This window comes from Triturus cristatus, chromosome 8 (assembly GCF_964204655.1).
Source record: "Triturus cristatus chromosome 8, aTriCri1.1, whole genome shotgun sequence".
Taxonomy (NCBI): Eukaryota; Metazoa; Chordata; class Amphibia; order Caudata; family Salamandridae; genus Triturus; species Triturus cristatus.
Window position 1 is genome coordinate 428,037,904 of NC_140591.1, and position 72,089 is coordinate 428,109,992.

The 72,089-nt window shown below is 44.2% G+C and overlaps 2 protein-coding genes and 4 non-coding genes across 6 annotated transcripts; all 6 read right to left on the reverse strand.

Annotated features, from left to right (window-relative positions):
• Nucleotides 1–15,061: 15,061 nt before the first annotated feature.
• On the reverse strand, nt 15,062–18,643 carry LOC146802249 (translationally-controlled tumor protein homolog). Its single transcript, XM_085623740.1, has 6 exons — nt 18,488–18,643; nt 17,888–17,961; nt 17,417–17,493; nt 17,003–17,108; nt 16,547–16,664; nt 15,062–15,469 (listed from the first exon to the last, which is right to left on the reverse strand). The coding sequence occupies exons 1-5, from the start codon at nt 18,513–18,515 to the stop codon at nt 16,605–16,607; spliced, it is 345 nt and encodes a 114-aa protein (XP_085479866.1). The 5' UTR covers nt 18,516–18,643; the 3' UTR covers nt 15,062–15,469; nt 16,547–16,604.
• On the reverse strand, nt 16,739–16,803 carry LOC146802250 (small nucleolar RNA SNORD58). Its single transcript, XR_014968382.1, has one exon. It is a non-coding gene; the product is annotated as a small nucleolar RNA SNORD58 (small nucleolar RNA).
• On the reverse strand, nt 17,215–17,343 carry LOC146802251 (small nucleolar RNA SNORA31). The gene has a single exon (XR_014968115.1). It is a non-coding gene; the product is annotated as a small nucleolar RNA SNORA31 (small nucleolar RNA).
• Nucleotides 18,644–64,162: 45,519 nt separating the features above from the next.
• LOC146802252 (translationally-controlled tumor protein homolog) lies at nt 64,163–67,889 on the reverse strand. The gene is made up of 6 exons (XM_085621827.1): nt 67,774–67,889; nt 67,139–67,212; nt 66,560–66,750; nt 66,091–66,196; nt 65,638–65,754; nt 64,163–64,570 (listed from the first exon to the last, which is right to left on the reverse strand). Exons 1-6 carry the CDS (start codon nt 67,799–67,801, stop codon nt 64,568–64,570), a joined length of 519 nt encoding a protein of 172 aa, XP_085477953.1. The 5' UTR covers nt 67,802–67,889; the 3' UTR covers nt 64,163–64,567.
• On the reverse strand, nt 65,827–65,891 carry LOC146802253 (small nucleolar RNA SNORD58). The gene has a single exon (XR_014968384.1). It is a non-coding gene; the product is annotated as a small nucleolar RNA SNORD58 (small nucleolar RNA).
• Nucleotides 66,301–66,429, reverse strand: LOC146802254 (small nucleolar RNA SNORA31). Its single transcript, XR_014968116.1, has one exon. It is a non-coding gene; the product is annotated as a small nucleolar RNA SNORA31 (small nucleolar RNA).
• Nucleotides 67,890–72,089: the final 4,200 nt, after the last annotated feature.

Genomic DNA, 72,089 nt, shown 5'->3' on the forward strand with positions numbered 1-72,089 from the left:
TAACATTGATTTGCTCCACAAATTTATGGGCTTCATCAATTGTGCCATGCCAAATCACAAACAGGTCATCGATATATATCGTAACCACATCTTTACCTTATTATGCATACAGTCACCATGTTTTTCCATAAGGACCAGTTCCTCCCACATGCCCATGTGTAGACAGGCATAGCTTGGTGAGAAACTGGCCCCCATGGCTACGCCTCTGGTTTGTTGGTAAAGTTGGCTGCTGAACATAAATATATTATTGAATAGACAAAATCGGATCATTTCAATTAACATATTGCTATGTTCCTTATGTTCTATTGGTCTCTTCAACAAGTAATATTCAACAGCAGTTAAACCATCTGTATGGTCGGTACTTGCGTATAGTGCGTCACGTCTAACGCTATTAACAGGAAGTCCTCCTGCCATACAAACTTAGAAATTTTTCCTAAAAAGTCACTTGTATCTTTAACATAGGATGGCAAATTCTGAACTAAGTCCTGCAAATAAAAATCAATGTATTTGGTTGCATGTTCCACTAGTCCATCCCTTGCGCTGATAATAGGTCTCCCCGGTGGATTTGTCGGGTTTTTATGGACTTTAGGGATAAAGTACATGGTCGGGGTGGTTGGATTGTCATTCTTCATATATTTATACTCATCTGTGCTGATTAAGTTTGTGTGTTTCCACCCAGAGTTTTTTGTAAAAAAATCTTTATATGATGCTTTAAGGCACCCCCCACCTCCCCGGACCAAGACACTGCACATCAACGGCACGAAAACACGAACAAAAGCACCCGTCTGATGTCGCACAATTGGAACAATCAACATACATGTGAGCACTGAAATCCTTATTCATACATTCACCAATGAAAGACCAAACAAACTGTCACATCCTAATTTGTCACCAAACAACTATTTGGAAGAGTCATGGCAGGGCATCCCTGGACAATCTGTTACTCACAGCCTGCAAGACAATATCCAAGATAAGAAGGTGTGTCAGGCACTCATCCAAGGACAGGGAGAGAGAGAAAGAGAGAGAAAGAAAGAGAGAGAAAGCGAGAGACTGAACAAGGAGCGCAAGGCCAATCGGGCCCTTGGCTCATGCAGACATGCCAACAGCTGCGTGTGTTGTGAATCTGAGCACCCCAAATTACAGGCCTGGCATCAAAGTCAGCGCAAAGTCCACATCTCTTTCAAGAAATGCAAGAAATAGTCAGACTGATATCAGGAATGAAAGCCCCTTTGTCCCAACACACAAGGCTGAAGGCCAACTCAACCCCCAACCTTGGTCCTGAATGCGGCTGGCACACCCTGCGTGAGATACCATACCAGCCTCCGACAACTCCCACACCACGAACTGCGCAAAGGAAACACCAACATGCCCACACACACCCCCCACACACACACACACTTGTTCTTGCATGACCTACACCTGCAAGGGATGCCCTTGACACATAAGTTAAAAACTACCCATATGTCCCAATGTCGCACACACATACCACTCATTGCCCAGAGCTGTGGCATATCGTCCACCGAACTTCCGCCGTTCTGAGGAGTGCCAGTGCCACCAGCCCAACAAGCGCAATGGCAGGCATTCCCGGGCACATGCACAACCCCTGTCACGTGGAACTCTACCGTGCACGAATGCTGCATCGGTTGGTATCCCTGCCAATGACAGTGTTACGAATCAGTTTCTATCTTGCCTACGTCACCTGCATCCAGCCCTGGTTCCACTGTCGATCATGCACATTCGAGTGGCCCATGGAGGTCTGCCTATCCAATGCAACGGTGGTTGAATTGGATTATAACCGGACAGTGCGCCCCCTGTTGGCCCACGAACAGGAGTGTCACTGGGATAGCCGTTCATGAGATGCACTGATCTTTGGCGTATGTGCTGGCAGTTGTGCATGGGAGATTGCACAGCTCCTCGTGTGCAGTGACCACATTGAGGTGCTCCCCTATTGGGCTGTGTTGTGGATTGGGGAAACGGCATAGACTGTGCACATCTGCCCGGACCAGTTAATGGATTGGCTCACCCTGGTGTTCCTTGAACCTGACAACGACGTATTATTAAGACACATTGCACATGAGGCTGCGCTGGCATTCATGGACGAGTAACTACGTTCCTGCAGCCACATCGGATTGTCACCAAGAGCACAGGTCCCACAACATTGTTGCATCGTGGGGAATTCTCACATATCCCACCACAGCAGAGGACATATCTGCCTTCGTCTGGACTCAGAATGCATGTGCATGGTACTACGCATGTGTACACACACCTGTGCAAGGTGATGCAGTTCCATGGTCAGAGCAGCACAGCGTCATTTAGCAACGTTACCAATTCTGACACACTGCTGGGGGAAGAGCACACACATGGCAATGTAGCACGACATGTGACCTTGTCGGACCCTTTCACCTGATGACTGTCAGCAGAGCAGACAGTTGGCGCAGTCCGGTGGCAGAGCACTATGCAGACCCCGTGGACTGTAAGTCGTGCCCCCTCACATGGGGCAATGGGCAGACGCCAAACAACACATGGCTCGTCCAGCAAGGCATGGTGGGCTGAGACCTTTGCCATCCGTAATGATTGGTGTTCAGCTCTGCCTCCCCATTTCCTGCACCTCGAAAGGTTCCCATGCTGCGTGCAAGTGTCTTAAGCATGTCCCTGGCTATTGTGGCCGTTGCCTTGTCCGTACTGACACACACATGCCAATAAAGTCTATGCAACTTCACTGGTGTCCAACTGTGATGAGAGTTGATTAGATTGACCACTCGTGTGCCACAATGAGCATCGTCCCTACACAGGGAGGGTCTGACTAACGCATGTACAATGGGGGTGGGTCCCTTTTGACAGCTCCACCTGTCAGCCAGACATTGTTTTGGGATAGTTGCTGGCAGACCTGTGCACTTACTTGTTTTCAGCAATGTGAGTATTTTGTCCAACCACTGACCATGTGGAGCAATGTCATAAATCATAACAGAATGTGTCCACACAGATGTGTGTGAGTAGGTATGCAACGTGAAGTTCTGTTGTCACATGTGATGTAGGACACCACTCCTGGCTTGCTACCGATTTGGTCATTCCTACACACAGCCCTATTCAATACATGGACGTGTGCCTACATTGGGGGTTGTGAGATTGCTGTTAATGTGCAATGAGGACACAGCTAGTACTCACCTTCACAGTCATCTAATTGCCCATGTGTCTCAGGGATAAACATGCGCATTGATGTCATTCACCAGGGTGTACCTTCTTGTGCCATCATTGTCCCTACATCCAGCCATACTTTCATATGAGTGAACATAGTCATGACAAATCTGTGTGATTTTGAATGTTTTATTCACATTCTGGTGAATGACTGAACTGGAGTTGTAAATGGTCATCCAAGTCCACATAACATGGGAGCCCACTGTTTTGGGGGCCAACCAGTGTCCTTCAGGGATTGAAAAGTGATTGGGAAGAGGGAGAAGTGAAGATGTGGCAGTCCATGTCGAGGTCCCGGTGGATGTCGCAGAGTAATCCGGGGGACAGTGGGAGGTGTTGTCCCAGGGCATGATGCATAGGGCTGAACCAGGCAGGAACAGGCCATCTGGCGGTGAAAGATGCTACTACCTCCTTCCTCACACAGTAATTACCATCCACATCTTACTCCTCTGATACTTCTTCGGTGTCCGGTGTAATGGCTGCATCACTGGGTGCCACTGACACATCAGGGGTCGGAGATGTGTGTGTCGAAGTTACCGCTGAAGTTATCTGGGACTGGCTCAGTGGTAGCAATTAAGGGTGGGCGACAATTTCCGTTCCGCTCGCGGAAATTGTGAAAATTCGACATTTTCGCGTTCTGCGCGGAACGCGAAAATGTCGAAACGTCCGCAAGGGAACGGAAATTGTCGCCTACCCTTAGTCAAAAATTAAAATACCAGTGTCATCCACTGCCTGTATATAACTTAAAGCAGGTGGCCGAGTTGAAGGTCACTTTCAGTAACGCATGAATCAGCACAAAAGATTTGTGAGCACGGTGGAGGCTAGGCAGGTGTGCTTTCTCCCCATATCTACCGTCAGCAATTTGCTGTAATCATTGATGGAGGTCTGTGCATCCATAGGTTTCTCGAGCGCAATACCAGTGTAGTTCCTGACACCAGGAGGTTCTGTCTCCTCATCTGCTGCTCTGGTCGGTCTCTGACCCTTTATAAACAAGAGGCATGTGAACTGCATACATAAAAGCCCCGCCCCACACACTGGCGGTGTGCAACGTCTTCCCGCCCTTTCCCCACTATGATGGACAGCTCACTCAAGGGACCCCGGCGCCCATCGGCACGGTGGCAAACTTACAGACACAGATGGTCGCTGGAAACAACTCTTCTGGCCCTTTACGCAGCTGTAGTGTAGGAAAAGCACTATACATTTACCCAACGAGGTAGCACTTACTGATTAGCCAGTAGAAAGTACTCCAGTTGAGTAGAGGTATTGCACAAAATGGTGGCATCTTCTTGGATAAATATGCAGGGCAGGATTCATTCTAGCATGATGCTCCCGTCACAAAAATTAAATCTCAACAGGAAGCACTTATACTGAATTTGACCTTCAACTCGGGCACCTGCTTTATTTATATCTGTAAGTCTCACAGATATAAATAAAGCAGGTGCCCGAGTTGAAGGTCAAATTTAGTAACGCATTAATTAGCACAAAACTGATGGGCTATTTTTTGCACTGGAGGCAAGAAAACACACATTGGGCTGACTAGCGTGTGTTTTTAGGCGGCTATGGGCCTATCGCTAGTTATTGCCCGCTAATGCCGGATATCCTACGCCATCGCACTGATGTTAGTGGCAGTTTTCACTGTCGTTCCCTGTTACTATCGCCATGTAGCGACGGCTTGTTAATACGCCGCTAACATGGGGATAGTTTTCAGGGTTAGGCGGCGATAAGAAAAAAAACTAACTGGCGTTTGCGATAGGTATCGCCAGTCCTTGTGAATATGCCCCTTGGTTTTCTTCTTTATGAGACAGTCGATATAAGGCAAACATAAGGAGGTGATGGACGGAGTGCTGAAACTTTTCAGACACTCGCCCGCAGTCACAGATCTGGGTTGAATCCATCATCATTCTTTAGCTCACTTCGCCACCTCAATTCAGACCCAACTATATGCAAATCAGTCTTGACCCTGTGCCTCATGAGAACAGTCCAGTCCGAACTGTCATGCCAAGTCTTCCCTGAACTGGAAAAAAGCATCCTGGGACCAGTTTCTGGGTAACACCCTTCGTCAGCCAGGCTAGCTTGAATCAAGTGGCAAAGTGAACAAGGGACCCACGTCTGGGCATACCCCGCCAACTTAGAGCAAACAAAGCAAACACAAGGAGATGATGGATGTAGCGCTGAAACTTTTCAGACACTCATCCCCAAGTCACAGTTCTGGGTTAAATCCATCATCATTCTTTAACTCACTTTGCCACCTCAGTTCAGACCCAGGTATATGGAAATCAGTGTTGACCCAGTGCCTCATGGGAACAGTCCAGCCTGAACTGCCAAGCTAGGTCTTCCCTGAACCGAAACAAGCATCCTGGGAGCCAGGTTAGCTTGAGTCGATATATGCCTGAAATATTTTCATGTACATAACAGGACACTATGCAATACATAAAGGCAGAGACCATGAGTGATATTGAGAACGGATAAATCAGTTTTGTGTACTGCACAAAGTTGTATCCAACTAGGATTCATCCATTTTTTTTGGTTGCATGGCTTAGGCTGAAAATTAGAGGTAAGAAAATATGTTATACAGGAGATGAATAGGGAGAGCATGAAGCTGTATACAAGATCTGTCTGTGAGGGAAATACTGCAAGTGTATTTCATGCTATTAACCCCTTCGGTGCTCATGATGGAATGTTTCTGTCATTTCTGAAAACTAGACACCTGGGGGAGTCCAGGGAGGTATGGCTTGCGTGGATCCCCTAGCGTTTCCCTACCCAGAATCCCCTGCAAACCTCAACTTTTGCAGGAAAAAAATCTAATTTTCCTCAAATTTCTGTGTGGGAAAGTTGAAGGATCACCGGACCGTCACAAATTTCCTACCACTCAGCATTACCGGAGGTCTTCCGATAAAATGGTACCTCACTCGTGTAGGTGGGTCAAGTACAAACGACCGGCAAGGGCCTAAAATATATTGTGGAGATATCAAAATTACCTATCACAAACCGATGTGCTTTTGCAAGGGGGAAGGGGGGGTCACGTGAGTTTTTGGTACCAGGCTTGGCAGCCATCTAGGGAAACCTACCATACCCACACATTTCTGAAACCTAGAGACCCAGGGGAGTCCAGGGAGGTATGGCTCGCATGGATCCACCGTTTCCCTACCCAGAATCCCCTGCAAACTTCAAATTTAGCTGAAAAAAATCAAATTTCCTCACTTTTCTGTGTGGGAAAGTTGTGGGATCGCTGGACTGACAAAAATGTCCTACCACCCAGCATTCCCCCAGGTCTCACGATAAAAATGGTACTTCTGTTGTGTGGGTAGGACTAGTGGCTGCAACGGGAAATGACCCAAATCGTACTGTGGTGACTTCAAAATTACCTATCATAAAGCTACCTGGTTTTGCCGGGGGGGGGGGGGTTAGAGGGCCTTGTTTTATGGCCCCGGGCTCGCTGCCATCTAGAGAAACCTACCACGCCCATACATTTCTGAAAACTAGACACTCTGGGGAGTCCAGTGAGGTATGGCTTACATGGATCCCCCAATGTTTTCCTGCCCAGAATCCCCAGCTAACTTCAAATTTAGCAGAAACTTTTTTTTTCCCACACTTTTTGGTGTGGGATCACTGTGCCGGCACGAATTTCCTACCACGTAGCGTTCCCTTTGGTCCACCGAGTAAAATGATACCTCACTAGTGTGGCTGTCCAATGCAGAATCCGCTAAAAACGTATTTTGCTTAAAATGTAGCGCTTAGAATTTGCAGTGCTATACTTTCAATACATAGGTTTTTAGCTCTTCCCAGTAACAGGCCTTTGGCCCACCTACACAAGTGAGGTATAATTTTACTTGGGAGAACTAGGTGAACACTGGGTGGTAGGACAGTTGTGCCAGCACAGTGATTCCACACAAAAATGTTTGGAAAAAGTGATTTTTTCCCAGCTAAATTTGAGGTTTGCCGGGGAATCTGGGGGATCCATGCAAGCAATACCTCGCTGGACTCCCCCCGGGTGCCTAGTTCTCAGAAATGTGTGGGTTTGGTAGGTTTCCCAAGATGGCTGCCGAGCCTGGGGCCAAAAACCCAGGTGACCCCGTCCGTCATCAATTTTTTTGATTAGCTGCCCATCGATAATATTTAGAAATCGGCAATGGCCACCCTTCTTTGAGCTTTTAGTCACTTGTTATACAGAAGTTGTTGTAATTCTGCTTTATTCAGAGTTCCATATAAAATCTCAGATATTTTAGTCACAATGTGTAGTCGCATTTTTTTAACTTACCAATGCTTTAAAAGTATCTCTTAAAATACAGAGGAAAAAAAACTCTTTCTGTGGATTATTTGAATAACAGATGCAGGTCATTGACATGTAGTACTAATATGATTCCAATTGTGTCTCCTTCAGCAATTTAACCTCTCAAAATATTTTCTTTTCTATAAAATGATATCTGTATCCAGGGTGAACAATGACCGAGAAAACATACAACTCATTTCCACGCTTATATCGAAAGTCTGAGAAATAACCCCATGATTCATTATAAGAGCTTCTGGTTTATAATACCCACTTGTTATTCTAATGAATGTATGGAAAAATATATTTTGTCAGAGCCTCTCAACATATTTCCAACAAAACAAAATATTTTCTGGCATGAACATTCACCAATACAATGAGAGGCATATTTACAAGCCTTGTGCGCTGCCAGAGCCTCACTTTTTGTGACGTTCCGAGGGTGCACAGGGCATAGCCATATCTACAAGGAACGTAAAGCCACCCTGTGTGGCTTTTCATGGCCTTGTAGATATGGAGCACAGTGAGGCGCGGCCTTGCCTCTGCGTGAAAGAGGCGTTCTACGAGTGTTGTTGTTCCCACTCAACCCCATGGAATTTGATGATGCCCCAGATTTCCAACATCAGGTAAGTCTGGGGCAGCGCAAAAACCTTGTGCCTCCCTAAAGCAGGCATGAGGAGAAATGTTTACATTTGCCCTCATTTTTTTCCTTTCCATGTGTACTGCATTTGTCTGCTGCTGCACTAGTAGAGAAGTCCTTTTACTCCCTCTGATCATTCTTTTTAGGTTTCACCAGCACAGCGCTTGCACAATCTCTTGTAAGTAAATAAATCGAATCTTAAAAAGGGCTTAGACCCTGCCCATTGCTTACCTTTCCTTACAATTGGTTGGCTAGTGCGATTGTGATCTATGGGAAAGAAATGCCGGCTTTAAACCTTGGACTCGTTTCCCTGAAGAGAGGTAGCTGCACAGCGATGGAAAGAAGTTTAATTGTATGATTAAGGTGGGCTGAGAGCCCCCGACTACCCACAGCTGCGAGCATTAACCCTCTGTCTGCATGGTACTCACCCACTCCCCAACCTGCTGACAAGCAAAACGAAACCTAAGAGCAATTGCTTAATGTGTAAACCACACTTTTATAAATATAAAAAAAGCGGGTGCCGTGCCCCAACAAAGCATGGCGCCCGTGCATTAAAATAGTTATGTGCAGGCATTTAAAAAGCAAATACAGGAACGCGGGTGCCATGATCAAAAATAAAGCGTGTTGCCCGTGTTTTAAATATGAAAGCGGGTGCAAATTATGCTTATATACACAACACAGAGTGCCAACAAAGCTGACGACTATGGAACTGGCGAGCAAGGTCAGTTTAACATTCTGATCCTGGGCAAATCACTTATTCTCCTCTTTAAAGAAGAAAAACAACGAATGTGAACTTGTGTAATGTAACTGGTGCTCATGTAAAGCACTGATACTTCAGGTCGGCTTGAATTAGCGCTATTAAAAAATGCCAAAAAAGGAAAAATAGTACCTCAACCAGTCACCCCGCCTCTCGATCTGGGATTAAGATGAATTAATCCATACTTGGGGTGTTCACCGCACAAAGAAAAGTAAGTGAGGCCTAGCGTATTGGGGATCCTGCTAAAATGCACGTAACAGTGACGCCTATTGTGATCCTAAAACAGTGCAGACTACTTCAAGCACTTTTAGCGCGCAGAAGAGGCTGGTAGCGCTATGCACATGCTGCGTGCAGAAGAGGCTGGTAGCGCTATGTACATGCTGCGTGCAGAAGAGGCTGGTAACATTCAGGAATCACATCAGCGGCACCATTATATTACCACAGCCCTTTTGTAGCACTCATATTTTCATAGGAATTAAATATATTTGTAGAATCCCAATAAAGTCACAGCTAGTGCGATTGTGATGTATGGGAAAGAAATGCCGGCTTTAAACCTTGGACTCGTGTCCCTGAAGAGAGGTAGCTGCGCGGCGATGGAAGGAAGTTTAATTGTATGATTAAGGTGGGCTGAGAGCCCCCGACTACCCACAGCTGCGAGCATTAACCCTCTGTCTGCATGGTACTCACCCACTCCGCAACCTGCTGACAAGCAAAACGAAACCTAAGAGCAATCGCTTAATGTGTAACCCACACTTTTATAAATATAAAAAAGCGGGTGCCGTGCTCAAACAACGCATGGCGCCCGTGCATTAAAATAGTTATGTGCAGGCATTTAAAAAGCAAATACAGGAACGCGGATGCCATGATCAAAAATAAAGCGTGTTGCCCGTGTTTTAAATATGAAAGCGGGTGCAAATTATGCTTATATACAACACATAGAGTGCCAACAAAGCTGACGACTATGGAACTGGCGAGCAAGGTCGGTTTCACATGATGATCCTGGGCAAATCACTTATTCTCCTCTTTAAAGAAAAACAACGAATGTGAACTTGTGTAATGTAACTGGTGCTCATGTAAAGCACCGATACTTTCGGGTCGGCTTGAATTAGCACTATTAAAGAAATGCCAAAAAAGAAAAAAATAGTACCTTAATCCCAGATCGAGAGGCGGGGTGACTGTAGAAACATAAGACATAAAAGCACCGAGACACGGCAAAAGTGAAAGCAGGGGTGCGCGCTGCATTTGAAGTAGTTAAAGTGATCGGAGACGCGATCAAGGGAGCAGAAAGGAAACGGATTAGAAGGGAGGGGGTAGTGTGAAAACAGCGGGGAGAGAAGGGAGGGTGTAATAAAAAACAAAGGAGCCAAAGTTATAGAGAAAGGAGGGGGGGAGTGGGAGCAGCTGTGCATGTGATCGTGCACTCAAGGTTTAGGCCAGCCAAAACTGTGGGTAGCACTTTGAAAATCCCACATATAAAACGTCTCTTCGAGCCTTTGACTCAGCGAGACCTAACAAAGCTCTACTGCAGTCAATATTGGCTGTGCCATGGCACTTTACTTTCAGCCATGTTGCACAGCAACTCATGCTGCTGTGCAACATATTTAAAAAAACATTTACAAAGTCGAATGGCTTGTGCAGTGCTATTTAGCTTTGTTTATTAAAAATGTGGCACAACAGCACAGGCTTCTGTACATGCCTTGAAGAAAAAAAATGGCTGACAGCCAACGCTACCCACAACTATAAACTGCTGTGCAAAACCTTTAATAAAAAAACATTAACACATTGTCTTGCATAGGCAAAACCTACTGGCTTTGCGAATGCTCATTTATTAGGTCGAGCAGTCGAGACCTCTTGAATCTACTATAGTATATACTTTGTAGGCTCTGGAGATCGGCCCCAGGACTTGCCTGCTTCCTTTTAGGGACTTTTTTTATATTCAACTGCCTCTATTGAACTGTTCCGATACAAAACCAGCAGAGGTCAGTAAATACCTGAATCACTAGCATTCTCTGGATTACAGTCCGTAGAAATGGTCCTTCACAAGCACCCGTGGACCATATTTTTTCAAATCTTGTATTTTCAGTGATATGACCACCGAAGGCCCCGATTTTATATTGAAAATAGAGCTTTGGACTTTACCATTTCCTGCTGAAAGGCAATATTTCTCTCAATGTGTTCCCATAGCAGACGTCGCGCAGTTTGGTGCTTACTTTCCCTCCATGTTAAAGAACAGTAGATGTTTCAGCACACAGGCTAATGTGCTGCATACCTAAATACATACAAGGTCCCAAAGCAAATGCATGGCAAATGCTTGTTCTTTGCGTCTTGATACCATTTGCCTGCTTACACATGACTCCACTCTATCGCTCACCGATCAACATTCTGCACATTTAGTCAGTGCCCAAGAGACGGGAAGCCCTACAAGACCAGTTGAGCATGTAGTCCATATCACTACTGGTGGCGTACAGAGCGCCAGACAGGAAGCCCAATTTGTATCATGTGAAAAGATCACACCACATGCTCTCTGCAAGTATTAGAGCCACTTCACTTCTAGAGCTTGCACCACTAAAAAGGAGAAGGATTCTCACGCGCATTAGAGGCATGAATTTCAAGCCAAGTAATAGTCATCTCCAGGGCTAACCTGAGGGGTCAACACCATTATCTCGTGAAGTATTCAGCTTGAAAATTGGATGGAAGTCGCCCTCCACTCAACAGTATCCTTGACGCCCCCTTCAAACCCGAGCCTGTGTAAAAGGACAGCCTAGCAGAGGCTTTATATAGTTCTGTACAGGAAGTAAAACATGGCGCTAGCAGTTACCCTATGGCCAGTTAAATGGAAATACTTCTAAGCATACCCACCACTGAACCTAGTGTGCATCTCAGCAATACGATCCCTAAGTGCCACATGTGATCATGCACTGAGCAGGGCTCCGGCCCTGAAACATATGGGCAATGATGAATCGGATAAGGCATCAAACAACTCTTCCAATTTGGAAGACTGACAGACCTATCCTACCAACAACCCAGAACTCTAGAAACCAGGGTCCTTCCTTGCGAGCAAAAAACTCCACTTAACGTGGCACATTTACTAGACAGTCCTTGTAACACGGGGCAGAAACTTGAAATCGCCATCCTCTAATAAAGCGCCTCATTGTTTTACACTCCTATTTGGATTTTGGCAAGTTATGTACGTGAAAGCAGGATTCCACACAATGGACTACTTCAGAAACCAACTTGATCAAGCTGCAGACCACCCCAAGAAATGTTTTGAACTGGTCAAACAGCAATCAGTGGTAGGTCCAAACCACTTTGACGACAGAAGCAGCCCAACCTCATGCGATGAACTTGCTGCTTCCTTCACTGAAAAATCAAGACTCCTCACCATTGGTCTGCAAGGCTCCGCCATCCTCTGGGTCCGCACCACCCCTGGATCTCTTAGAAAAGTGCAAACATATCTGCCTGACCACTAAGAACACGTCATGGGGTACCTTTACCCCAATCAGTGAAAAAGACCTCAACAAGGTTCTTCAAAACATCTAACCACTTCAGTGACCCGTTGCCCCCAGCCATCTTCAAAGAAATCACGTATGTACTCATGCCCACCTGGACACGGATTGTAAACGCTTCTTTATCACAAGGCACAAACCCAGACTGCCTAAAAGCAGCCCAGGTGTCACCTATATTAAAACTAACCGATACAACCGACCTCAATTTCCACCCCATTTCCAGCATCCCCACGCTAGCCAAACTACTAGAAAAATACTTACAATCCCAACTTTGTGCCCACAAAGAGAATTTAACTCCTTGACCAGCATCAATCTGGCTTTCAGAAAGGGCACAGTACCAAATCGGCGGTCACATTATGGATGACATTTAAATGCGTGACTAAAAGGATTCCTGCCTTCTGATCCTCCTTGACCTTTCCTCCGCATGAGACATGGTTAATCATGACAACCTCCCATCTATTCTGAAGAGGATGGGTTTCTCTAGTTGGGTGTTACAAGGGTTCGCTTCCTTCCTCCACCACAGATAAAGTCAAGGCAAACCACTCTCCCAGCCCTCTCCATCATGGGTGTCCCCCAAGGGTCCGCTCTATCTCCTATCCTCTTCAACCTCTTCCTGGATCCACTAGCTAATTCACTAAATTCCACAAACATTCTCTTCCATATGTAGGTGGACGACAACTTTATTTGAAAATCTCACCCCTGGAGATCTAGCTCAACACTACCCTAACATTGGTTAACTGAGAACCATCTCCTACTCAACACCTCCAAACGGAATCTCTTCTAATCTCCGACGAACCACATCCCCAAGCTTGACCTTTGGTTGAATCACCTCACTGCTTTCAACTGCACCCCTCTCACTCAAAATATGAAAAATCATATCAATGTGTGTAAGGGAGTTAATCACTGGATGAGGACACTTAGAAATATCAAACCATTCCTCCCGCAAAAGGATTTCAAGCAGGTGGTCTTGCCAAGACTACGGCAGCGCTACGCTCTTGTCTTCCCAAATACACCCTGGCTCCACTAAGGGCATCACTGAACGCTGTGGCCAGACAGGTACAAAACTAAATGTTCCCAATCTCAATCTCTCAAATGGTTGCCTTACAAAGCGCAGTTAAAAATTGCCGTTCTGGAGCACAAAGCTCTGCACTTCAAAACTCCCATGTACCTAGCGCAAAAGCTTGAATTAACCTGCGATGGGAGAGCCTCATGAAACAGACTTCTCCTGAAACCACTCGCCCTTAGCAAAGAGATCGTCAAGAGTTCTCTGGAGCTGCCCCAAATATCTCTTCCAATGGATGTACGCAGAATCTCGACTACTTTTAAACTGGAAGCCAAAAGATTCCTAATGGACAAATTCTTACCTTAAGTTGGCCTAGGTTTCTCATGCTCTAATTCAGATCCGTTGATACAACCATTGTACCTCACTTGATGCTGCTTGAATTCATTGATACAACCATTGTACCTTATTTGATACAGCTCCCCTTTACAGCATTGTGCCCCCCTCCTTCCCCAGCCCGCTATATTCCTTTTTATGGTAGGACTCTCCTGATTAGTTTGTCTGGTAACTGATTTTTCGTATTGTGTATTCTTAATTGATATTGGACGTGTCATTCTTTGTAAAGGCCTCAGAATCAGGTTTGCACTATAGAAATCAAAACATAAATAAACTGACTTGCGTCTGAGCAGCTTGACTTCTGAAATGGGATATAGTTTTCAATTAGGTACTTAAGCCTCCACTGAACTGGGGTCTCAAGTTTTGACTTTTAGGGATCATGCAATAGCTACTAAGATTGCTTATAGTTGAACACTACAATGTATGATTAAATGTTACCAGAACGTGCCATGTTGGGTCAACCGAGACCATTCACTTCTAGTTCAGGGGTGGCTTGAAGAGTTGCCCCTGTAGTTTAGTTTCACGAGTTTGAAAAACAGTTGCTTCAAGTGTTCTGGAAAGGAATAGATTCAACCACCCTCAACCTCCATTGCCCTAATTCTACTGGGCTCACGTGGGTTGCCCAATCAGTGTTTGAGTACCCATAATAGTCCAAAAGATTTAAGTTCAGATTCAGTTCTGCAGAAGGAAATTGGTATGCGATTGATTTTTAGTACTAGGACCGTTTTATGCAATGTGAACAGCACCACCCAGCACACCAGACAGTGCTGCGTCTTTGCAGCCACTAGAAGACACTCTAATCAAGCAGCAGATTTCCCAACACGAACAGCTACAACCACCCGAATTGGGACACTCACCAAAACTATTCTGTCACCCAAAAACTGATCTAGGAGACAAATTCTCAGCCATGCGGTGGTGGGCAAAGTTTTGCCAGATATCCATGTTACAAGAATGCAGAGTGGGCGACAAGAATTTGATTTGCCCACCCCTACTCAGAATACAACATAAAATGCAAGAGGTAGAAGAAAGCTATGTTGCAAGAAAAGAAATACTGCTAAAAGCACAGGGGAAATGATGCCTAGAAAAGGAAATGCCACTGTACAACTTATCAAAATCTAGTACCAACAATACAAGCTGTCATTTACAGCTTCATTAATATAATGTATGTTATGCAGTACTTGCTAACATGGGTCATTATGTTCAAAGGAAGCTGCTGGTTCCTAAAATCTTTAATCACATCCAGATTGTAACACCGATTCGCGAAGCTGCAGGAAAGTCACCAAAGAAACAGATCTGATGCATAAGCTCCTGTACGGTAAAATTGAAGATGCTTTATTTGGGGTTCAAAACAGTTTTTTGCCAGTCATTTAAGTTCCTCTAGATGAATGCCTTCAAACGAATGCAATCTTGCAAATGACAATTAACACTAAGTCAACAAGACTAGTGTAAATAGCTGAAAACGTTCACTGATCCTCTTGCACATGGATTAGAAAGCTTAGAAAAAGGACTTGGGCATTATCCTGAGGAGGTGCAAAGCATTTTGTTTCACAAAACCTTGACTTGGTTATAACAAGCCCTCCACAAGAGTCAGGGTGAATAGATGAACAAAGCTGAAGGCGATACCAGTCCAATTACACGCAACTCAGTCCTTTTGTGTGGATGAAAAAGCAGCAGCCAGTTATGATCAATCCAATGTGCTTAATGTAGGTCGTTACTGGAATAAAGAAAATAAATTGTGTTAGTCTACTTAAACAAGTAAGCACATAACTCCACAGCATACCACTATGTGACAAACGGAGTAAACGCTGGAACGATACAATCAAGAATACAGCAAAGGGCTAAGTGTGCCATTGTACAAACAAACGCAGTTCTAACTGAGGTCAGAGCATGCTCCTTTATGGGCTTTTTGAAGCTTGGTCATAGGCTTTCGGTAGAGCATTCCACGATGGGGTATAATAGGACGGGGGTTGAAGGACATGGTAGCTCCAAATACATGGAAGTACTTATAACCAAAGTTACAAGCCAGTGGCTAAAAAGAGTTGGAGTATTGAAAACTAAACATTTCTAATAGGTCCACTAGATTGCCATTGCTGCACCCGCTTCCATAAAAAGCTTTTCAAATCAAAATGTAACCGTAGAGTTGGGATTTTAGTAGTTCAATATACAATGACTACTAATACCTGCTCTTCAAGCTATTTAATAGTTGAGGTCTCAAGTAGTATGAATTTTCAAACTTGGACCAGGTGGCACGGCCTCCCGATTAGAGCCCTGACATTTCAAGTACTTACTGGATTTATGTGGAAATAAGTTGTTCCCTCCACAAGCAGCTTAAAGATGAACTGCCCCCTCAAAACAAATGCCTATCACGGCACAACAAAAGGGGTAACGTAGTGGCTTCAGTAACTAGCATTTTATCTGAGCCAGAAACCAATTTGTTTACATTTACGCAGGAAAACATGAAATGACAGTCTTGCTTAAAAAGTCGCAGCAACAATTCCAGTGCCTCGACTCTACGAGTCGAAGCGAGCCAAGCATGGTCGCACCTGATGCAGAACTTGCAGATGGAAAATAATCCATCTGAAATTGAGCAACTTAAGAACGTGCATGAAAATCAATTGTTCAAAGGGCAATAACTGGACTGTCGAGCCGAGGCATTTAATTCACCCAATGACAAACGTTCCCAGACCGTACGTGGCCGTGCATCATAACTGGGCCCTCCATTGGTGCTTTTTTCGCATTTACTATTACACACAATTGTTAAACACCGTTACGTCAAGTCTAACATACTTACGCATTTCTCAATTTCTAAGCCGTCCTTAGAGAAAATCATATATGGCGTCACTCCATCTTCACGGTAATCCAGCAATCCAACCATACCCTCTGGGTTCATTTTTTCCCCCGGTGTAGAACTGAAAGGCAAAGAAAATCTGTTACCACAGAGGTCCATGTGTGCACTGGTCCTGCTAAAAAGTGAATACGCAAAGTCACTCAGATGAATAGAAGTTTCATTAGAAGATCAAAGGTGTCCTAAGAGGATCATCATAGCAACTTTGACTAGTATCAGCCAATCCAGACATTAAGCAGATGCCAATATTTCTTGGACCAGAGCTGTAGATACCTTAGCTGCACTTCTCATTGCAAAATTTGCAGGTAGGGGGCTAAGACCGGACAAAAGACATAAGCACGCTTGAAAAGCAGTGCCGCCATGTTTCAACATCCGTTACATCAAGTTCTGCGAATAAACTACCTGATAGTTCTTGAAGTTTGTGAGTATAGCTTTGACTTTCTCAGCAGCTCCCGACATGAATGGTTTCACTCGATCAGACGTGGTCTCGTCAAGTTTGGCCTTTATTCTGAAAAATAGAACGTGTAGGCTGTCAAACAGATTTATTTTACCTCAGCAAGTATCCGCCCACACCCTTTATAAGTTCCAGCTAAACCAGAGCACTGGTACTTTACGCGTGTATTCTTTTATTCAATCTGAACTGCAACAAGTTAGCAAACAGAAAGCGCAAAGAAATTGATTTAGCATCTTAGTGCAAACCACAAAGCAATGGTACGTAGCTCAGGGTCTATCAATAGATGCAGTCATTTAAAACATCAACAGGACATAACATTAAAACGAAGATAACGCGATCAAAGCTATGGACTACACTCAAACATTAACGGCTGTGCACTCTGCCGACGCATTCCCCCGATAAGTGCATCGTCAATACTCCCTTCCGTTCTTTTAACAACCTGCAAAATAGCAAATAACTTATTTAAAAAAAAAAAAAACCGTAGGCGACATCCGAAATCCTACAGGGACTAATTAGTTTGCGGATTTAGAGTTTCTGTAGAAACTGTGCCAATCTCCCAGAAAGACCTCTATTAATAGTAATGCCCAAAATATAAGATAAAAAAACAAATGCTTTCGACAGTTACTGAATGACTTTTCGATAGCACATTGGAAAGCGCGTTATGTAAAGCACTTCAAGAAGTTTGCAGCTGGAAGCCCGAAACGCACGCATTCAAACGCTAGGGAGGGGTACGCAAGTCATACTCAAGCACTAAATATGACGACCGAACTAGGGTTAGGTGAAGGGAAATAACGGAATTAAGTGATCCAGATAAGCAGTCAATTGCAACTTACCTTCCCCTCCACCTCAATGCAGATACCGTTACAAGTTTCCTTAATTTTGTAGATGTCGGAAAACAGCTCATCTCCTGAAACAAAAACATACAGGTGGTGAGGCGGCGGCACAGCGAGTAGGTCCACGCCAGGCAGCCTCATAGTCACAGGAGCAAGGCGCCAACACCCATTCCCTAAAAGGTACATGGAATACCTCGTTCCCCCTGCAGCGCCCTCAAACACTAGACAGAGCGAAATTCCCCAACGTTCCTTTTTAAGTGATCAGAGTACATGACAGTGGCATCGTAACAAACGCACAAAAACCAAGTACAGGCCTCCCTTAAAGGCGTACCCATTTTAAAGTGCTGCCGAGAAACGCATTTCTTAGAAATAACAGAGCCCCCTAAACAAGGACGGCTACCACAACCGGCACTAGAGATTAGTTAAACGTTTCTAGCGCTTTATAAAGTGCGGTTTCAGTCGCCCATTAAGGCCCCGAAGCCCTCCTCCCCGCAGCATAATGGCGGCGCCGTATGCGCAACAGACAGCCTGCATCCGGCAGCGGCCCAACAAACCACCAAATAACCAAGTCCCTGCCGCAGTGTACGGCGCAGTCAGTACCGGTGAGCATGTCCTTGTAGATGATCATTTCGGGAGGAGTAGGGGCGTCTCAGGGTACGGACGGGGTAAGCGCGCGCGTAGGGACCAACGCAACAGGAGGAGGACAGGAAAGGAGCGAAAAGCTGCCTCCCTTCCACTCATATACGGGCGCACGGCCTGAGACGTCACAGATGGTGCGTAGGCAATGACGCAGCATGCTATGGAAGAATTAGAACGCAGAGGGCCGAACCCTTTACGTTTTCTGGAACGTGGATCACGGAAAAAGCAGCAGCCCAAGACATAACAAGCATTTACAATGCAACGGTCTCGGCATTGTTAAAGTTAGAGCTATTGGCATTGCTCATGACAATGCCGTTTCTTTAAATGTTTTAAAAACAAAAACATAAACAAAAATAATGTCATGAGCAATGCCAATAGCTCTAACTTTACCAATGCCGAGACCATTGCATTGTAAATGGTTGTTTGTTTTACCCCCCCCCCCCCCCCCCGCTTTCCCATCTCCTTTTCTCCCTTCTCCACCCCCATTGTTGCATTGTATAGCACCAATTGTTCTATTCTCTGCTATAATGTACCTGTGTTGTGAAACTTACTTTAATAAAAACTGACGACACAAAAAAGGAAAAAAAAAGACAGTCACTTACAAGAAAATCTGGGCCTACATGAAACTGTAGAGGATGGGCTGCTCCCCACGGACCCTCTTTGGAAAGGGCGCCTTTCACCAGACATGGTGTTCCTGTGCCACTTCAGATGCCCATTACTTTAAAGCAATTCTCCCTGTACACGAGCAGCTCCATTAACAGGGGTAATAGTTACATTAACATCCTTGTCAAAGTAACACTACTGTGCAGGCGTAACTAGACAGTGTGAATAGAACAATTTATTAAAACGTGCACTTCTCTTTACTAGAAAAATTATACAGATAAACCCCCTTAGAGATGCGAGAGGGATATTACACAAATGTAACATCAGCTCATTCAAGATGACCTCATAGATTCCTCATTACATGCACCGGACATGAGCTCTATAGTTGCCCTTCGTATTATTAGTTGAACTAGAAGTACCACTAAATTGGGTAAAAACAACTGCCCTTTACAAAACTTAACATCAAACCTGCAGTAGTGCAACACATTATCACTGTTTATAATAGTCTGGTTGATGAATGCTCCCTCGCATAATTTACTGCATTCCACTAGCCGCTGTCCTGCACGGCTGCAGCTATCAGCTTTTACTGGCCCTCGACAGCTCATGACGTACCTGTCACAAACCCACGGAAGCAGTCGCCTTTGATCAGCCGCAAAATAGTCGCCATCTTGGAATGAGGTCTAGCCGCTCATCTGCAGCCGCCAGCAGTAATGAGCGTGGGCTTGGACACCGTGCCCAGCTGCAGATGTGTCCGAACGAGCCAGCTCCTCTTTCCCCACTTGACCAACCTGTGGTATAGCGAGAGACCACTCGGATTAGGCCCCCCAGCTAAAAGGTTGGGGTGGTTAGAAATCTGGTGTGATGTGCTACAAAAACGCTTTTGCCCAAATAAACATTTCTGGCTGTGTACCGTGTCTGCGTGTGTACGCATACGCCATACACACACGTGCGCTTTAAGGCGGAAGTCTTTCCATATGTCCGAAAAATGTATTGTCATCTTCCCTCGCACGTTGGTGGGTTTGTTTCTTAGAGGCAGCACACAAGTGTGCACAGGGGAAAGGGGAGTCCGCTTCTGAATGCTCCGATCCCACACAGATTGCGTGCAAGACGCACAACTAAAAAAATCAGACAGTTGCGCAAAGCAGCACGATATCGCACCCTTTTTGTGACTCAGGCCCCCATCCTGGAGCGCACAATAATAGTCCCAATAACAGACCATAATCAGGGGCGACTGGTGACATTTGAAAGTGGCGGGGCGTAAAATGATTGCAAAGGAAGCAAACGAACGTGTGAGCAGTCGCGAGGGGGGAGTGGGGGGGGAGGAGGGGGGTCGCACGGGAGAATAAGCAAACGAACGTGTGAGCAGTCGCGGGGGGGGGTCACGCGCGGGGGTCGAATACTATGATAATTAAAAGGAAAACTTACCAGTCAGTGCCAAACAGGACAGCAAAAGCACACCACCGGAGAAAGGCAGCGTCCTTTTCGGATCGGGGGGCGTGTTTTGTTGTTGTCTCCTCCCGGAGACTTTTCGCAAAAAACACGCCCCCCGATCCGAAAAGGACGGGGCATAATCGGAGTGACTGGACCTCTTCTCCAGTGGCTGGCCAGCATTTAAGAGGCCAGCCAATGGAGAACAGGAGAGAAGAGGGGCGGGTGCAAGCCCCTCTTCTCAAAGACATTAAATCTCCGGAGTTCCGGTCTGCCGACCGGATGGTCCCGAGACCTAAAAAGCGGACTAGCTCAACAAAGCCCTCTAATGCGTCACTTCCACGAAATAGCGTCTGAATTTGTAATTGTAAACACCCCTGAATTGTTAATGTAATTTAAATTTTTAGACTGTAGAGGTTGTTTAGTTTCTCGTCGGTGTATAGGAGTGTCGTATGCTGATCTAATAAAGACTTCGACTGCTGATTCTGGATAGCCTCTTTATTCCAAGTTAACCTGGAACCTGAGCGTCCCTGTATGCATAGCTGCCAAGGTTTCATGTTCAATATGTGTGACATTTTCATATTTTCAGTGTAATCATGAGTGACATTGTAGTGTCCTATATTAAGTTGCATAAGTTGTTCTGTGACATTACTTAGAATGTGGAATTCCTAGACGGATCTTACAGACATTCAACGACTATGAGTGACACCTTCTTGCTAGAAAAATCAAGCAATAAAGATTAAGGTAACATACATTTCAGAAATTACACCCATTTGAGCAATGAGCAACTCTAAGAAGATATTAAAAGTCCTGGAAAGCACCAGAAATGGGAGGGCACTAGTGCCCTTGTGACCTGATCATACTGTTAAACAAATGTAACATAGGTAGGCCCACCTATAGGCAACCTCCAAAAAAGCTGTGTTTTATTACTAAGTGTGAAAAGCAGACATACTAATGGCCCCTGTTTTGTAATGTGCAGCTGTCAGGGGTGCAATGCCCACTGGGCTGAAAGGGATTTTGTCTACTATAATTCGCCCTTGTATTTTTTTTTTTTGTGTTTTGTGCTTTTATGGTCATTAATTTGTACCGAATAAAGCTTAATTGAATTGAATTGGATTGGATTTAGTCCAACTCTCGTCAAGTGCCATAGCCCTGTCTGTGCAGCTTAACTTTCAAGGAACACAAGCACTACTTGAGCTGTCATGGGCTGGTCAGGGTTTGATGCGGCAGACTCAGCCTCATCAAACATATTTTGCAAGTGTTCAAAGGAGCATTTATCATTTAAGAAGTCTTAGTGTGTTTTTTCTGTTTCCAATGCCCCTGTCAGGAGTTGACCTTGTTTTTCATGAACGTAAAACTGAGAAGTGGATTTGATGTGGTCTCTTGCAGACGCTATAGAAAACAAGATTCAGTAAACATACCTGCGATTCACACTAGAACACAGTGTCCGACACCGTATTATTCTGCTGCGCTTAGGGATTTTACCACTAAAAGCCTACCCCAAAAATGTGAATAAATCTGACAATAATACAGGCTTATGTGATCTTTGCAATGTAGGCGTGTGATAAAGCCGGATTCTTATCTATCTTACCATCACCAAGAATCCTCTCAGGTCGCCAGGATCTTTTTATCTGCTAAATAGCGTAGAGGGGAGGAAATCCAATATTAACACATAATCAAAGGAAATAGAATTTGAACTCTAAAGGACCACTGACCCTGAATCTCAAATTTTTAGGGATTTATTACAAAGCCAAAAATAAATGCACATACAAGCACCTCAACACGAGGTTAAGAAAATAAATGGGCACTAATACAAACAAGCATTTGCAATGCAATCGGTCTCGCCTTTGAGGCCTTATAAGCATTTACCATACAGCACATTGTTTGCAGCTAAAGGCCAGCAGCGATACCCCCGGGCTGGCGGGGTCCAATACTCTAAAAGAGGCAGGAGAACGTGAGGAGATGGAAACCAATCTGTGAGGGGGGCATAGGAGGGGCCCTATTGTGAATAAGAGGGCACAAGTTTGGTAGGAGTGCAGAGGCAAATGCTAAGACGGAGCAACACGTCATGAAATGAAGCCGCCATGATGCAAGTGGATAAGGTAGCTCAGTGTGTTAAACATTTGCTGTCAGGAGCTGTGTGTGCATCCTGCACATTACAGGTTCGGATCCAGACCAGGAGTGCCAGGGGCAGGTGCTCTTTACCACATTACAAAACGGCACCACAAATCTCACTATCTCAGGCAGCAGAGATGGGTAGATTTTACGGGCTCACAAAGCAGTGCTATTGTTTGCCGGCTTTAACTGAGCATGTGCTACATCCTAATTTCTGTTCCCATCGGCACTTACCTGCATTTGCTGGAGTACACGCTAACATCACGGACACCGCAGGCTCCTAGCTGCAACCCCAGTGGAAGAGCAGACGGAGGATTAAGCAGAAGGCGCATGGAAGTGCACAATAACCTACTCGTGATGGCCATAGCATGTCTGGCCGGAGGCGGGCGCAAATGTGTTGGGGATATATCCAAAGATTCAAGCGCCCAGGGCAGACTTTCAATTTTTACATAGTAATGTGTGTTTTATCGAGGAGTTTGTCCCCTGTTCATGGCTCTGCTTCTGAAAGCGGAGCAGAGCAACAGATAAATGGTTGGATGCAGCGAGCAGTGGAAGTGCATTAAAAACAAGATTAAGACACTAGAGGGAGAATTGTTGTTTATGGGTGGTGCGCATGCGTTAAATTTCACGGCAGGATTAGTTATACAGTGTGGGGGTTGTACATGCGCTGATCTGTCTCAGGAAGTTATGCGCGGATGCGCATTCGTGCCGGCTGTCTATTCTTCTGTTATGTTACTGCTGTTATCAGGGCCGGCCTTAGTGCTGGTGGCGCCCTGTGCGACAATGTTTGTTGGCGCACCCTCCCCCCCCAATGACCACCTGCACCACGGATTCTCTCACTAGCACGCTTTAACAGTGACCAAGTCACCATAAACACACTCTCTCAAGCTGCATTGAATTAGTTATATAGCGCCACTCATACCAGTGTAGGGTGTCCGAGCACTTTGCATCACACACACATTACACAGAGACAATCAATCATACGTGTGTAAATCAGTGTATAGGAAATGTTACATAAGCCAAAGGACTGAAAGTGTAGGAGTCTCATGTCATCCATACTGGCAGTATAGTTTAAGAGTGCTTGGTGTGGAGAAGCACAAACTCAGAGTCGAAAAAGAAACAGCATAGTTGGGAGTTTTCTTTAATAATAAGAATCGATTTCTAGCCAAATTAACCCTTTTTGCAACATTAATCAATGTTCTAAAAATATATACTTTGCAGTGTGTCTGCAGTTCTGGGATGAAAGTTAATAGCTCACTATTCTATATTCGGACTTTAAGTTATAAATTGCAAGTAATAAAAGGATGCAATGCAATCGGTCTCACCTTTGGGACCTTATAGGTTTTTAGCTATTAAGCATATTATCCTGGGTGCTAAGAAATGTAAGAAAGACAAATTTCTTTTTGGGCCCATGATGAAACTGTTAAAAGGCCAAACTGCAAAGCCCATAATGCAGCGAGCACATGGTTGAAGAAATCTAAAATAAAAGATGGTTTCCTCTGTCCTCCAACCAAAGAATGGGGTTGTGAAATGCTAAATAAATGTTAGTTGCTGGCCTTCTTACGTTTCTCTCTCATAGGCAATAAAGGGTTATACAGCCCAGAGGGGGAGAAGGCAGAGAGGCCTTTCAGATGTAATCATTAACATTAACACTCCTTAGAAAATCTGCACTAGGCGTTCTTTCCAGAACAATAAGAGCATTAACAGTTAGAAATGTCCAAACTTGACACTCAGAAATATGGATTTCATTGACGGCTTACACCACCACTGTGAAGTGCCCTGCATGAGCAGGTGCAGCCCAGGCTGCACTGCTAACCAGCGACAGACGTCAGGGAAGTCAGAAAGGGATTTATAAGTACGTAAACTTCTGTAGCACTAATTTGCTTATTTCTAAAAAAATTGCACAACAGCAGGAACTTAAGATGCAGTCCAGGCTCCTTAGTCTCAGAGTTTTTTAAACTTGGCTTTTGAAGTTGGCACTGTTTAAAACAAAAAGTGTGATGCTGCAATGCCACTGCCACAAAACCTCAAGCGCACTAAAATGTCCTGTTATTCTCAAACAAACTTGTTCTCTTCTCTCCTGATTTCTAACTTCTTGCTCAACTTTCACTGTTTATCTCTTGTTTAGCAGCCTTCCAAATGCAACCTACACGACGATCGCGCCTCACAGCATCCCGATGTTGCAGGTTCTCTTGTACTTCTCTCTCATTTCTACTCGTGCATCTATTTTAGCATAATTTAGGCAGCCCTCCATACCTGAAAGAGTATTGTTTTGGTATAGGTATGTATATATGTATATATGTGTGTATTACAACAAGTAAGAAGGGTTTGTTGGGATTATTACTGGAAGCCGAGCACCAGATTCACTGGCCGCCCTTCAAGGTTCGGGCTTATTTTGCTCGGCAACGTTGCTGGTTTATTGTACATTTGAAGTTCGACCTGCTTGCCCCCTGTGACGTGGTTGCGGAGTGAGGTGAGCTGGGAGCAGAAGGATGAATATCCGGATTTGCAGGCTGGCAGTGCTTTCAAAAGCAGTGAGTGGAACATAGAAATCACGAACTGTGCAAGATTGTTACATTTATTCAATGCGCAAAGGGACTAGTAATACTGGTGAAAACATGATGTGCGCAATACAGCATTCGAACATTGAAACGCTGGCGTCTTCATTTGAAATTGCTTGCTGTTCCCTGTGCGCACTCTGTGGGATAATACGGCCCGCGCTGATAAGATATAAAGATATCACGTGGGCTGTTCAAAGTCACAGAGAGTTACCGCCCGTGATCAAGGCTTGTAAGAGCAGAAACGTTGGGCTGTGGTAGCCTCTTGCCTTCGTGCTGTTCATCATTAAAGCAGTTTTGAAAGCGATCCAGCCAGTGTCAGTGAGCCTTCTTGAACAAGTAAGAAGGGTTTGTTGGGATTATTACTGGAAGCCGAGCACCAGATTCACTGGCCGCCCTTCAAGGTTCGGGCTTATTTTGCTCGGCAACGTTGCTGGTTTATTGTACATTTGAAGTTCGACCTGCTTGCCCCCTGTGACGTGGTTGCGGAGTGAGGTGAGCTGGGAGCAGAAGGATGAATATCCGGATTTGCAGGCTGGCAGTGCTTTCAAAAGCAGTGAGTGGAACATAGAAATCACGAACTGTGCAAGATTGTTACATTTATTCAATGCGCAAAGGGACTAGTAATACTGGTGAAAACATGATGTGCGCAATACAGCATTCGAACATTGAAACGCTGGCGTCTTCATTTGAAATTGCTTGCTGTTCCCTGTGCGCACTCTGTGGGATAATACGGCCCGCGCTGATAAGATATAAAGATATCACGTGGGCTGTTCAAAGTCACAGAGAGTTACCGCCCGTGATCAAGGCTTGTAAGAGCAGAAACGTTGGGCTGTGGTAGCCTCTTGCCTTCGTGCTGTTCATCATTAAAGCAGTTTTGAAAGCGATCCAGCCAGTGTCAGTGAGCCTTCTTGAACAAGTAAGAAGGGTTTGTTGGGATTATTACTGGAAGCCGAGCACCAGATTCACTGGCCGCCCTTCAAGGTTCGGGCTTATTTTGCTCGGCAACGTTGCTGGTTTATTGTACATTTGAAGTTCGACCTGCTTGCCCCCTGTGACGTGGTTGCGGAGTGAGGTGAGCTGGGAGCAGAAGGATGAATATCCGGATTTGCAGGCTGGCAGTGCTTTCAAAAGCAGTGAGTGGAACATAGAAATCACGAACTGTGCAAGATTGTTACATTTATTCAATGCGCAAAGGGACTAGTAATACTGGTGAAAACATGATGTGCGCAATACAGCATTCGAACATTGAAACGCTGGCGTCTTCATTTGAAATTGCTTGCTGTTCCCTGTGCGCACTCTGTGGGATAATACGGCCCGCGCTGATAAGATATAAAGATATCACGTGGGCTGTTCAAAGTCACAGAGAGTTACCGCCCGTGATCAAGGCTTGTAAGAGCAGAAACGTTGGGCTGTGGTAGCCTCTTGCCTTCGTGCTGTTCATCATTAAAGCAGTTTTGAAAGCGATCCAGCCAGTGTCAGTGAGCCTTCTTGAACAAGTAAGAAGGGTTTGTTGGGATTATTACTGGAAGCCGAGCACCAGATTCACTGGCCGCCCTTCAAGGTTCGGGCTTATTTTGCTCGGCAACGTTGCTGGTTTATTGTACATTTGAAGTTCGACCTGCTTGCCCCCTGTGACGTGGTTGCGGAGTGAGGTGAGCTGGGAGCAGAAGGATGAATATCCGGATTTGCAGGCTGGCAGTGCTTTCAAAAGCAGTGAGTGGAACATAGAAATCACGAACTGTGCAAGATTGTTACATTTATTCAATGCGCAAAGGGACTAGTAATACTGGTGAAAACATGATGTGCGCAATACAGCATTCGAACATTGAAACGCTGGCGTCTTCATTTGAAATTGCTTGCTGTTCCCTGTGCGCACTCTGTGGGATAATACGGCCCGCGCTGATAAGATATAAAGATATCACGTGGGCTGTTCAAAGTCACAGAGAGTTACCGCCCGTGATCAAGGCTTGTAAGAGCAGAAACGTTGGGCTGTGGTAGCCTCTTGCCTTCGTGCTGTTCATCATTAAAGCAGTTTTGAAAGCGATCCAGCCAGTGTCAGTGAGCCTTCTTGAACAAGTAAGAAGGGTTTGTTGGGATATATATATATATATATATATATATATATATATATTATCTACTGGCGGTCGCCAGTAGATAGTTATAGTTAGGACCCTGTTTCCATAGGAAATCCGCAACATTCTATTTGGAAGAACTTTGGCGCCGGTCGATGAATCCTCGCGAAAGTTTCAAAATAGGTGGGGCGCTACGCTCCGCTCCTACCCTGAAAGTCTCGGGGGGATTCGTCAAGCGGGGGCTGAGAAAAAAGGGGGGTCCCAAAACGCGTTTTTCCCATGCATTTTTCCATAGGACCTTTAGACACAGCTACAGCCCGAACGGCTGAACAGAGTTACTTGAAATTTGGTAGAGAGGTAGTCCTCAGGTCAAGGAAGTGCCTTTTGTAGGTCTGGTGTAAATCTGTTCAGTAGTTCCTGAGAAAATAGCATTTAAATCAATATATATATGTGGGTGGAGCCTAACCACACATCTCATCCTGAGATCTGATTGGCTGTCAGCACTTCATCCAAGAAGTGTTGGCAGCCATCTTGGGACCAATATACATGATAGCACCTCATTAAAAAGCATTGCAGTTAATAGAAGATTTTAAGACTTTAGTTACATTATAAATCATTTGTTGATGGTACCATACTCATTTTAGGAATTGTTGTATGTTCTAAGGTGATTTCACCATGTGAAAAAGCCTTCTGCTGGGATATCATGATTGATAGAAAAATATTTTCTCATGCTTTTACCACAGAGGTTTGGAAGGTGATCTATAAGCTAAACTGAGAGCTTATTTTCTGTAAATTCACATTATCTTTCTCAGTCATGTGAGAATGAAGTCTGACATTCTCAGTAAAACATGTACATCCAACAAGGGCAGAGACTGTCAGTTGATTCCTTTGTGTTCTACTGCAGCTTTCCAGAGTGTTCCAAAGAACTACTAGAGCGCTAACCGTCCTACTTATGATAAATGTATGGCACACCTGAAGCCATCTTGCTTGGATTAAAGTGGTAACTCTTAAAACATTTAATTTAAAAAGGAACAAAATGAGGGGGTTCATTTTTCCATAAAAAGTATGATTAGTGCTGCAGAAAGAAAAATTAGGGCACATTTTGAGTGACTTCTCAAATCCTGGCATGCAGACTGAAACATGCACTTTCAATACCAGCAGCAGTTTTCCCTGGTGAGCAGTAGCTTTACTACAGTGATCTAATGAGCAAAAAGAGTGCTAACATTCTGATTTTATGGCAAATGTGTGACACATTTGAATGCCTTCTTGATGGAATCAAAGTAAAAAACTGAAAGTATTTCCTACTGAGGAGACTGCAGTAAATGAGGAAATTAGGAAACTTCATAACAAATAAGTCTCCCAAGATGGCCACCAGAGACAAAAGAGCCCAAATGTAGCCCAAATATCACCCAGATGTAGCCCAAGTATAGCCCAATGACAGAATGTCCAAGAATGTTCTTAAAAACAACTAGAGCACTTACTGTCTTCATTATGACAAAAGTATGGCACACCTGAAGCCATCTTGATTGGAATAAACTGGTAACACTTAAAACATTTAATTTAAAAAGGAACACAATGAGGGGGTTCATTTTGCCATAGAAATTATGATTAATGCTGAAGAAAGAAAATGAGGGCACATTTTGAGTGACTTCTCAAATCCTCTTCTATTTCATTAAAAAATTCTGACATGCAGACTGAAACATGCACTTTTAATACCAGGAGCAGACTTCCATGGTGAACAGTAGTTTTACTACAGTGATCTAATGAGCAACTAGAGTGCTAACATTCAGAATTCATGACAAATGTGTGACATATCTGAATACCTTCATGATGGAATCAAAGTAAAAAACTGAAAGCATTTCCGACTGAGGAGACTGCAGTACATGAGGAAATTAGGAAACTTCATAACAAATAAATCTCCCAAGATGGCCACCGGAGACAAAAGAGCCCAAATGTAGCCCAAAATCACCCAGATATAGCCCAAATATAGCCCAATGACAGAAGTGTGCAAAACACTTATTATTTTGTGTTTTTGCAGTGTTATATAGTGCAGACTTGTCAGGTATTGGAGTGCTTTACATGAGCATTGGTTACATCACACAAGAACAAATTCATTTTGGTTGTAGACATGGGGAGACTAAGTGATTTGACCAGAATCACAGAATGTCGAGCTGAAGCAGAAACTTCAACCTGGTTCCCCAGTTGCAAAGTCTGCAGTTCTGGAAGTAACACCACATCCTCTCCCCTAAGTGCAACATTTAATCAAGTTGTCAACTAGATAAAAAAAACATAAAGATAACAAATAATTTAAAAGTGCTTTGTCGCTATTTGAAAACTCAGAAAATATGTCCTTATTTTAGTCTTTTAGAGCACTAACCATAATTTTGATGCCAATAAGACCCTCTCATATATGTAATTTCTAAAGGAATGCTCTAGGTATTACAGTTTTGATTACATCAAGATGATGTCAGGCGTTCCACACTTTTGTAATAAATATAGAATGTTAGCAATCTAGTTGTTCATTAGGATACTGTTGAGAGGCAGAGGCCAGGGGCACGGACTCTGAAAATTGAAGGCAGGTAGGAGGGTGCAAAGGCAACAATTTAACCACACTGAGCAGGCAGGAAGGGCCGTGGAAGCACAACAGACTATGGAGGGCAGTGGAAAGGGGGGCAGGGGCAACAAACCAACAATACAGGACTTGCAAGAGAGGCTGTTGGAGGGAAGATCTATTACGGGTCAAGGAAGCTAGGGGCGGTCCCCAGAGCCCCGGGAGCCACCACAGAACTGAGCAGGAGAGTGAGTCAGGGACAAAAGGGGCACCTTAATTTGAGCCGGGGTGCCTAGGAACGCTTGCTCCAAAAATGAAGAAAACAGACATATGAGACATGGAATTGGAGGCAGAATACAATGGCAGTTTAATGAGAAGATGCAACTTCAAAGAAACCGCAGAATAGAGACATAAAGTACAAAATACAGAATCCAGATAATCATACAGCTGTCATGATATTCTCTGTATCTCAATTAATGGACTGACAGAGAGAGAGAGAAAACACATCTATAAATGCATCATGAGAAACAAGTTACACCAAGGAAAATGTTACCTAGGGACACTCACATTTACTCTTAGAGCAAGCATTCCTGCAATTACAATACAACATCTTTTAAATGCAAAAGTAAAGAGAACAATGGTTAAACATAACATGACATTTCATATAGGTAAAATAGAATAAGATACTTCAAGCAAAGCAGAGCAAGACATTTTAAGCAAAGGAAGACAAGAGCTCCCAGTTCTTGGGGAAAACCTGCACAGCCTGTTAACCTACATACAGACGGCGAGGTTGTCCGTCGATATCTGTGGGTGCTCCCTTTTTATATCATTTTGTGGGCTCCTTTGCACGCTACATCTACCTACGTATGCTACCCAAAAGCTTCGTCTGCAGATTTTACCAGACATTTCGTCATTTACCCACTTAATGCTGACAATGGACTGGGTGAAAAGGTCAGTCTCTCAGGCCAATCGCTTATCGTAAGTTCCATAGAGCAAGCAGAAAATAATGGGTATTGTACAGGAATTCAATATATTCATGTATAAAATCTCCTCAGTTCTCCTAACTTGACGCTCTGCGGTTGCCACTTCCTTAAAAGCGGGAAACCTGCCCAGGAAGCAAGTACCAGTCCAGGATGCAGCCTACTGTATGTCGACAGCTTCAGGGGGATGTTGAACTTTGATACCGAGCACGGAGCACTCGGGTAGGGTGGGGGCTACTAGTTTGGAGCAGAAGGCCTCGCAGACCTGCCTTCAGACTGCTATACACTAAAATTGCAGAGCTATGGTCAATTTAACAAAGAGGCCTACATATTGAACAGAAGGGCCTACACAGGGGTTTTATGCTGGCTGAGTGGTAAGGATGTCTCAGGATAATTATATAGCAACACAGGACCCGCTGGTCAATTTAATACGGCCTACAAATGCGGCTGGCAGGGCAAGGACAAGGGTCTCATACTTCAGGTGTGGACAGAACGGGCCAGGGGCCCCCTGTGATACAAAATCTACCCTCCTTCAAGGCTGTGGCAATGTAATAGACCATTGTGGGCAGAAGGAAGAGGCAATGGTAGTACATCCATACATGCCAACAGACCCGATTCAGCCAGGAAACGTCCAATGTTTTTCAGCTCAAATGGGCTTTATTTGATCTGTCTCCTGTCTACAGTATCCTCTTTTTCTCAAAGGGGAAAATCAATACCCCAGTTTTTTTTCAAAATCTCCCTCTTACCAAGTTCAAAATGTTCGCAAGTATGGTACATTGGATCATGGAAGGAAATGGGATAGGGACATGGACTTGGATAACAGAGGACAGGAGAGACATGGAGAGGTGCACCAAACTGACCCTGCAGGGCAGGCATCAGGGTTTGCAGCAGCACAATACACCACACAGGGCATGCAGGACGGGAGTGCAGCACAACAATCCATAGAAAGCAAGAGGGAGGGGACAGGACCATGCACATGGACAACAGAGAACAGAGGGGCAAGAGGCAATGGTAGCTAGCTGACCATAATGGACAGACAGGAGAGAAGGCTGCAGCATAACAGACCATAAAGGGCAGGAGGGACGGATCAGGGGCATTACAATGGAACAGACAAGCCAGGAGGGAGGGAGTAGGGGTCTGCACATGTAAACAGAGGGCTGGGGGCAAGGGGGCAGGGCAGGAGCAGCAAGATGGCCATGGAGGTCAGGCAGGATGGGCACTAGAAGCAAGACACAACATGAAGAGCAACAGTGAGACTGTGATGGCATACACACAGACCATGGAGGGAAGGTGGGAGGGGGTCAGGGGCAGCTAACTGACCACACAGGGAAGGTGGGAGGGGCCATGGCAGCACAGAAGACCATGCATGACAAGTGGGAGGGTTAGTGGCAGCACAATGGCTATGATGGGCAAGAAGGAGGGTGCAGGGGCATGCACAAAGGACGATGGAGGATAGAAGGGAGGGTCAGGACCTGTGCACAGACAAGAAAGTTCAGGGGAAGGGGCCTCACAACAGACCACACGGGGCAGGCAGGAGGAGCAGTTGCAGCACAACAGACCAGGGAGGGCAGAAGGGTGTGGCAGTACAATGGACCATGGAGGACAGGAGGAAGAGGATAGAGGCATGGCATGTGGACAGGCAGGGTGGAGGTGGCAGGGACAGGTTACAGTCATCTGACAATGCTAGGCAGGTGGGAGGGGAGTGGCAGCTCAACAGAACACTCAGAGTAGATAGGAGTGGCAGGTCCATGGGACATGGTGGGCAAAAAAGGATGGAGCAGGGGCATGCACAAAGACATCAGAGGGCAGGGGGAAGGAGAATAGGGGCAGCAAGCTAAGCACAGAGTTTAAGCAGGAGGTCAATGATGGGGCATAGAATTGGGCAATGGAGGGCAGGAGGAGTGGACTGGTACATCATACTAAATTGAGGGCAGTGGCAGCACATCAGACCATGCATGGCAGGAGGGAGGAGGCTAGTCCATGGATTCACACAACAGAGGATAGGGAGGAGGGGGATGGGGCAGCAAGCTAACTGTTCAGAGAAGGCGGGTATTAGAAACTTTATTGTTTTTAAAACATTTTGTCTGTGCAAACTACTTAAAATATGAACAAGTATGCAGCATAATCTCACTTTTATTCAGGAAGAAGAAGACGTTAGTGACTGTGACTCCGGGCTCACTTGGCAAAAACACCCCCTGACCCTCCACCCCCTATCGCAAAATGTAATGCCCGTGAAAAGGGTAGGTGAACACAGTGTTATATAGAACATAGTCCTGAGAGCACGATTGAAAATGAAAACTAGATATAGTGTATGGTATAAACTATGCACCAAAAAGTGTGATATAAGATGAACCAGGCGTGAAATATAATATGCAATACATTGTGCGCAATGACAGATTCATTGGAGAGCGCGAGATAGCACAGGCACTAGCGCGTGCTATGCGATATGCGCCTTGGAGTGTAATATGCACAGGGCAGTGTTGTGTAACCTAACTAGTCTCTAAAGTTGTAATATAAAATATGTGCTGGGGAGTGTAACGTTGCATATGCACTGTGGCAAAGATATGGATCCCAAATTGTAATATGTATGGCATAGCACTGTGCGTTATAACATAGGCATCGAGGAAGGCACGTTAGATGGGGCAATATAACCCGTGCGAAGACAAGTGTGGCATGACATTTTCACGGGGTGGTGTTACAGTGCACATGGGCTAGAGAGTGTCATAGCATATGCACTAGCTAGTGGAATACAATACAGAGGTGTGTGGCACTCGGCAGGCAATGGTGGGTGTAACACAGCATTGGGCTCTGTCAGGAGCGCGCTGTGACTCGCAAGTGATGTTCGTCCCCTTTCCAGAGAGTAAAATAAAAAGTATTACACATCCGGCAGTGGATGTGTGTTTTATTAACTGTGAGGGGGGTTTCTTGCATAGTTTTGGTCGAATTTTTGTCGAATCCCCTTTGAATGGCTTGGTGTGCATGTGTATTAAATGTGCCCGTCAATAGCTACCCATGTTTGTATAAATAAACGACAAGGGTGTCTACCGGGATTAGGCACGGTAGAGCATCAGACATGTCAGAGCTTCACTAGTGGTGTAAATACATTCCACGTGGATTAATTGCATGCATAGTCGCCTTTTAATGAATATCACGCAAATCGTCATGGTGATAGGTACGTACGGTTTGTCCAGCATGTCCTAGGTGTGTCTATAAATATATATTTTTTAAAAATAATAAAAAACAGTGGCCGGCCCTGGGGATTGGGGTCAAAAAAATATAATTAGGAGACAGGCCCTGGGGGATGGGGTCATCAGGGCCAATAAATTAGAATAAGAAGGGGAACCACACAGCCCCTTCTTAAAAAAATAAAATAAATAAAAGACTGGCATCGTGCCGGAGGCCATGCCCCCTCCATGCAGCACTCTGCAAACGCGCCCCCAACAGGCATCTCCAGTATGCGCCAGGGAGCTGCGCTGCAGACAGGTGTTCTGAGGCCAAGCCCCTTTTTACACCTCTCTGCAACGCAGCTCTGTGGCGCTTACTGGAGGTACCTAGTGGTCTAGTGTGACCCTAGGGACCCTTAGGATTCAAGGGGACTTAATCTCTCAACTTAGAACAGCCACAGGGCGCGTTTACACAGTGGTGAAGGGAGGGGACGGGGCCTGAGGTGACGTGTGCAAACACGCACCATGGCACGTTTTAAATTGGGGATATAATTTCCCTTCAATACTGAGGGCCCCTGGGGGCTAACTAGCCCACCAAGTGCTTCCAGTAAGCGCCACTGAGCTGCATTGCAGAGAGGTGGTCCAGGCCGTGCCACTTTTTACACCTCTCTGCAACGCAGCTCTGTGGCACTTACTGGAGGTACCTAGTGGGCTAGTTGGACCCTAGGGACCCTCAGGACTCAAATGAACTTAATCTCCCAACTAAAAACGGACACAGGGCGTGTTTACACAATGGTGAAAGGAGGGGACGGGGCCTGAGTTAACGTGTGCAAAAACGCCCTGTGGCCTGTTTTAAGAGGTAGTTTTAATCCCCATGCCCTATTATATACTAGGGGCTTATAGAGGAGGTAAGGCTAATCACAGGGGGACCCCAACGCATAATGTTCCCTAGTGTATGTAGGTGTTTTCACTGTATTCTAAGTGTCTTTTAACATAGCACTGGCTCTAGGACTGGTTAGTCAGACTCAGTTACCACCAGTATCCGTCTGAAAAAGTTGAGGGTACAGGATGATTTTGCAACAAGGATTCTTTCTGCTCTTCTTTTTGTTCTTTCTGCACGTTATCCTTCTTCCTGCACTTATATTCGTATTTGAGGACTTCTGTTGCTTCTTTCTGCACTTCTTTTGTTTCTTTCTGTGCATTTTTTCTTCTTTCTTCACATGTCCTATCTCTGTAGGCATAGTTAGAAATGAGCATTTAAAAAACCTTTGAAATTAACAGAAAAAACCATAGGTTTCAGGCACGTTATAGTTAGGAATTAGCATTTAAAAAACCTCAGAAATTCACTGAAAAAACCATAGGTTTCAGGGGTGTTATAGTTAGCTGGACTTTTCACTTGTACAAAACCATTGAAATTCCCCCGTTATAGTTAGTTCAGCTAACTATAACTCGCGCGCCCGCAATGCACTGCTGATGACGTCACATATTACATCACTCATGACATGGTCAGTGACATCACTCATGACATCACTGATGACATCTCAAATGACATCACTGATGACATCACTGATGACATCATCCTTGTGATAGAGTGGCAGATTTCCTCTCACCCTAATATAACCTTTGATACACACATTCAAAAATAGAGACTAAAATTTTCAAAACAATGGACATACCAATACCAGTTACAACAACCTCTTCAGTAATTCTAAGATCCACATACACATCCACTCATTCACCAACAGTCCAATACAGTCACTCATACATGTACTCACTCATCATATGTACTCATACACCTATACATCCTGTTACACAATGCCACTCATCCATAGAGTTACTCACACACATAGTCACTCATGCTAATAAAGAATCAAACATACATTTACTTGCATATACAGTTATACACACACCACCACACTTACTTCTACGGAAACTTACACATACTTAGTCTTTTAAACAATCACTTATAGAAACACATACTTATTCATACAGGAACTCTTTCAATCTCTCACTCTCACATATACTCACATATATACACCAATAGTCACATATACTAGTTTAAAACATATGTAGTTACTCATAAAGACACTATTGAGACAGTCATTCACTCACTAACACACCCATACACACACTCATCCACCCATACAGTCCTGCACACATACTGTGTTCAACACATACAAACAGTGAGTCACTCATTCATGCACCTATGCACTACGTAATACCCCCACCGAACCATGCAGACACTCAGACTGATACTCAAAAAAACAACTAATAACCTATATAGACACCCATGTAGCTACTCACCAACCCATGCAGCCACTTATACACAAAGTGAGAGACTGATACAGATATTTACATATTTAAACATTACTCACTAAGCCATGTATTCACTATGATACACTTAATCAGTCAGTTACACAATCAATTTTTCAAAAACAAATCATCCATTTAGACACTTATATACCCATTTATTCTTCCATCGACCTTGAGATATACATATATAAAACATATTTAATTTTCAGAATAACACACATTCACTGGATGATGTCATCAGTGATGTCATTTGAGATGTCATCAGTGATGTCATGAGTGAGGTCACTGACCATGTCATGAGTGATGTAATATGTGACGTCATCAGCAGTGCATTGAGGGCGCGCGAGTTATAGTTAGCTGAACTAACTATAACGGGGGAATTTCAATGGTTTTGTACAAGTGAAAAGTCCAGCTAACTATAACACCCCTGAAACCTATGGTTTTTTCAGTGTATATATATATATATATATCGCACTCTTCCGTGCATTCGTGTAGATTCTCTTCACAAAGACGAACACGACACGGACCCGAAATCGGTGCAAAAAACAATAATTTATTGCTCCTCACCAGTCGCCATTGCGCGTTTCGGCTCGCTTGAGCCTTGATCACATGACATGGTAGGTTCAAAACAGTGCAATATTTAAAGTGCTTGTGCTCATACTCGGAACTCATCACGTGTTCCTTGTTATGATAAAACAGGAAGACAGACTAAACACATTCTTATTCAAAAATGAAAATATGGTTTGATATTCTCATCGCAATTGTGTCATTATCAATATTAAATACAATTCATTCCTGAGCATATAGACAAATGAAGGAATAAATTTAAACATCAAAATATTCGAACCACGAGTTGTGATTTGTTTATGTACCTCGTGACCTACAGTTGATGCTATTGATTCAATTTATTTTGTTTAAACGTGTTTAAGCATACAATCACTGGTTAAATCCCTTGATGCTGTGTCTAGTCTTCCTATACATCATATTTATTTGAGGCTACTTTGTGAGTAAATCCCTGAAAAGTGCAATTTCACGTCTGTATATGTGTTAGTGCAAAATAGGCCACATAAATGTGCAAATAGTTTTCAGATTTAATCTATTTCTTCTTCACTAGAGTGGTAGGAATCCGTTGACATGTGATTCTTTTCATCATTCTAATTATTGAAATGTTGAGTTTCTCTGGGATACGTAACACATGTTGATAGCGACAACCCTTATTTGATTCTATTTGTTCATCTTTTCATTTCTACATCATGTCAAACACATCCACTTACATTAAGGATCAGTAATAAAAGACCTGCTCATTTAGCATTCTTCGAAGAGCCACGGTCAAGAGAATATGTGCAAATGGTTATTCCTAGTAGAAAGACATTAATTTCCAATACATAAATAGATAAATAAATAAATAGATAGACAAATCAGTATACAGTTATATAATTGATTCATTGGTTAAATGAATCAAATAGATATTATACACTTATGTTAAAAGGTATGACCTATAAAATTATAACGATTGGTCCGTATAACTGTCAAAGATCTATCCATTTATAATGTCCTGATTTTTATAGATGTTTAAATAAAAGACTTGCTATCATTATACTGAAATTTCCTTAAAATTGTTATCTAAAAGTGGAAAGGTAAAAATGTGTAAAAAGATGTAAAAAAGATTTAAAAATCAATTACATTTGTTGCTGCCATTCTATGATAATCCTACAGTGCCCTTACACTATGTCAATTTCATTTGTTTATGTGAGACATGTATGTAAAACTTCTGTGGCATTGAGCCCCCCCGGAGATTTTGTATCTAACTGTAGAATATAGCGCGTCTCTAGTTTTCTTAGTTTGTTTTCACGATCGCCGCCTCTCCTACTGGGGGAACTGCATCTATCACATAGCACTTCAGGTATGAGTTGTTTGATTCATGAAATTCCCTGAAGTGACGTGCCACGGGATAGGTGTTGTCTTGGTTTGTAATGGCTCTTAAATGTTGTAGCACCCGTTTATGTACCGGTAATTTGGTACTGCCAATATACTGAAGGCCACATGGGCACAAGAAGACATAGACAGCAAATTCAGTTTTACATGTCATGAGTCTGGAAATTTTTGGTGTTTTATCACTGAAAGGTGTAAGATATGTACTCTTATTAACCCCATGGGAACATGCTTTACACGTTTTACATTTGTAAAATCCTTTGTTGGCTTTAATCCAGCTATTGTCATAAACAACCTCTGCGCTAGTTTTTACTAAAATGTCTCTCATTGAAGGGGCCTTGCTATAGGTGATGGACACCCTCTGCGGAAGCAGGGGTCCAATCACTGGATCACTACGAATCAGAGGCCAATTTTGCTGGATGATCTTATCAAGGGACTTGTGTTGCTTGCTGTATTTCATTATTAGTCGAAAGTCTTCCCTGTCCGAATTAGTTTGGTCAGTTATCGATTTTGTTTGTATGTTTTTTTCCTGCAATGCCTCGTCTCTACTTAGTTGCATGGATTTAATAATAGCTTTATTGATTACATTGATGGAATAGCCTCTCTGTTGAAATCGTTTCTTGCTCTCAAGTTGTGCTACCCTTAAATCTTCGCTATTACTACATATCCGTCGCAAGTGTAGCATTTCCCCATGAGGGATGTTGTTAACTAAATGTTTTGGATGAGAGCTGCTTGCGTGTAATGTAGAATTTCCTGCTGTTTTCTTTCTAAATAGACAGGTTTCAATCGTGTTGTTATTGATGTAAACCTGAGTATCTAAAAATTCTATACTCGTCTTAATGAATGTTGTAGTAAATTGTAAGTTAACATTGTTAACATTGATTTGCTCCACAAATTTACGGGCTTCATCAATTGTGCCATGCCAAATCACAATCAGGTCATCGATATATCGTAACTACATCTTTACCTTATTATGCATACAGTCACCATGTTTTTCCATAAGGACCAGTTCCTCCCACATGCCCATGTGTAGACAGGCATAGCTTGGTGAGAAACTGGCCCCCATGGCTACGCCTCTGGTTTGTTGGTAAAGTTGGCTGCTGAACATAAATATATTATTGAATAGACAAAATCGGATCATTTCAATTAACATATTGCTATGTTCCTTATGTTCTATTGGTCTCTTCAACAAGCTATATTCAACAGCAGTTAAACCATCTGTATGGTCGATACTTGCGTATAGTGCGTCACGTCTAACGCTATTAACAGGAAGTCCTCCTGCCATACAAACTTAGAAATTTTTCCTAAAACGTCACTTGTATCTTTAACATATGATGGCAAATTCTGAACAAAGTCCTGCAAATAAAAATTAATGTATTTGGTTGCATGTTGCACTAGTCCATCCCTTGCGCTGATAATAGGTCTCCCCGGTGGATTTGTCGGGTTTTTATGGACTTTAGGGATAAAGTACATGGTCGGGGTGGTTGGATTGTCATTCTTCATATATTTATACTCATCTGTGCTGATTAAGTTTGTGTGTTTCCACCCAGAGAGATTTTTGTAAAAATCTTTATATGATGCTTTAAGGCTGCCAATGTTGGAGCGAACATAACAAGAGCGATCATTTAATTGTTGAAAAGCTTCTTTGTTGTAGTCAGTCAAGGGCCAAATTACAATGTTTCCACCTTTATCACTGTTACGGATTACAATGTTTTTGTTTTTTTGCAGTTTTGTGATCAAATTTCTGTATTGTTGATTGCTTTTGTTCCAACCTTTGTTTTTTTGTTGCACTGTTTTGTTGAGGTTTTTCATTTGTGCAGTCACTGCCTCATGAAAGATGTCGATTGCATCTCGAATTGCAATGGGATTGAATGAAGACTTTGGTTTGAAAGAACTTGATAGTTTGTCTGTTTCATTTTTGGAACCTCCTGGATATGTCGGTGTTGCCTTGTCCATGCTATGTTCAACCATATTCTCATCATAGAGATCTTGCATCGTTTGTAGACATGGTTCGTCAGACTGTGAGAGCTCCATTATCCCGCTAGATGTTGAATTTATATTCGATATTCTTTCCATGGGAGGTTTGTTGACTATAAAATGTGTTTTCAACTTTAATTTGCGTACTCCTTTGTAAAGATCTAATCGTGCAGAAGCATAATCAAAATCAGTTTGTGGAGCATACGATAGCCCTAGTTTCAAAACGTTCTCTTCCTGTGTTGTCAAATTGATATTGGCAAGATTAACAATGGTGTTATGATTATATATTTGTGTGTGTATGTGTGTGTGAGTATGTATATATATGTGTATGTATGTGTGTGTATATATACATACGACTGAAATCCTTCATGTCGTGATGCATGGCACAGCAGGGCAGAGAGATGAAAATGACAGCTGCCTCGGCCCGGAGGCCCACTTGGGTATTTTAATAATTTACTTTCATCCACGCTTTGTATGGAATCCACTTGGATAATAAAGATGCCTGTCACCTTAAGAACTACAAGCACCAGCATGCTAAATATAAAGCCCACCTGGGAGTAATTGCTTGCGTGCGTTTAAATGCTTGGGGCTTTTTTCCTGCAAAGCGATGTTCCTCTGACGAAGAAACCGCATGGTTTTGAAACGCGTAAGGAGTAAAGGAGAGAGACTTTTAACTCTGGACTGAGATTGCTGCATCAATAAATTCATGGCAACGCCACCCTGCAGTTGGCTCGTTCTTGCCTCAAGGCAAACTTTGTGTGGATTTAAATTGCGGCATGCCTGGCCGTAGAGAACTTGCTACCACGAGGGTTCTTGTGGGGCCTGACGACTGAAATCCTTCATGTCGTGATGCATGGCACAGCAGGGCAGAGAGATGAAAATGACAGCTGCCTCGGCCCGGAGGCCCACTTGGGTATTTTAATAATTTACTTTCATCCACGCTTTGTATGGAATCCACTTGGATAATAAAGATGCCTGTCACCTTAAGAACTACAAGCACCAGCATGCTAAATATAAAGCCCACCTGGGAGTAATTGCTTGCGTGCGTTTAAATGCTTGGGGCTTTTTTCCTGCAAAGCGATGTTCCTCTGACGAAGAAACCGCATGGTTTTGAAACGCGTAAGGAGTAAAGGAGAGAGACTTTTAACTCTGGACTGAGATTGCTGCATCAATAAATTCATGGCAACGCCACCCTGCAGTTGGCTCGTTCTTGCCTCAAGGCAAACTTTGTGTGGATTTAAATTGCGGCATGCCTGGCCGTAGAGAACTTGCTACCACGAGGGTTCTTGTGGGGCCTGACGACTGAAATCCTTCATGTCGTGATGCATGGCACAGCAGGGCAGAGAGATGAAAATGACAGCTGCCTCGGCCCGGAGGCCCACTTGGGTATTTTAATAATTTACTTTCATCCACGCTTTGTATGGAATCCACTTGGATAATAAAGATGCCTGTCACCTTAAGAACTACAAGCACCAGCATGCTAAATATAAAGCCCACCTGGGAGTAATTGCTTGGGTGCGTTTAAATGCTTGGGGCTTTTTTCCTGCAAAGCGATGTTCCTCTGACGAAGAAACCGCATGGTTTTGAAACGCGTAAGGAGTAAAGGAGAGAGACTTTTAACTCTGGACTGAGATTGCTGCATCAATAAATTCATGGCAACGCCACCCTGCAGTTGGCTCGTTCTTGCCTCAAGGCAAACTTTGTGTGGATTTAAATTGCGGCATGCCTGGCCGTAGAGAACTTGCTACCACGAGGGTTCTTGTGGGGCCTGACGACTGAAATCCTTCATGTCGTGATGCATGGCACAGCAGGGCAGAGAGATGAAAATGACAGCTGCCTCGGCCCGGAGGCCCACTTGGGTATTTTAATAATTTACTTTCATCCACGCTTTGTATGGAATCCACTTGGATAATAAAGATGCCTGTCACCTTAAGAACTACAAGCACCAGCATGCTAAATATAAAGCCCACCTGGGAGTAATTGCTTGCGTGCGTTTAAATGCTTGGGGCTTTTTTCCTGCAAAGCGATGTTCCTCTGACGAAGAAACCGCATGGTTTTGAAACGCGTAAGGAGTAAAGGAGAGAGACTTTTAACTCTGGACTGAGATTGCTGCATCAATAAATTCATGGCAACGCCACCCTGCAGTTGGCTCGTTCTTGCCTCAAGGCAAACTTTGTGTGGATTTAAATTGCGGCATGCCTGGCCGTAGAGAACTTGCTACCATGAGGGTTCTTGTGGGGCCTGACGACTGAAATCCTTCATGTCGTGATGCATGGCACAGCAGGGCAGAGAGATGAAAATGACAGCTGCCTCGGCCCGGAGGCCCACTTGGGTATTTTAATAATTTACTTTCATCCACGCTTTGTATGGAATCCACTTGGATAATAAAGATGCCTGTCACTTTAAGAACTACAAGCACCAGCATGCTAAATATAAAGCCCACCTGGGAGTAATTGCTTGCGTGCGTTTAAATGCTTGGGGCTTTTTTCCTGCAAAGCGATGTTCCTCTGACGAAGAAACCGCATGGTTTTGAAACGCGTAAGGAGTAAAGGAGAGAGACTTTTAACTCTGGACTGAGATTGCTGCATCAATAAATTCATGGCAACGCCACCCTGCAGTTGGCTCGTTCTTGCCTCAAGGCAAACTTTGTGTGGATTTAAATTGCGGCATGCCTGGCCGTAGAGAACTTGCTACCACGAGGGTTCTTGTGGGGCCTGACGACTGAAATCCTTCATGTCGTGATGCATGGCACAGCAGGGCAGAGAGATGAAAATGACAGCTACCTCGGCCCGGAGGCCCACTTGGGTATTTTAATAATTTACTTTCATCCACGCTTTGTATGGAATCCACTTGGATAATAAAGATGCCTGTCACCTTAAGAACTACAAGCACCAGCATGCTAAATATAAAGCCCACCTGGGAGTAATTGCTTGCGTGCGTTTAAATGCTTGGGGCTTTTTTCCTGCAAAGCGATGTTCCTCTGACGAAGAAACCGCATGGTTTTGAAACGCGTAAGGAGTAAAGGAGAGAGACTTTTAACTCTGGACTGAGATTGCTGCATCAATAAATTCATGGCAACGCCACCCTGCAGTTGGCTCGTTCTTGCCTCAAGGTAAACTTTGTGTGGATTTAAATTGCGGCATGCCTGGCCGTAGAGAACTTGCTACCACGAGGGTTCTTGTGGGGCCTGACGACTGAAATCCTTCATGTCGTGATGCATGGCACAGCAGGGCAGAGAGATGAAAATGACAGCTGCCTCGGCCCGGAGGCCCACTTGGGTATTTTAATAATTTACTTTCATCCACGCTTTGTATGGAATCCACTTGGATAATAAAGATGCCTGTCACCTTAAGAACTACAAGCACCAGCATGCTAAATATAAAGCCCACCTGGGAGTAATTGCTTGCGTGCGTTTAAATGCTTGGGGCTTTTTTCCTGCAAAGCGATGTTCCTCTGACGAAGAAACCGCATGGTTTTGAAACGCGTAAGGAGTAAAGGAGAGAGACTTTTAACTCTGGACTGAGATTGCTGCATCAATAAATTCATGGCAACGCCACCCTGCAGTTGGCTCGTTCTTGCCTCAAGGCAAACTTTGTGTGGATTTAAATTGCGGCATGCCTGGCCGTAGAGAACTTGCTACCACGAGGGTTCTTGTGGGGCCTGACGACTGAAATCCTTCATGTCGTGATGCATGGCACAGCAGGGCAGAGAGATGAAAATGACAGCTGCCTCGGCCCGGAGGCCCACTTGGGTATTTTAATAATTTACTTTCATCCACGCTTTGTATGGAATCCACTTGGATAATAAAGATGCCTGTCACCTTAAGAACTACAAGCACCAGCATGCTAAATATAAAGCCCACCTGGGAGTAATTGCTTGCGTGCGTTTAAATGCTTGGGGCTTTTTTCCTGCAAAGCGATGTTCCTCTGACGAAGAAACCGCATGGTTTTGAAACGCGTAAGGAGTAAAGGAGAGAGACTTTTAACTCTGGACTGAGATTGCTGCATCAATAAATTCATGGCAACGCCACCCTGCAGTTGGCTTGTTCTTGCCTCAAGGCAAACTTTGTGTGGATACATATATATATATATATATATGTGTGTATATATATATACTGTTCCACAAGTGCCACTGGCTTAGGATGCACTCTCCATCTGTATACCTTAGTTCCATACGGCAGCAGCGCAGCCATCAAGCGCACGGGTATAAATCAAAAGCCTAACGCGTTTCAGACATTCCATATGTCCTTGTTCACAGGCATGAGCAGCAGCGAATTTAAATGGTAAAAGACTCGGAATCAGATTGCAAGTCCCTTTTATTGGCTACAGGTGAGGCCACGTGATATTCAAATTGCATTATGGGATCCGTAGTCTTTTAAATTAATACCATAGTTCGTATTCAAACTCATGTTGCCAACTCACATATTAAATTCAATCCAGCCATTAGTGGGCTCCACGTGAGCTGTAGACTGCGTTGCATCATTAATATCTGCCAAACAGATGGACCGATAACAGCTTCCCTCATAGAAAGCCACCGGACCGCTTTGCTTTCATGTGGTGGTGCAATCCCCACGGCGAGGCTGCCGCGCATTTACAAACTGTTCCACAAGTGCCACTGGCTTAGGATGCACTCTCCATCTGTATACCTTAGTTCCATACGGCAGCAGCGCAGCCATCAAGCGCACGGGTATAAATCAAAAGCCTAACGCGTTTCAGACATTCCATATGTCCTTGTTCACAGGCATGAGCAGCAGCGAATTTAAATGGTAAAAGACTCGGAATCAGATTGCAAGTCCCTTTTATTGGCCACAGGTGAGGCCACGTGATATTCAAATTGCATTATGGGATCCGTAGTCTTTTAAATTAATACCATAGTTCGTATTCAAACTCATGTTGCCAACTCACATATTGAATTCAATCCAGCCATTAGTGGGCTCCACGTGAGCTGTAGACTGCGTTGCATCATTAATATCTGCCAAACAGATGGACCGATAACAGCTTCCCTCATAGAAAGCCACCGGACCGGTTTGCTTTCATGTGGTGGTGCAATCCCCACGGCGAGGCTGCCGCGCATTTACAAACTGTTCCACAAGTGCCACTGGCTTAGGATCCACTCTCCATCTGTATACCTTAGTTCCATACGGCAGCAGCACAGCCATCAAGCGCACGGGTATAAATCAAAAGCCTAACACATTTCAGACATTCCATATGTCCTTGTTCACAGGCATGAGCAGCAGCGAATTTAAATGGTAAAAGACTCGGAATCAGATTGCAAGTCCCTTTTATTGGCCACAGGTGAGGCCACGTGATATTCAAATTGCATTATGGGATCCGTAGTCTTTTAAATTAATACCATAGTTCGTATTCAAACTCATGTTGCCAACTCACATATTAAATTCAATCCAGCCATTAGTGGGCTCCACGTGAGCTGTAGACTGCGTTGCATCATTAATATCTGCCAAACAGATGGACCGATAACAGCTTCCCTCATAGAAAGCCACCGGACCGCTTTGCTTTCATGTGGTGGTGCAATCCTCACGGCGAGGCTGCCGCGCATTTACAAACTGTTCCACAAGTGCCACTGGCTTAGGATGCACTCTCCATCTGTATACCTTAGTTCCATACGGCAGCAGCGCAGCCATCAAGCGCACGGGTATAAATCAAAAGCCTAACGCGTTTCAGACATTCCATATGTCCTTGTTCACAGGCATGAGCAGCAGCGAATTTAAATGGTAAAAGACTTGGAATCAGATTGCAAGTCCCTTTTATTGGCCACAGGTGAGGCCACGTGATATTTAAATTGCATTATGGGATCCGTAGTCTTTTAAATGAATACCATAGTTCGTATTCAAACTCATGTTGCCAACTCACATATTAAATTCAATCCAGCCATTAGTGGGCTCCACGTGAGCTGTAGACTGCGTTGCATCATTAATATCTGCCAAACAGATGGACCGATAACAGCTTCCCTCATAGAAAGCCACCGGACCGCTTTGCTTTCATGTGGTGGTGCAATCCCCACGGCGAGGCTGCCGCGCATTTACAAACTGTTCCACAAGTGCCACTGGCTTAGGATGCACTCTCCATCTGTATACCTTAGTTCCATACGGCAGCAGCGCAGCCATCAAGTGCACGGGTATAAATCAAAAGCCTAACGCGTTTCAGACATTCCATATGTCCTTGTTCACAGGCATGAGCAGCAGCGAATTTAAATGGTAAAAGACTCGGAATCAGATTGCAAGTCCCTTTTATTGGCCACAGGTGAGGCCACGTGATATTCAAATTGCATTATGGGATCTGTAGTCTTTTAAATTAATACCATAGTTCGTATTCAAACTCATGTTGCCAACTCACATATTAAATTCAATCCAGCCATTAGTGGGCTCCACGTGAATTGTAGACTGCGTTGCATCATTAATATCTGCCAAACAGATGGACCGATAACAGCTTCCCTCATAGAAAGCCACCGGACCGCTTTGCTTTCATGTGGTGGTGCAATCCCCACGGCGAGGCTGCCGCGCATTTACAAACTGTTCCACAAGTGCCACTGGCTTAGGATGCACTCTCCATCTGTATACCTTAGTTCCATACGGCAGCAGCGCAGCCATCAAGCGCACGGGTATAAATCAAAAGCCTAACGCGTTTCAGACATTCCACATGTCCTTGTTCACAGGCATGAGCAGCAGCGAATTTAAATGGTAAAAGACTCGGAATCAGATTGCAAGTCCCTTTTATTGGCCACAGGTGAGGCCACGTGATATTCAAATTGCATTATGGGATCCGTAGTCTTTTAAATTAATACCATAGTTCGTATTCAAACTCATGTTGCCAACTCACATATTAAATTCAATCCAGCCATTAGTGGGCTCCACGTGAGCTGTAGACTGCGTTGCATCATTAATATCTGCCAAACAGATGGACCGATAACAGCTTCCCTCATAGAAAGCCACCGGACCGCTTTGCTTTCATGTGGTGGTGCAATCCCCACGGCGAGGCTGCCGCGCATCTACAAACTGTTCCACAAGTGCCACTGGCTTAGGATGCACTCTCCATCTGTATACCTTAGTTCCATATGGCAGCAGCGCAGCCATCAAGCGCACGGGTATAAATCAAAAGCCTAACGCGTTTCAGACATTCCATATGTCCTTGTTCACAGGCATGAGCAGCAGCGAATTTAAATGGTAAAAGACTCGGAATCAGATTGCAAGTCCCTTTTATTGGCCACAGGTGAGGCCACGTGATATTCAAATTGCATTATGGGATCCGTAGTCTTTTAAATTAATACCATAGTTCGTATTCAAACTCATGTTGCCAACTCACATATTAAATTCAATCCAGCCATTAGTGGGCTCCACGTGAGCTGTAGACTGCGTTGCATCATTAATATCTGCCAAACAGATGGACCGATAACAGCTTCCCTCATAGAAAGCCACCGGACCGCTTTGCTTTCATGTGGTGGTGCAATCCCCACGGCGAGGCTGCCGCGCATTTACAAACTGTTCCACAAGTGCCACTGGCTTAGGATGCACTCTCCATCTGTATGCCTTAGTTCCATACGGCAGCAGCGCAGCCATCAAGCGCATGGGTATAAATCAAAAGCCTAACGCGTTTCAGACATTCCATATGTCCTTGTTCAGTGGCACTTGAGGGAAGCTGTTATCGGTCCATCTGTTTGGCAGATATTAATGATGCAACGCAGTCTACAATTCACGTGGAGTCCACTAATGGCTGGATTGAATTTAATATGTGAGTTGGCAACATGAGTTTGAATACGAACTATGGTATTAATTTAAAAGACTACAGATCCCATAATGCAATTTGAATATCACGTGGCCTCACCTGTGGCCAATAAAAGGGACTTGCAATCTGATTCCGAGTCTTTTACCATTTAAATTCGCTGCTGCTCATGCCTGTGAACAAGGACATATGGAATGTCTGAAACGCGTTAGGCTTTTGATTTATACCCGTGCGCTTGATGGCTGCGCTGCTGCCGTATGGAACTAAGGTATACAGATGGAGAGTGCATCCTAAGCCAGTGGCACTTGTGGAACAGTGTGTATATATATATATTATCTACTGGCGGTCGCCAGTAGATAGTTATAGTTACAACCTAGTTTCCATAGGAAATCTCAAAATTCTATTTTGAATAACTTTGGTGCCGGTTGACGAATCCTCGCGACATTTTCAAAACTAATGGGGCGCTCCGCTCCGCTCAGCTCCTACCTTGAAAGTCTCGGGGTGATTCGTCAAGTGGGGGCCGAGAAAAAAGGGGGTCCAAAAACACGTTTTCCCCATGCATTTTTCCATAGGACCTTTAGACACAGCTACAGCCCGAACGGCTGAACAGAATTACTTGAAATTTGGCAGAGAGGTAGCCATAAGGTCAAGGAAGTGCCTTTTGCAGGTCTGGTGTAAATCTGTTCAGTATTTCCTGAGAAAATTGCATTTAAAAGCATATCAATATCTATACGCGCGCACCGTGCGCGCACCTTGCCGTGCGCGAACGCAATTCTGATTGGTTGTTGGATGTCGGTAAACATTCGAATCGGTCGAAACCAGGAAGTGTCGGCCGCCATTTTGTCTCTCGCAGTCTGAGGGGGTGAAAAACAAAGGTGGAGAACGTGAAAAGGGGGCAGTGTGGACATTTCCTGACCCCCTAGCCTCACGCGACCGCAATCCTCTGCTGATGCCGTCAGATATTACATCACTGATGACATATGTGTCTTTCAGAAAAATAAATATTTGTAATATATGTATAGCTAAAGATTAATGGAAGAAGACATGGGTAAATAAGTGTCTAAATACAGTGATGTAATATCTGACGTCATCAGCAGAGGATTGCGGTCGCGTGAGTTATAGTTGCCTGCAGTAACTATAACGGGGGAATGTCATTGGTTTTTTACGAGTGAAATGTCCAGCTAACTATAACATGTGTGAAACCTATGGTTTTTTAAGTGAATTTGCAAGGTTTTTTAAATGCTAATTCGTAACTATAACGTGTGTGAAACCTATGGTTTTTTCAGTGAATATATATATATATATATATACACACACACACAAAACATATATATGTTTTGTTTGCTACTGATATAGATGTTAGTCTTAATTCATATAAGGAGAGCAGGTACCTTCCACTGTTTTTCAGAAATAAATTAATAAAAACCAATAATAATGAAATGAATGATCAATTATTATGATACATTGAGAATTTTTCAAAAAGAATACAAAATCATCCTAAAAGAAATTTCAGTTTTTTAATACCCCTATCGTTTGTTTTTCCGTGGTTCCTCCATTGATTAATTAATACTTAATTAAAAAAAGAAAGGGGACTGAAATTGTCCTATTGCAGAATAGTGTAACACACCAGTAGTATCTCTAGTAAAAGTATACACATATGCCAAGGAACAACAAAATAGACACTGTGCGCTTGTTAATTTTTGGTGTGAGGATTAATCATTATACTGATTTTAAAATCTGAAGCGTTTCATCGCTAGACAATTGTTTTATCCCCTGGAGTACACTGTGCTACCGTCACACTTGTGACTTCAGTATGAACATAGAACTCTAGGGCAGATCCACCTCTTTCTGAATCACGGTCGTAGCTATCAATGGTGCAGCAGGAGCAGTGGCACTGGGGCACACTGAACTCTAATTACTGCTGACTGGTGGGGGCGGGAGGAATTACCTTGCTTCCATTAGGGCCTATGTCACCCCTGACATAGCCCTACTCTAAGGCAGGCATAAGCTCAATTCATGTACAAAAAATCTTTGAACATGCACATATCCAAGAAATGTAAATTATAACAATTACGTTTGGCATATCTGATTTGTCTGATATTAAATCAATATATAGAATTATAGGTGGGTAACAGTGAATTATGGGGATTTTTTTCACTGAAGGTTTTTGAGTCATAATCAGGGGCGGCTCCTACGTAATGATGGAGGAGAGTCGCCGCACTGGTTACAATCAGTCGCAGAAAAATAAAACGATATTAAAACAATATTATTTTATCTATCTGTGAGGGGTTCCGGCTGTGTGAGCGTGGTGGGGCCATAACAGGCTGGCGGGGTGGGGACTTAGAAGTGCCCATGTAAGTTTGGCCGGCCTCCTCAGGTTCCCAGGTTGTCCCAGGTTTCCAGGCTCCCAGGCAGTGTCTGAGCGGCAGAGCAAGCCATTCATACCAATCCTGGCGCTGCTCTCATAGCATGAGAGCAGTGTCTCGATTGGGTAAGGAGCCTGTGTCTTCCAAGAGACTGCTGGAAGTCTGGCACTGAGGAGGCCGTCAGCATCGGGCAGCGAAAGGCAATTTTTCTTTTTATATAATTTCCCCCCCAAAATTGTCTGCCCCTGCTTGACACTGGTACGTAGGAGCAGAGGAGTAATGGGGAGCCATACATAACATGGCCTCTCTTCTGTGTCTAAAGTGTAAAAAGAAAAAAAACTGCTGTGCTGCCACTCACCCCCAACACTCTCTGTGCCCTCTCCTCTTGCAGCTGTGATCCTTGGTTTCCAGCGCTGCTCTGATGACAGCTTATACACAGCCCAGCCTGGAATTCTTTTATGACATAGCAAAGGTGGGTAACAGCTTAACCTCACAGCAGTGAGTTACTGGATTTGAATCCAGTTATTCACACAAGTAACCCTTTACTAGAGCCATACCTAACATCCTTATTTTAGGTTCATAGTATAATTTCTACCTTATCGTGCCTATGAATGGTCATCAAATGATGTGAAGTGACACTCTTTCTACTATTTTCCACAGCGACTTATGAGCACTTTTGCTTGTGGCGTATTTTTGCCTTTTATCCAGCTGACAGTACAAAGAGTGCCTTTCCTTTCACCGCTTTGTCCTATTGTGCTGAATCGTGCATTCACTTGATTTGATTCACTCTGTACCTCACAAAAATGTGTCTCGCTGGTGAGCTGGCACAGAGAATTCAGGGGCTCGACAATTTCTTTCGTTCTGCAATGGTGGACAAACAGTGATTTTACCCTTTTATTTGTCTCAGAAAAAATATATATGTTCTACAACTGACACAGAAGACTCCTCCCTGCTTGGGGAGTGATGCATCAATGCAAGTTTACTGTCTGCGATCTGCACTGTGTGGATTGCACTATTGCCAGTGCAGATTTGCACTAACAAATCCAGATTTTGCAATATTGTCAGGATAGGTTTGCACAGACATTTCCAAATTATATATATTGCATTAATGCTAGTGCAGTTTTACATAGAAATGTTTAAATTACAGACATTGCACTGTTTCCAGAGCAATTGCTCACAAACATTTCAGGATTACATAGAGAGCACGGGAACCAAGAAACTTTACATGCACCAACATTTGGAACACATTTGTTCCACCTCAATAGTGGAACATGTTATTTCCATAGTTGCTTTTGGGTGCAAAAGTAGTTTATGCACTTGTTGGGCATTCTAAATGTAGTTGAACAGTAACCTCGCCACTGGCAACTGTCATGCCATACACAACCACAGTCATTGGCAAAGTCAAAATGTCTTGCCTTTGGGACCTATTGGCTTTGCCAATTGCTCCGGGAGTGCTGTGCAGCATCTCAAAATAAAATTAAACAAGCATTTGCAATGCAGTAGGTCTCGCGTTTACGAGAGGTAGAGCTAATGGCTTTGTAAAGGACAATGGGGCATATTTTCAAGGAGCAATCGCAGAGTTATCGGCACTTTATTGCAGCCAAAATCGCGATAAATGTACTACCCCATTCACAAGCTGGTGCAAACAGCCGATATCACCAGTTTTCCGGCAATAGCATCCTCAAAAAGCATCGCCACAGATGACCCCGGCAACTATCGCTAATAAGATGCAGGGTAGGCGTTCCCATGCAAAAAGCCGCGACAACACCACACCGCAACATTCTCAACGACCAGCCAGATCTGCGATAAGATCACAAAACATGCGATAAGGCGCGTTTGTACCAGGCAAGAGCAGGTGTTAGTTTCCTGGTGCTAAGTCGGACTACAACCTGCACCAGAAAAGAGAGCCCAGCCCAGAGCCACACCTGAAGAACAAAGATGCCATGGAGCCACTGAACATGAGTGCCGGACACCCAAGAGGGCCACAACACCCACCGCCACCACCCCCAGGACCACACCCAACCCTCCACCTCCCCCCGGCCCCTCCGCGGGCACCCCCCACCTCCCCGGACCAAGACACTGCACATCAACGGCACGAAAACACGAACAAAAGCACCTGTCTGATGTCGCACAATTGGAACAATCAACATACATGTGAGCACTGAAATCCTTATTCATACATTCACCAATGAAAGACCAAACAAAATGTCACATCCTAATTTGTCACCAAACAACTATTTTGAAGAGTCATGGCAGGGCATCCCTGGACAATCTGTTACTCGCAGCCTGCAAGACAATATCCAAGATAAGAAGGTGTGTCAGGCACTCATCAAAGGACAGGGAGAGAGAGAAAGAGAGAGAGAGAGAGAGAGAGAAAGAAAGAGAGAGAAAGCGAGAGACTGAACAAGGAGTGCAAGGTCAATCGGGCCCTTGGCTCATGCAGACATGCCAACAGCTGCGTGTGTTGTGAATCTGAGCACCCCAAATTACAGGCCTGGCATTAAAGTCAGCGCAAAGTCCACATCTCTTCCAAGAAATGCAAGCAGTAGTCAGACTGATATCAGGAATGAAAGCCCCTTTGTCCCAACACACAAGGCTGAAGGCCAACTCTACCCCCAACCTTGGTCCTGAATGCGGCTCGCACACCCTGCGTGAGATACCATACCAGCCTCCGACAACTCCCACACCACGAACTGCGCAAATTAAACACCAACATGCCCACACACACACCCCCACACACACACACACTTGTTCTTGCATGACCTACACCTGCAAGGGATGCCCTTGACACATAAGTTAAAAACTACCCATATGTCCCAATGTCGCACACACATACGACTCATTGCCCAGAGCTGTGGCATATCGTCCATCGAACTTCCACCGTTCTGAGGAGTGCCAGTGCCACCAGCCCAACAAACGCAATGGCAGGCATTCCCGGGCACATGCACAACCCCTGTCACGTGGAACTGTACCATGCACGAATGCTGCATCGGTTGGGATCCCTGCCAATGACAGTGTTACAAATCAGTTTCTATCTTGTCTACGTCACCTGCATCCAGCCCTGGTTCCACTGTCGATCATGCACATTCGAGTGGCCCATGGAGGTCTGCCTATCCAATGCAACGGTATCTGAATTGGATTATAACCTGACAGTGCGCCCCCTGTTGGCCCATGAACAGGAGTGTCACAGGGATAGCCGTTCATGGGATGCACTGATCTTTGGCTATGTGCTGGCAGTTGCGCATGGGAGATTGCACAGCTCCTCGTGTGCCGTGACCACATTGAGGTGCTCCCCTATTGGGCTGTGTTGTGGATTGGGGAAACGGCGTAGACTGTGCACATCTGCCCGGACCAGTTAATGGATTGGCTCACCCTGGTGTTCCTTGAACCTGACAACAACGTATTATTGGAACACTTTGCACATGAGACTGCGCTGGCATTCATGGACGAGTAACTACGTTCCTGCAGCCACATCGGATTGTCACCCAGAGCACAGGTCCCTAAACCTTGTTGCATCGTGGGGAATTCTCACATATCCCACCACAACAGAGGACATATCTGCCTAAGTCTGGACTCAGAATGCATGTGCATGGTACTACGCATGTGTACACACACCTGTGCAAGGCGATGCAGTTTCATGGTCAGAGCAGCACAGCGTCATTTAGCAACGTTACCAATTCGGACACACTGCTGGGGGAAGAGCACACACATGGCAATGTAGCACGACATGTGACCTTGTCAGACCCTTTCACCTGATGACTGTCAGCAGAGCAGAGTCGGCGCAGTCCGGTGGCAGAGCACTATGCAGACCCCATGGGCTGTAAGTCGTGCCCCCGCACATGGGGCAATGGGCAGACGCCAAACAACACATGGCTCGTCCAGCAAGGCATGGTGGGCTGAGACCTTTGCCATCCGTAATGATTGGTGTCCAGCTCTGCCTCCCCATTTCCTGCACCTCGAAAGGTTCCCATGCTGCGTGCAAGTGTCTTAAGCATGTCCCTGCCTATTGTGGCCATTGCCTTGTCCGTACTGACATGCACATGCCAATAAAGTCTATGCAACTTCACCGGTGTCCAACTGTGATGAGAGTTGATTAGATTGACCACTCGTGTGCCACAATGAGCATTGTCCCTACACAGGGAAAGTCTGACTGACGCATGACAGCTCCACCTGTCAGCCAGACATTGTTTTGGGATAGTTGCTGGCAGACCTGTGCACTTACTTGTTTTCAGCAATGTGAGTATTTTGTCCAACCACTGACCATGTGGAGCAATGTCATAAATCATAACAGAATGTGTCCACACAGATGTGTGTGAGTAGGTATGCGACGTGAAGTTCTGTTGTCACATGTGATGTAGGACACCACTCCTGGCCTGCTACCGATTTGGTCATTCCTACACTCAGCCCTATTCAATACATGGACGTGTGCCTACATTGGGGGTTGTGAGATTGCTGTTAATGTACAATGAGGACACAGCTAGTACTCACCTTCACAGTCATCTAATTGCCCATGTGCCTCAGGGATAAACATGCGCATTGATGTCATTCACCAGGGTGTACCTTCTGGTGCCATCATTGTCCCTACATCCAGCCATACTTTCATACGAGTGAACATAGTCATGACAAATCTGTGTGATTTTGAATGTTTTATTCACATTCTGGTGAATGACTAAACTGGAGTTGTGAATGGTCATCCAAGTCCACATAACATGGGAGCCCATTGTTTTGGGGGCCAACCAGTCCTTTGGGGATTGAAAAGTGATTGGGAAGAGGGAGAAGTGAAGATGTGGCAGTCCATGTCGGGGTCCCGGGGGATGTCGCAGAGTAATCTGGGGGACAGTGGGAGGTGTTGTCCCAGGGCATGATGCATAGGGCTGAACCAGGCAGGAACAGGCCATCTGGCGGTGAAGGATGCTACTCCCTCCTTCCTCACACAGTAATTACCATCCACATCTTACTCCTCTGATACTTCTTCGGTGTCCGATGTGTGCGGCGGTGTAATGGCTGCATCACTGGGTGCCACTGACACATCAGGGGTCGGAGATGTGTGTGTCGAAGTTCCCGCTGAAGTTATCTGGGACTGGCTCAGTGGTAGCAATTAAGGGTGGGCGACAATTTCCGTTCCGCTCGCGGATATTGTGTAAAATTCGACATTTTCACGTTCCGCGCGTAACGCGAAAATGTCTAAACGTCCGCGATCCGCGACGGAACGGAAATGGTCGCCCACCCTTAGTCAAAAATTAAAATACCAGTGTCATCCACTGCCTGTATATAACTTAAAGCAGGTGGCCGAGTTGAAGGTCACTTTCAATAACGCATTAATCAGCACAAAAGATTTGTGAGCACGGTGGAAGCTAGGCAGGTGTGCTTTCTTCCCATATCTACCGTCAGCAATTTGCTGTAATCATTGATGGAGGTCTGGGCATCCATAGGTTTCTCGAGCGCAATCCCAGTGTAGTTCCTGACACCAGGAGGTTCTGTCTCCTCATCTGCTGCTCTGGTCGGTCTCTGACCTTTTATAAACAAGGGGCATGTGAACTGCATACATAAAAGCCCCGCCCCACGCACTGGCGGTGTGCAACATCTTCCCGCCCTTTCCCCACTATGATGGACAGCTCACTCAAGGGACCCCGGCGCCCATCGGCACGGTGGCAAAGTTACAGACACAGATGGTCGCTGGAGACAACTCTTCTGGCCCTTTACGCAGCTGTAGTGTAGGAAAAGCACTATACATTTACCCAACGAGGTAGCACTTACTGATTAGCCAGTAGAAAGTACTCCAGTTGAGTAGAAGTATTGCACAAAATGGTGGCATCTTCTTGGATAAATATGCAGGGCAGGATTCATTCTGGCATGATGCTCCCGTCACAAAAATTAAACCTCAACAGGAAGCACTTAAACTGAATTTGACCTTCAACTCGGGCACCTGCTTTATTTATATCTGTAAGTCTTACAGATATAAATAAAGCAGGTGCCCGAGTTGAAGGTCAAATTCAGTAACGCATTAATCAGCACAAAACTGATGGGCTATTTTTTGCACTGGAGGCAAGAAAACACACATTGGGCTGACTAGCGTGTGTTTTTAGCCGGCTATGGGCCTATCGCTAGTTATCGCCCGCTAATGCCGGATATCCTACGCCATCGCACTGATGTTAGTGGCAGTTTTCACTGTCGTTCCCTGTTACTATCGCCATGTAGCGACGGCTTGTTAATACGCCTCTAACATGGGGATATAATTTTCTGGGTTAGGCCGCGATAACTGCCGTTTGCGGTAGGTATTGCCAGTCCTTGTGAATATGCCCCTTGGTTTTCTTCTTTATGAGACAGTCGATATAAGGCAAACATAAGGAGATGATGGACGGAGTGCTGAAACTTTTCAGACACTCGCCCGCAGTCACAGATCTGGGTTGAATCCATCATCATTCTTTAGCTCACTTCGCCACCTCCTCAGTTCAGACCCAACTATATGCAAATCAGTCTTGACCCTGTGCCTCATGAGAACAGTCCAGTCCGAACTGTCATGCCAGGTCTTCCCTGAACTGGAAAAAAGCATCCTGGGACCAGTTTCTGGGCAACACCCTTCATCAGCCAGGCTAGCTTGAATCAAGTGGCAAAGTGAGCAAGGGACCCACGTCTGAGCAAACACAAGGAGATGATGGATGTAGTGCTGAAACTTTTCAGACACTCATTCCCCAGTCACAGATCTGGTTTGAATCCATCATCATTCTTTAACTCACTTGGTCACCTCAGTTCAGACCCAGGTATATGGAAATCAGTGTTGACCCAGTGCCTCATGGGAACAGTCCAGCCTGAACTGCCAAGCTAGGTCTTCCCTGAACCGGAAACAAGCATCCTGGGAGCCAGGTTAGCTTGAGTCGATATATGCGAAATATTTTCATGTACATAACAGGAAACTATGCAATACATAAAGGCAGAGACCATGAGTAAATCATGTTTTGTGTACTGTGCAAAATTGTATCCAACTAGGATTCATCCATTTTTTTTTTGTTGCATGGCTTAGGCTGAAAATTAGAGGTAAGAAAATATGTTATACAGGAGATGAATAGGGAGAGCATGAAGCTGTATAGAAGATCTGTCTGTGAGGGAAATACTGTAAGTGTATTTCATGCTATTAACCCCTTCGGTGCTCATGACGGAATGGTTCTGTCATTTCTGAAAACTAGACACCTGGGGGAGTCCAGGGAGGTATGGCTTGCTTTGATCCCCTAGCGTTTCCCTACCCAGAATCCCCTGCAAACCTCAACTTTTGCAGAAAAAAAAAATCACATTTTCCTCAGATTTCTGTGTGGGAAAGTTGTAGGATCACCGGACCGTCAAAAATTTCCTACCACTCAGCGTTGCCCGAGGTCTTCCAATAAAATGGTACCTCACTCGTGTAGGTGGGTCAAGTACAAACGACCGGCAAGGGCCTAAAACATATTGTGGGGATATCAAAATTACCTATCACAAACCGCTGTGCTTTTGCAAGGGGGGGGGGGGGGGGGGGGTCGAGTTTTTGGTACCGGGCTTGGCGGCCATCTAGGGAAACCTACCATACCCACACATTTCTGAAAACTAGAGACCCAGGGGAGTCCAGGGAGGTATGGCTCGCATGGATCCACCGTTTCCCTACCCAGAATCCCCTGCAAACCTCAAATTTAGCTGGAAAAAATCAAATTTCCTCACTTTTCTGTGTGGGAAAGTTGTGGGATCGCTGGGCTGACACAAATTTCCTACCACCCAGCGTTCCCCCAGGTCTCATGATAAAAATGGTACTTCTGTTGTGTGGGTAGGAATAGTGGCTGCAACAGGCAATGACCCAAATCGTACTGTGGTGACTTCAAAATTACCTATCATAAAGCTACCTGGTTTTGCCGGGGGGCCTTGTTTTATGGCCCCAGGCTCGCTGCCATCTAGAGAAACCTACCAAACCCATACATTTCTGAAAACTAGACACCCTGGGGAGTCCAGTGAGGTATGGCTTCCATGGATCCCCCAATGTTTTCCTGCCCAGAATCCACATTTTTTCCACACTTTTTGGTGTGGGATCACTGTGCTGGCACGATTTTCCTACCACATAGCGTCTACCGAGTAAAAGGATACCTCACTTGTGTGGCTGTCCAATGCAGAATCCGCTAAAAACTTATTTTGTTTAAAATGTAGCGCTTAGAATTTGCAGTGCTATACTTTCAATCCCTAGGTTTTTGGCTCTTCCCAGTAACAGGCCTTTGGCCCACCTACACAAGTGAGGTATCATTTTACTTGGGAGAACAAGGGGAACGCTGGGTCGTAGGACAGTTGTGCCAGCACGGTGATTCCACACAAAAATGTATGGAAAATGATTTTTTTCAGCTAAATTTGGAGGTTTGCCAGGGAATCTGGGGGATCCATGCAAGCAATACCTCGCTGGACTCCCCCCGGGTGTCTAGTTCTCAAATGTGTGGGTTTGGTAGGTTTCTCAAGATGGCTGCCGAGCCTGGGGCCAAAAACACAGGTGACCCCGTCCGCCATCAATTTTTTTGATTAGCTGCCCATCGATAATATTTAGAAATCGGCAATGCCCACCCTTCTTTGAGCTTTTAGAAATGGAGCATATCCCACATAATTCTCCCTTTTTGTTCCGTGCCCAGATAACACTTACCCTTTTATTTTGCAATTCTTTTTCGCATTTCTCTGGAAATTAAATTTTCTAGTATTTGACACAAAAATATAGTGTCTTAAAATAATTGTGCAAAAATAAACACTCACTATCACAGGGTTCCTCAAAGTACAGCCCGCCCGCGGACCTTGATCGATGACAGTACACTTCCTTGGAGGGAGTAAGCAGGGAAGATGGCCGCAGGAGCAAACGTTGTGAATACGCTTTAATACGTATTCACAACGTTTCCTCCTGCGGCCATCGTCTCTCCTTACTCACTGCTTGCATCCGATTGGCCTGCCTGCCTCTGACGTCACACGAAGCTCACGCACTTTAAAAGTCAGCTGTAACTAGCGCTAGTTACAGCTGACTTTTAAAGGACCTTTCGGTGAGCTTCCCGTGTCCCTCTTCACGACGTCCATCCTGCCCGCAGCACCTTCACAGCAGCGCCTGCACAGGTATGTTTATTTTCTTTAATCGTTTGTGTGCGAGACCTGGGATACGAACGTGCTTTTTAATATAGCGAAGCCATGTGACCAGGAAAATTTGTCATGTATATTTTCCTACATTTAGTCCATATGGCTCCTGCGCGGAGCCTCCCCAAGTCCCTATAACTGTGAGCGCATGCCACGGTGACGGCCTCTAAGCCTCCGAGTCTTCCCTCTCTTTCGGACTCGCTCCACAGTTAGGGAAAACCAAGACTTCAGGAAACAGGTATTACCTTCTCTTTCCTCCTTTCCTTTATTTGCTCTCCTGTGAAATGGATCCAAAAAAGAAAACATTTTTGCTGGAAACGTCTTTTTCTGACACCAGTGCAGTCTCGGGGTGGAGAGGAATAAAACATTCCAAATGTCAAAAATAAATAACTAATTAAAGACTGGTTGCAAGGTGGCCAGATTGATTTATTTACACCTAAACACATTAGCGCCACTTTACAGTGTAAGCCAGTGAAGTGATAACTGTCCGATAGAAAACAACCAGCAGAGGTCAGTAAATACCTGAATCACTTAAGCATTCTCTTGATTCCAGTCCATAGAAATGGTCTTCCACAAGCACCCGTAGACCTTATTTTTTTCAAATCTTGTATTTTCAGTGATATGACCACCGAAGGCCCTGATTTTATATTGAAAATAAGAGCTTTGGACTATACCATTTCCTGCTGAAAGGCAATATTTCTCTCCATGTGTGTTCCCATAGCAGACTTCAGTTTGGTGCTTACTTTCCCTCCATGTTAAACAATAGTAGATGTTTCGGCACACATGCATAATGTGCTGCATACCTAAATACATACAAGGTCCCAAAGCAGACACAGATTGCATTGCAAATGCTTGTTCTTTGCGTCTTGATACCATTTGCCTGTTTACACATGACTATCGCTCACCGATCAGCATTCTGCACATTTAGTCAGTGCCCAAGAGACAGGAAGCCCTAAAAGACCAGTTGAGCATGTAGTCCATCTCACTACTGGTGGCCAGGAAGCCAAATTTGTATCATGTGAAAAGATCACACCACATGCTCTCTGCAAGTATTAGAACCATGTCACTTCTAGAGCTTGCACCACTACAAAGGAGAATGATTCTCACGCACATCAGAGACATGAATTTCAAGCCAAGTAATATTCATCTACAGGGCTAACCTGGGGGGGTCAACACCACTATCTCATGAAGTATTCAGCTTGAAATTTGGATGGAAGTCACCCTCCACTCAACAGTATCCTTTAAGCCCCCTTCAAACCTGAGCCTGTGTAAAAGGACAGCCTAGCAGAGGCTTTAGATAGTTCTGTACAGGAAGTAAAACACGGCGCTAGCAGTTGCCCTCTGGCCAGTTACATGAACACACTTCTAAGCATACCCACCACTAGTGTGCATCGCAGCAATACGATCTCCAAGTGCCGCATGTGATCATGCACTCAGCAGGGCTCCGGCCCTGAAACATATGGGCAATGATGAATCGGATAAGGCATCAAACAACTCTTCCAATTTGGAAGACTGACCAACAACCCAGAACACTGGAAACCAGGGTCCTTCCTTGTGAGCAAAAAACTCAACTTAATGTGGCACATTTACTAGACCGTCCTTGTAACACAGGGGGCAGGAACTTGAAATCGGCATTCTCTAATAAAGCTCATTGTTTTACACTTTATTTGGATTTGGGCAAGTTATGCATGTGAAAGCAGGATTCCACACAATGGACTACTTCAGAAACCAACTTGATCAAGCTGCAGACCACCCCTAGAAACGTTTTGAATTGGTCAAACAGCAATCAGAGGTAGGTCCAAACCACTTTGACGACAGAAGCAGCCCAACCTCATGCGATGAACTTGCTGCTTCCTTCACTGAAAAATCAAGACTCCTCACCATTGGTCTGCAAGGCTCCGCCATCCTCTGGGTCCGCACCACCCCTGGATCTCTTAGAAAAGTGCAAACATATCTGCCTGACCACTAAGAACACGTCATGGGGTACCTTTACCCCAATCAGTGAAAAAGACCTCAACAAGGTTCTTCAAAACATCTAACCACTTCAGTGACCCGTTGCCCCCAGCCATCTTCAAAGAAATCACGTATGTACTCATGCCCACCTGGACACGGATTGTAAACGCTTCTTTATCACAAGGCACAAACCCAGACTGCCTAAAAGCAGCCCAGGGGTCACCTATATTTAAAAAAATCTAACAGATACAACAGACCTCAATCTATCTCCAACATACCCACCCTAGCCAAACTACTAGAAAAATACTTACAATCCCTCCCAACTTTGTGCCCACAAAGAGAATTTGACCAGCAGCAATCTGGCTTTCAGAAAGGGCACAGTACAAAACCAGCTGCCACGTTATAGATGATATTCAAATGCTTGACTAAAAGAATTCCTGCCCTCTGATCCTCCTTGACCTTTCCTCCGCATTCGACATGGTTAAACATGACTACCTCCTATCGATTCTGAAGAGGATGGGTTTCTCTGGTCGGGTGTTACAATGGTTCTCTTCCTTCCTCCACCACAGATAACAAAGTCAAGGCAAACCACTCTCCCAGCCCTCTCCATCATGGGTGTCCCCCAAGGGTCCGCTCTCCTATCCTCTTCAACCTCTTCCTGGAACCACTAGCTAATTCACTAAATTCCACAAACATTCTCTTCCATATGAATGCGGACAACTTTATTTGAAAATCTCACCCCTGGAGATAATCTCGCTCAACACTACCCTAACATTGGTTAACTGAGAACCATTTCCTACTCAACACCTCCAAACTGAATTTCTTCTCATCTCCGACGAACCACATACCCAAGCTTGACCTTTGGTTGAATCACCTCACTGCTTTCAACTGCATCCCTCTCAGACTGAATATGGAAAATCATATCCATGTGTGTAAGGGAGTTTCACTGGATGAGGACACTTAGAAACATCAAACCATTCCTCCCGCAAAAGGATTTCAAGCAGGTGGTCTTGCCAAGACTACGGCAGCGCTACGCTCGTCTTCCCAAATACACCCTGGCTCCACTAAGGGCATCACTGAACGCAGTGGCCAGACTGGTCACAGGTACCAAACTAAATGATCCCAATCTCTCAAATGGTTGCCTTACAAAGCGCACATTCAGTTAAAGACTGCCGTTCTGGCGCACAAAGCTCTGCACTCCCATGTACCTAGCGCAAAAGCTTGAATTATCCTGCGATGGGAGAGCATCAGGAAATAAACGTCTCCTGAAACCGCTCACCCTTAGCAAAGAGATCTTGTCAAGTGTCTTCTCTGGAGCTGCCCTAAATATCTCTTCCACTGGATGTATGCAGAATCTCAACGACTGCTTTCAAACCGGAAGCCAAAAGATTCCGAATGGACAAATTCTTACCTTAAGCTGGCCTAAGTTTCTCATGCTCTAATTCACTGATCTGTTGATACAACCACTGTACCTCAACTTGATGCTGCTTGAATTCATTGATACAGCCATTGTACCTTATTTAATACAGTTCTCCTGAACAGCATTGTGACCCCCCCACCCATCCCTAGCCCGCTATATTCCTCTTTATGGTAGGACTCCTGATTAGTTTGTCTGGTAACTGATTTTTCGTATTGTGTATTCTTACTTGATATTGGACGTGTCATTCTTTGTAAAGCGCTCAGAATCATGTTCGCACTATAGAAAACGATAAATAAACTGACTTGCGTCTGAGCAGCTTGACTTCTGAAATGGGATAGTTTTCAATTAGGTACTTGTTAAGCCACCACTGAACTGGGGTCTCAAGTTTTGACTTTTAGGGATCATGCATTATCTACTAAGATTGCTTATAGTTGAACACTACAATGTATGATTAAATGTTACCAGAACGTGCCATGTTGGGTCAACCAAGACCATTCACTTCTAGTTCAGGGGTGGCTTGAAGAGTTGCCCCTGTAGTTTAGTTTCATATGAATTTGAAAAACAGTTGCTCAAGTGTTCTGGAAAGTAATAGATTCAACCACTCAACCTCCATTGCTGTAATTCTACTGTGCTCACGAGGGTTGCCTTATCAGTGTTTGAGTACCCATAATATAGTCCAAAAGATTTAAGTTCAGATTCAGGAGTGGGCAGAACCTCAGTTCAGCAGAAGGAAATAGGTATGAGATTGATTTTTAGTACCAGGACCGTATTATGCAATGTGAACAGCACCACTCAGCACACCCGACGGTGCTGCGTGTTTGCTGCCACCAGAAGACACTTTCTAATCAAGCAGCAGATTTCAAAACGCAAACAGCTACAACCACCCGAATTGGGACACTCACCAAGAGCTAGTCGGTCACCCAAAAATTGATCTAGGAGACAAATTCTCAGCCATGCGGTGGTTGGCAAAGTTTTGCCAGAAATCCATGTTACAAAAATAATGCAGAGTGGGCGACACAAGAATTTGTTTTGCCCACCCCTACTCAGAATACAACGCAAAATGCAAGAGGTAGAACAAGAAAGCTATGTTGCAAGAAAAGAAAGTCTGGGGGAAATGCCTAGAGAAGGAAATGCCACTGCACAACTAATCAAAATCTAGTACTAACACTACAAGCTGTCATTTACAGCTTCATTAATATAATGTATGTTATGCAGTACTTGCAAACATGGGTCATTATGTTCAAAGTAAGCTGCTGGTTCCTAAAATCTTTAATCACATCCAGATTGTAACACTGATTCGTGAAGCTGCAGGAAAGTCACCAAAGAAACAGATCTGATGCACAAGCTCCTGTACGGTAAAATTGAAGATGCTTTATTTGGGGTTCAAAACAGTTTTTTGCAAGTCATTCTTAAAGTTCCTCTAGATGAATGCCTTCAAACGAATGCAATCTTGCAAATGACAATTAACACCAAGTCAACAAGACTAGTGTAAATAGCTGAAAACGTTCACTGATCCTTTTGCACATGGCTTATAAAGCTTAGAAAAAGGACTTGGGCATTATCCGGAGGAGGTGCAAAGCATTTTGTTTCACCAAACCTTGACTTGGTTATAACAAGCCCTCCATTTAAGAGTCAGGGTGAATAGATGAACAAAGCTGAAGGTGATACCAGTCCAATTACACGCAACTCAGTCCTTTTGAGTGGATGAAAAAGCAGCAGCCAGTTATGATCAATCCAATGTGCTTAATGTAGGTCGTTACTGGAATAAAGAAAATAAATTGTGTTAGTCGACTTAACAAGCATGCACATAACTCCATAGCATACCACTAGGTGACAAATGGAGCAAACTCTGAAACGATACAATCAAGAATACAACAAAGAGCTAAGTGTGCCATTGTACAAACAAACGCAGTTCTGAGGTCAGAGCATGCTCCTTTATGGGCTTTTTGAAGCTTTGTCATAGGTTTTTGGTAGAGCATTCCACGCTGGGGTAAAATATGACAGGGGTTGAAGGACATGGTAGCTCCAAATACATGGAAGTACTTATAACCAAAGTTACAAGCCAGTGGCTAAAAAGAGTTGGAGTATTGAAAACTAAACATTTCTAATAGGTCCACTAGATTGCCATTGCTGCACCCGCCTCCATAAAAAGCTTTTCAAATCAAAATGTAACCGTAGAGTAAGGATTTTAGTAGTTTATTCAATATACGACCACCAATACCTGCTCTTCAAGCTAATAGTTTTGAGGCCTCAAGTAGTATGAATGTTCAAACTTGGACCAGGTGGCACGGCCTCCCGATTAGAGCCCTGACATTTTTAATTACTTACTGGATTTATGTGGAAATAAGTTGTTCCCTCCACAAGCAGCTTAAATATGACCTGCCCCCTCAAAACAAATGCCTACCACGGCACAACAAGAGGGGTAACGTAGGGGCTTCAGTAACTAGCATTTTATCTGAGCCAGAAACCAAATTTACATTTACGCAGGAAAACATGAAATGACAGTCTTGCTTTAAAAAGTCGCAGCAACAATTCCAGTGGCTCGACTCTAGGAGCACAAGCGAGCCAAACATGGTCGCACCTGATGCAGAACTTGCCGGTGAAAAATAATCCATCTAATATTGAACTAAAGAACGTGCATGAAAATCAATTGTTCAAAGGGCAATAACTCGACTATCGAGCCGAGGCATTCAATTCACCTAATGACAAACGTTCCCAGACCGTACGTGGCCGTGCATCATAACTGGGTCCTCCATTGGTGCTTTTTTCGCATTTACTATGACACACAATTGTTAAACACCGTTACGTCAAGTCTAACATACTTACGCATTTCTCAATTTCTAAGCCGTCCTTAAAGAAAATCATATATGGCGTCACTCCATCTTCACGGTAATCCAGCAATCCAACCATACCCTCTGGGTTCATTTTTTCCCCAGTGTAGAACTGAAAGGCAAAGAAAATCGGTTACCAGAGGGTCATGTGTGCACTGGTCCGGTTAATAAGTGGATAAGCAAAGTCACTCAGATGAATAGAAGTCTCATTTGAAGATCAAAGGTGTCCTAAGAGGATCATCATAGCAACTTTGACTAGTATCAGCCAAGCCAGACATTAAGCAGATGGCAATATTTCTTGGACCAGAGCGGTAGATAGTTTAGCTGCACTTCTCATTGCAAAATTTGCAGGTAGGAGGATAAGACCGGACAAAAGACATAAGGACGCTTGAAAAGCAGTGCCGCTATGTTTCAACATCCGTTACATCACGTTCTGCGAATTAACTACCTGATAGTTCTTGAAGTTGGTGAGTATAGCTTTGACTTTCTCAGCAGCTCCCGACATGAATGGTTTCACCCGATCAGGCTTGGTCTCGTCAAGTTTGGCCTTTATTCTGAAAAATAGAATGTGTAGGCTGTCAAACAAATTTTTTACCTCAGCAAGTATCCGCCAACACCCTTTATAAGTTCCAGCTAAACCAGAGCACTGGTACTTGACGCGTGTATTCTTTTATTCAATCTGAACTGCAACAAGTTAGCAAACAGAAAGCGCAAAGAAATTGATTTAGCATCTTAGTGCAAACCACAAAGCAATGGTACGTAGCTCAGGGTCTATCAATAGATGCAGTCAAAAGATTAGTGCCTGTGATGTAAAACATTAACAGGAGAGAGCATTAAAACGAAGATAAAGCGATCAAAGCAATGGACCACACTCAACATTAAAGTCCCGCTGCAAAAGTATTTAATTTATAACTTACGATTTCATATATTCTTTAATATACTGTTTGTAGGATTCCTTGGTAAAGCCAGTCTCCTGAAGGTGATGGTTTAATACTATGTCAACACCGCTGACTGTCGTTGGATCTGACCCCTCAACGTCTGTGCCCTCTGCCGACGCATTCCCCCCGATAAGTGCCTCGTCAATACCCCCTTCCGTTCTGGTAACAACCTGCAAAATAGCAAACAATAACTTGATTTAAAAAAAAAAAAAAAACCCGTATGCGAAATCCTAAAGGGACTAATTAGTTTTGCAGATTTAGAGTTCCTGTAGAAACTGTGCCAATTTCCCAGAAGACCTATTAATACTGAAGTGCCCAAAATATAAGAAAACACCCCAAATGTTTTCGACAGTTACTGATGACTTTTCGATAGCACATTGGAAAGTGCGTTATGTAAAGTACTGTTTGCAGCTGGAAGGCCGAAACGCACGCATTCAAACGCTAGGGAGGGGTACGCAAGTCATGCTAAAGCACTAAATATGACGACCGAACTAAGATTAGGTGAAGGGAAATTTAACGTAATTAAGTGATCAAGATAACCAGTCATTTGCAACTTACCTTCCCCTCCACCTCAATGCAGATACCGTTACAAGTTTCCTTAATTTTGTAGATGTCGGAAAACAGCTCATCTCCTGAAACAAAAAAATATACAGCTGGTGAGACGGCGGCACACTGAGAAGGTCCACCCCAGGCAGCCTCAGTCACATGAGCAAGGCGCCAACTCCCATTCCCTAGAAGGTACATGGAATACCTCGTTCCTCCAGCAGCGCCATTAAACACTAAACAAAGCGAAATTCCCCACGTTTTTTTTTTTAAGTGATTCGAGTACATGGCAGTCGCATCGTAACAAACGCACAAAAACAAGTACAGGCCTCCCTTATTGGCGTACCCATTTTAAAGTGCTGCCGAGAAACGCGATTCGACTAACGTGATTACACAGATGTTTAAATATCCATACTAGAAATAACAAAGCCCCCCCTAAACAAGGACGGCTACCACAACCGGCACTAGAAATTAGTTAAACGTTTCTAGTGTTTTATAAAGTCCGACTTCAGTCGCCCATTAAGGCCCCGAAGCCCTCCTCCCCGCAGCATAATGGCGGCGCGGTATGCGCAACAGACAACCGGCATCCGGCCCAACAAACAACCACCAAATAACCAAGTCCCTGCCGTAGTGTACGGCGCAGTCAGTACCGGTGAGCATGTCCTTGTAGATGATCATGGTTTCGGGAGGAGTAGGGGCGTCTCGGGGTACGGACGGGGTAAGCGCGCGCGGAGGGACCAGCGCGACAGGAGGAGGACAGGAAAGGAGCGAAAAGCCGCCTCCCTTCCACTCATATACGGGCGCACGGCCTGAGACGTCACAGATGGTGCGTAGGCAATGACGCAGCACGCTATTGAAGAAGGAGAACGCAGAGGGCCGAACCCTTTACGTTTTCTGGAACCGGGATCCCGGAAAAAGCAGCAGCCTAAGACATAAAAAGCGGACTAGCTCAACGTAGCCCTCTAATGCGTCACTTCCACGAAATAGCGTCTGCATTTGTAATTGTATTTAAACACCTCTGAATTGTTAATGCAATTTACATTTTTAGACTGTAGAGGTTGTTTAGTTTCTCGTCGGTGTAAAGGAGTGTCGTATGCTGATCTAATAAAGACTTCGACTGCTGATTCTGGATAGCCTCTTTATTCCAAGTTAACCTGGAACCTGTGCGTCCCTATATGCATAGCTGCCAAGGTTTCATGTTCCATATGTGTGACATTTTCATATTTTCAGTGTAATCATCAGTGACATTGTAGTGTTTTATATTAAGTTGCATAAGTTGTTCTGAGACATTGCTTAGAATGTGGAATTCCTAGACGGATCTTACAGACATTCAACGACTGAGTGACACCTTCTTGCTAGAAAAATCAAGCAATAAAGATGAGGGTAACATATACATTTCAGAAATTACACCCATTTGAGCAATGAGCAACTCTAAGAAGATATTAAAAGTCCTGGAAAGCACCAGAAATGGGAGGGCACTAGTGCCCTTGTGACCTGATCGTACTGTTAAAAAAATGTAACATAGGTAGGCCCACCTATAGGCAACCTCCAAAAAAGCTGTGTTTTATTACTAAGTGTGAAAAGAAGACATACTAATGGCCCCTATTTTGTAATGTGCAGCTGTCAGGGGTGCAATGCCCACTGGGCTGAAAGGGATTTAGTCCAACTCTCGTCAAGTGCCTTAGCCCTGTCTGTGCAGCTTAAGTTTCAAGGAACACAAGCACTACTTGAGCTGTCATGGGCTGGTCAGGGTTTGATGCGGCAGACTCAGCCTCATCAAACATATTTTGCAAGTGTTCAAAGGAGCATTTATCATTTAAGAAGTCTTAGTGTGTTTTTGCTGTGTCCAATGCCCCTGTCAGGAGTTGACCTTTTTTTTCATGAATGTAAAACAGAGAAGTGGATTTGATGTGGTCTCTTGCAGACGCTATAGAAAACAAGATTCAGTAAACATACCTGCGATTCACACTAGAACACAGTGTCCGACACTGTATTATTCTGCTGCGCTTAGGGATTTTACCACTAAAAGCCTACCCCAAAAATATGAATAAATCTGACAATAATACAGGCTTATGTGATCTTTGCAATGTAGGCGTGTGATAAAGCCGGATTCTTATCTATCTTACCATCACCAAGAATCCTCTCAGGTCGCCAGGATCTTTTTATCTGCTAAATAGTGTAGAGGGGAGGAAATCCAATATTAACACATAATCAAAGGAAATAGAATTTGAACTCTAAAGGACCACTGACTCTGAATCTCGCATTTTTAGGGATTTATTACAAAGCCAAAAGTAACTGCACATACAAGCACCTCAACACGAGGTTAAGAAAATAAATGGGCACTAATACAAAAAAGATTCTACGCAGGAGACTCATCCGACTCAAAAGAAGAATAGTCAGCTCTAGAAGCATCAGGCAGGCAATAACCCCTCCAATCTCTATGTTAGAAGTCATTAACCTAAAAGAAAATCAGTTAGTCTATCCCTACTCTATCTCTAAGGTGACATCCCTACTTAGCATTTTCCCAGGCAAGAGAGTAAAAAGGTGTCAGAAGTGAAGACTTCCTTAGAAGTACACTCACTTAGTCAGAGCTCGTTCTAAGATGCTCCTTCCAGCTCCACATCTAAACCTCAACTGCTCAACCCACGGGGCACTGTCCCTAATTCAAAATCCCAAAAACATAGAACACGCCCTCCGGCACACCTCTTCAGCCAGGTCTTCTCCCAGTGATTTTCCAGTGAATTTTGTCTCCCTTCCAACAGCGGTTTACTCGTCCTTGGGTCCCAGACTCCTTCTCCACCGAAAGTATCATGCCTACATTCCAGTGTACTCCCATGTTGGCTTCTCAGGCCATCCTGACTCCTGAAACAAAGAGTTAGTTTCTCTAATGAGCTAGGTGTCCTTGCACCTGCAACAGAAACATGAGAACGAGAAACTTTCCACTTCTCTGAGATTTTCTAACATCCTGAAACCCAAAGCCTTACCAAGGGAATTCATTTTCGGCCTACAATATTTAGCTAACATAAGAAACAAACAGGCCTTTCTCTTAACGTATATGCGAGCAGGCCTTTACACAATTTAAACACACTTTTCTAGAATCACACTATAAGCATTGATTTCATTACTTTACGTATATGATGAAGCAAAACTACACGTGCAAACTTTAATATGGTACACGTTTAAACCTAATGCACCACATTAAACGAAAACCAATCATTATGCACTGACTAAAATAAATTTTCGTTTGAACACTACATTGAGCTTCATAAATGACTTGATTACATTTCTAATCATACTATTATAAGCAGATTTTAGTAATATATTTCTAAGGCACACGTTAATATGGATCCCCTAAATATGCAGGTGCGGACTAACAGTGATTATGACGCACCCCTACAACTTTCAGAACAACATGGCGCTCTATCACGTGCAAGATATATCTCATGTATTATATGTTTGCCCAAACAAAACATTGGTAGAGGTCAGATGTCCCTTTTTAAAAGCTATGTTTTAAATGGATTGTATTCACTGTACACGGTTTAATAGTGCTTTTAAGAGCACCACCTAATGAATTTGACTGCCATAACCTGTTCAAATGTCTTAAATGCGTTTTAAAAATATAAAAAAAAAATACACTGTAATTGGTTTTACTAATGAAAATTACCCTCTGTAAAAATGCTATTTTACCTTCTTTGTTGATCTCAGTATTGGTCTAAGTCAAATAAAATTATTGATTGATTTGAAGTGTTCGGGGATCTCCTCCTGAAGGAGGGAATACCCTAGGTTGAAGACAGTCAGTCAGTCAGTCAAAAAGTCTTTATTCGATTGTCATCATAAAAGACATACTATACATATTTAAAAAAGATTCATATAGAGTTCAATATCATATAGCAATACAAGATAAAAATATTAAAGTCATATAGAATATTTCATAGTAGTCAAATTATTAAAACATGATGACTAAACATAGTAAACATTTATAAAACACACACCAATCTATCCTAAAACCATAGTGGTAACACTCATTTAAAAACAACTAAATCCAAGTGGGACACATATCAAGGATTGAGTTTCCGTAACCTAAGAATCAAAGCCCAGCTGATAAATTTGGCAACACCTATTACAACAGGTTTAGATGTATCCGTTTTCAAAATTCTACTGGCAACCTGTGCAGAACGGGTACTCATCAATCTGCATACGGGACGAAGCCATATACGTCGTGGAAGAAGGTATGTTGGACAACAAAAAAGAAAGTGATCCATAGATTCGATCTTATCCACACAAAAGGGGCACTTATCACTACCAAGAGGGCTCCAGCTTTTAGTGAGCCCTCGCAGTGGTAGGGCGCCCACTCTAAACTGATGATACAGTTTACGATCAAGGTGTTTCATAATGGTGTCCCAGTAACCTTCGTAAGCAGACTCGTCCTTAAGAGCAAAAAATGTAGCTGTCATGGAGCTACCCAAGAGGGAGGCAAATCTCCTGTTCTTAATCATACACCAATAGGCGTCCCTTAGAACAATTTTCGTCTGGAAAACAGCAGTGTCTGGGTTGGCCCAGAGGTCACCCATCCCAAGATCAGTCAGCAGGGTTTTAACACCAGACAGCCATGATATCCTGTGTGAACCCTCGAGCCCTTTAACTTCCAAAAGGGCTTTAGCATAAATAGATAATTCGGGTGTGGTCCACAGGCGTCGCCAAAACGCCAGGGGTCTATACCCTGCCATATCCTCTAGAGGCTAGATTTCCAAGTCGTATAATAATGGAATGCGCGGTGTTGATTGTGGAAGCCCTATTGCTGACCTGAGAAATTTGTTCTGGGCAGTCATCAGTTTGGACAAATTACTGTTGAAGACTAACAATAAAAATCATATGTTGCAGAGGCTGCCTGCCTCAGACATCTGTGTGTACTTTGGAGGCTACAGAAGAGATTCTGGGTGTAACCCGTAGGAGCACCCACCAGTGC

Bases quoted from the DNA above. Each gene is read 5' to 3' on its own strand.
- LOC146802249 (XM_085623740.1), bottom strand. From the start codon at position 18,515: ATGATCATCTACAAGGACATGCTCACCG. The intron at 17,494-17,887 runs GTAAGTTGCAAT...GCTATTTTGCAG, and splicing joins GCATTGAGGTGGAGGGGAAG to GTTGTTAAAAGAACGGAAGG. The intron at 17,109-17,416 runs GTTTGAGTGTAG...TCTATTTTTCAG, and splicing joins CAGAGTGCACAGCCGTTAAT to AATAAAGGCCAAACTTGACG.
- LOC146802252 (XM_085621827.1), bottom strand. From the start codon at position 67,801: ATGATCATCTACAAGGACATGCTCACCG. The intron at 67,213-67,773 runs GTACTGACTGCG...TTTTTGTTTCAG, and splicing joins CTACAAGGACATGCTCACCG to GAGATGAGCTGTTTTCCGAC. The intron at 66,197-66,559 runs GTAAGTTATAAA...TCTATTTTTCAG, and splicing joins ATTAAAGAATATATGAAATC to AATAAAGGCCAAACTTGACG.